The following is a 71,797-nucleotide window of genomic DNA, read 5'->3' on the forward strand; positions in this document are numbered from 1 at the left end:
TTCACTTGCTGACCCATGTAAATGACATTTAAATTAAGTTAAATGTATGCAAAATACCTAGCTCAGTGCCTAGACTTTTGCAGCACTTGGTGAATGAAAATGACTTCCCTTCTTTCTCAAGAGCTCAGGGCCCTCTGAATTGCTCAACACAATAGTATCAGTGGTGTTGAAAATGGTTATAAAAAGCCACGGATTGGATTTGGATTCTAGAGTGGTGGAGAGACGCCCATTCTAATCTTGACTTTCTACGTGACTCGTTGTGTACCTTTGGCAAGCCCCTCCTCGCTCTGAGCCTCAGTGTTTTCTTTAGCAAAACCTGGGGCTATGTGGATGGCAACTCAGGTCCCTATCGTCACCCCAAGTTCGTCATGCTAGAATCCCATCCTTCTAGAACTGATTCCACCCAGCGGCTGTGAGCTCCGATTGCCTACAGATAGAGGCCACCGCTGGCCCTGGCACCAGCTCCTGCGGGACTGGGGCTGTGGATGGTGTCCTGAGGTTGACTGGGGAGGAACCAGTGCATTCTTCCACAGTTAATGCAAGACAGCTCTGGCCTTGTCTCTGGCCAGCACCAGGGAAGTGGACTTCATTGCAAAAGCCACCTTGTCAGAGTCAGGTCAGAGTGATTAATGACTCTTTAATCCCACAGCAGAATACCTGACAAAATACGCTGGGGCCACATAGGCAGAACAAACCGAATTAGCCTGGTCAACCCACTCACAAGGTGTGGGTTGCTAAGGATCCTAAGAGCTTGGAAAAGGAAGCCTCTCCCTTTAGGTCTGTGAAAGCATCAAGTGGCCACAATGGGGAAGGGACTCCATTAAAAGGAGGGGGCAGCCAATGAATAAACATGCAGGTTACCGTGTTGATATTTCACTGAATGCCCTTCTGAAGTGGGGTGCTTGGGGCCTCGGAGGCCGGTGCCCCTGGTATTGTGCTGGGGGAGGGACTGGCCATTTGAAGTCAAGGTGAGGACATACTGGGGGCAGATGGAACCTGCTTTGTTTGTGAAAGAGTTTTTCTGCTATTTATGCTAATGAGTGGGAAACACTTCTCAAGCATTTCAGATGATTCTGTAATGAGGCCGGGCGGAATGTGCCAACATTGTTGGCCCAGGACGATTTTCAACTCCCACTCGCCACATTAGCAGCCCCTTTCTTTACATGAAGGCCCTTGGAGGGTAAAAGGGGACAATGAAGGAAGAGTGAACACATCACAAAGAGCGGCTTTTGTTTCGCATTCCTTTGAACCCTCTCAAAAGCCTGGTTTCAAGGGGTGTGTTGGGCCTGCCTTTCAACGTTACTGAACCCAGAATCCCCTGTTGTTTAGCAACATAGAAAGCTGACCTTAATTGACTCCACTTCTGAACAGGCTTTGTAAATCACTCTGCCCCAGAGTGAAATTTCCTGATGGGGTCTGTATGTGATACACACCGTTTATACATGGGATACTAACTAACATGGCTTCACATGTATGCAGTGATTTCCAGCTTACACCCCAGTTTATGGCCATTGTCTAGTTTAATTCTCACAAGCACCTACCACTGGGTAAGGAATTGTTGCTCTCATTTTACAACTAAGAGAACTGAGGTGCAGAGAGTTAGGTGGCTGGCTCAGAATCACACATCGAGAAAGAACCAGAGCTTTGACCAGAGCTTGGGTCTCTCTGGCTTTCCCCACCCTATCACTAAGGTTCCTGCATGGAAAGTCATGCAGATGTGTGCGCCAGAGAAATACCTTCAGTGATGAGCTGCTTAAAAACAGTGTTTTTTGGAGAAAGAAGGGCACCACTGGATTATGGTTACATTTTTGGATTTCCAGCTTAATATCTGAGCATGATAGCATTTCCTGGACAAGATTTCTCCTATATCTTAGTCATGCCTAAATGATTTGTACATGCCCCACTCCGTTCCTTCTCACTCCTAGGCCACTCAGCTGCAGGCACATGGCTGTCCAGTGGAGTAGCCCTGGATATCCCATCTTCTCTATAGGATGGCACTTCTCTGCACCTCATCAGTGGAGTGTGTTGTAAGAAAGGGGGTCCACCCTGGAACTTGTCCAGAAGTGTGGCTATAGTTCAGGCCCAAGAAACATATCTCCATCCTCTAGGCCTCTAGACTACCAAGTATAGAAGTTGACTTTGACTTCTGACCAGGGCCAGCTTCACAGACATGTGACCTGTGCAGTTGTACAGGATGCTGTGCTCGCGAGGGTCCTGTACTTGGTTTCATGCTCTGCTATCATTGTGTCTACAGGCTTAATGATTTCATCTTCTGTTTTGTAAAGTGAAGTCCAATAAGATGATGGAGCAAGGAAAAGACATGCAATGTGCTTGTCCACTGCAATTCCTTGCTTGCTGTTCACATATAGAATGCTCCCCAGCCCCAGGAACACGGAATCCCTCTAAGGGGGCCCACAGTCGTGGAAGTTCAGTGACACTGAAAGCAAGGTAAGTGTGCTGCATCTGCAACTGAATAAGTGGGGCATTGGTGGCCCCAAGAGGCTCATGCTTTCTGTTCAAACCAGAATGGAAGAATGCAGGAAGAAGACCCAGATGTTCTAAGAAACACGACTGACAGACGACCCCATCATATCCTTTTTGACTTATGAGACTTCCCCCTATTGACCAATCATTTACACTGAAAATGATGAAAGAAGGAAAGGGAGTGAAAGGAGGACTCAGAGTGGCTAGTCCTTTCAGCGGCAACCTAAGACAGAGTGCGCTGGGGGAACAGGTGTGTATTAAGAAGTAAAATAAAAAACAGTTGAGTTAGTTTTGAGCAGCACTTCCGCTGTTCTGGTTTAAGAACAAAAAACATATGTACATGTGGGATATAAAATCAAAATTCTATGATTTTGGTGATTCTGCATAAGAGTTAAATGCTCTTGTATTTGCATTAAAAACTGGCCTTGTACAATCTAAAGCTGAATGGTAAAGCTCATGCTAATCATTTAAAAATTTCATTTTGCTTTACTTAGAATGGCAGTAACTAGAAGATCAAAATCACCATGAGAAGCTGAAAGTGAGACCACAGATGAAAGGAAGAACTTTATATTTAAGACCTTCAATGGCACCTTTTCCTGACTTTTCAAACAAGGGGCTCCCTGCTTTCCATTTTGCAGGGGGTCCTGCAGATTATGTTGCCAGTTCTGTTTCTGACAGAAGACATACAGAAAGTAAATATTAGGTGTTTAAAAAACATGTTCCGTGATCACAGATCTCATGATTCACTCAAAGAGAACTGCTCTGTTAATGGTGTGGAGCCTTCTGTTTTATTTGGGTGTGGTGTGGGCTGGGCGTGTGCTCTGTTGCTCTGTGGGTGGAGGGTGGTATGGTGGCCGTCACACGGATGTATTCCCTATGTGAATTTGGATAAGTGACTTATCCCAGGCTGTTTTCTTCCTTCTTTCCTTTTTTCCTCTCTCTCTCTCCCCCTCTTTCTTTCTTTTTAGTGAGGTATAGTTAATTTACAATGTTGTGTTAGTTTCAAGTGTACAGCAAAGTGATTCAGTTACACACACACACAGATGTAGATTCTTTTCATTTATAGGTTATTATGAGATATTGAGGCTGTTTTCTTAATCTGCAAAATGGAGATAATACATGCTTTGCCCATTGGTCAGGGGTTCCAGTAAAAGAATGGATATAAAGATATTTTGAAAACTGTAAAGTGTGTGTATGGATAAAGTACTTTATACGTTTTAGTATTATTTAAAAACCACAAAGTAGGAATAGTGGTATCTTTGTCCCCTCTGATTTGCAAATGAATTCTGAATGAATTCCTGCCAAGTTTGCATAAATCCAAATTCATTTCATTTTTTATTTGACATAAATCTGTTAATAACTGTTTGGAAAAGAGTATGGAACTTCAACGTGATCACAATTATTTTTTGTTCCCCTTTGTAGTCATGCAATATATATCAGTGTTTTTAAAGGCAAGAGTGGTTTGGCCAAAGTAAGAAGGTTTTACTCAAAAAAACAAAATATAAAGTAGATTATACAGTATTCTGTGATTACACAGCTGTCAAACCTATGTATAGAAAAAGTGACAAGGAAATAAACTAAAAGCCCAACAATGAGATAAATAAACAACTTAGAGGACAAATCAGTCATAATCACGTAGGATCCTAGCATGACATGGTCTACTGTTTTTATCACAGAGTTTGGATGACTTCTGGATTCAAACGTGTTTCTCTAAATGTAACAGCTGCTCACAGGCCAAATCTGACATATCAACCCACAGCAAATGTACTAATCATATCCCTCAATACTAGCATTATAAATAGTTCTCTGTCATATAAGGAGGACTTTGTCATAAATGGCAGACTGATACAGCAGAATAATGGTTGTACTAGGAGGGCAAACATTTCTGCCTGTGGCCTTGGGGAAGGAACTTCTCTTAGCATGGGCTTCAGTTTTCCCATCTGTCTTTGGGATGGAGTGGACCGTGAACTTGAAAGGGCCATCCGGCACCAACATTCTGTGCTTTGATGGCTTTGATGTGATCTTCAAAGTCTCACTGCCTATGTCACCTTCAGGGCCATCTGAAAGAGGACATGCATAGACATGGGCTCATCCAGTGTGAACAGGTTCCTTGTCTCAAGGTGAAACAGCAGATGTGGGCTCTCAATAGTTGTCCCTGGTTCACACCAGCATAGCAGTTGACCTGTGAATGTTTGTTGAACACTGAGTTATGGTTTCATAATTTACACTTCACTTAATTCTCCTTTTAGACCGCAAGCAGGTTAAAGACAGGCTCCTCAGATTCCTCTCTCTCTTCCCATAGGCCCCAGTGCACCCACAGGGCCTGGCACATGGCAGGAGCTCAACAGATGTAAATTTCAACATTTCGAGTAGATCTAAATGATAACTAACAACCATTTTGCTAAGATATTCTCAGGAAGGGCCCCAGCTTGCAGAGAGCAGTCCTGATGGAGCCTGCTGCCCACCAGTGGGAAGAATAGGGGTACAACTTGTGTTTTCTGGGAAAGACATGCAAACCAGAAACTGTCAAGTCCCAGAAAGTTTTCCTGCCTTGACTAAAACCATACCTTATGGCTTTGGGCTTTTCCCTGCTTTGCAGTCCAGTTCAAAATGGCATTTAGAATATACCCTTTGAGCTAGCACCAAAAAATTGTGAGAGGGTGCTGCTAGTAGCAGCTGCATTAATAATAACCTCTAACTGGAAACACCCCAATGTCCATCAGCAGGAGAGCAGGCAAACGTGAGGTGTTTTATCCTTATTGGAAAAACTAGTCAACAATAAAAAGGACAAACTACAAGGATGGGTCCTAAAAGCACATAAAGTGAAAAAAAAACAGAGACAAAAGAGCCCATACTGACCAATTCCATTTAAACGCAGACAAAACAGACAAAATGGATCTAGAGTGAGAGAAATCCGAACAGTGATTGCCGGGGGTGGGGCGGGGGGAGTGGGCATTTTGACTGGAAAGAGGGCAAAGAAACTTCTCTCTAGGGTTTTCGTTATGTTTCTGTCTTGACTGGGCTGGTGGTTACATAGGTTACATTTATGAAAACTCATTGAATTCTACACTTAAAAAATCTGTATGTTGTATGGATGGTAAATTAACCCTCAGTTCACCTCCTCTCCCAGCAGTATTTGGAACTGAAGCTTCTCAGCCTTTCAGTGGCTGGCTGTCTCCCGGCTCAGACACTGGGCAGGGAACTGGGATTCCTGTGACTGTGGCCATACTGCCTGAGGATTTCTTCACATCCGCCCAGGGCGGCCGCAGCACGTGGCCCATTTCTCATCCAGGCACTCTGCTGGCTCTCCCTGACTGCCTGTCTCTCTCTGGGCTCTCCTGGGGCCCATGCAAGACACCCAGCCTCCTTCCGTTTAGTATTTCTTTAGATCTCAAGTTCTCTCTGCATTTTCCCTTCTCCAGACTAATCCTCATTTTTTTTCCATTCATGCTTCACTGAACATGGTTTCCAAATCCTTCCTCCTCTGAGAGTCTCTCCCCTGGATCCTATCCAGCTGCCTGGGGCCCATTTAAACGATTCTCTGAATGCTTGGGCTGACAACACGACTCCTACCTCCCAAGTGACTGCAGCAAGAGGTGGCAGGCTACAACCCTTTGTCTGAGCAACCCAACAGGTTAAACTTTTTTTTTTTTTAAGGGAGAGAGAAATGAAAATGTGGTGGGTATTCCACGAAGGCTCCTGTGAATGATTGACATACATTTAAGGGGATGATGTATTTGTGTGATGCCAGGGGGCTGATACATTAATAGATATAATTTGTAGGCTCCCAAGGAGAGGTTAAAGAGGAGAGCACAGATTCCTTTGAGCTGACTTGGTGCTCCCATGTCATCTGTCCCGGCCTTAATCAAGTTATCATATCAACCCAGTGTCTCCTGGACCCCAGCTCTCTGTCTGAATGAGGAAAAAAATTGCAGACAAATTTCTAGCAGCAGGAAGTTGGTTCTCTCCTGTGAGGCTGGATAAAAAGTACCTGTAACCTCTCCAGGCCTCCCTCCTGCTCCTGCTGGGAGTTCAGTTCAAGTGGTTCCCTTATTTGATTACGCCTCTCAGGCTTTGTCTGGTGTAGGTATCCAATTCACCGCCATGACCACTGGCTCCCTACGAAGCAGAAAACATTAGAGTCACTCTTTTGTGAAATTACAGGGAAGCTGAGTGGGCCAAGCTCTTGTGGGGGATGTGTGTGTGTGAGAGAGAGAGAGAGAAGACGCACAGATGTAGATAAAGAGAGGAATGCTGTTTGTTAGCAAATGTGGCATTGATTTATATTCGCTTCCTTTAGTCACAGAGCAACTGAGTGGCATCTCCAAATTCTCACGATAAAAAAACAAGAGGTAGAGGAGAAAAAAGACTCCTGCTAAGTGCTATATATCATTACTCTTTTTTTTAGTGTTTGCAAAAGATTCAGAACACGCATAATTTAAAATCAGTGGACTAAGTTCTCCTATTATGGATGCCTTTGCTTCATGACTATATAATTCAAATTATAACGCTAAATATTATTTATGAATGTGTGAATTATGATGGTCTTTGTAACTGTTTTCAGGGTATTATTGGAATGATGCTGATAGGTTGGTGAATCTGTGTATCTATTTCTCCTACACATTAATTTTTGAGTGGACAAAAAGATCTTCCCTGTAGCTCAGACGGTAAAGAATCTGTCTGCAACGCAGGAGACTCAGGTTCAATCCCTGGGTCAGGAAGATCCTCTGGAGAAGGGAATGTCAATCCACTGTAGTATTCTTGCCTGGAGAATCCCATGGACAGAGGAGCCTGGTGGACTACAGTCCATAGGGTCATAAAGAGTTGCACACAACTGAGTGACACACTACTGCTATTACAAAAAGAGTGGAAATGATGTATATTGTCAGCATGGGTCTACTCTACATTACCTTTAAAAAAAATTGGTTTTCTTTAAAAGAAACATTTATTTCCACATGTGTGTGTGTGCTCAGTCACGTCCAACTCCTTGCAACCCTATGGACTATAGCCTGCCAGGCTCCTCTGTGCCTGGGATTCCCCAGGTAAGAATACTGGAGTGGGTTACCATTTCCTCCTCCAGGGGATCTTCCTGACCCAGGGATCGAACCCACGTTTCCTGCATTGGTAGGCGGGTTCTTTACCACAGCCACCTGGGAAGCTGGTTTCCCCACACAAGCACCAAAAAAACCACAAAAATACAGACAACAAAAAACCACACTCCCCTGCCTACTGTGGACAAAACTTGGCAAGGCGAGGCAATATTTTGTGTTCATTTCAGAAAATCTCAACCTAATCAGGTGAAATAATGGTACCATCGTTTATCTTCAGGTGCCTAAGACACCTGAGAATCCGGTGGAAGAGGAACTTTTTCAGATTGGCCTGTGGCTTCCGGCAGTGGCGAGGTGCTGATAGCGCTGAGCACTCAGAGGCTGAAATTGGATTTACCCGCAGGCTGAGGGCAGCGCTGGGCTGGCAAGCCTTGGAGTCAACATCCATCCATTCATTCCTAAGGGGGGGAAAAGGAAATACACTATCCGAACTCAAGAGGCCTATTTATTTATCCCCGTTAGCAGGCAGGACACTTGACAAGCCCACGTCTTGGGGCTCGTTAGCGTCTTTATTGCGAGAAGATCTCGCCCGCAAGTTCCCACGGGGGCCAGGAGTCAGCGGGGCGCATTTTCCTTAAAAAGCCTTCTTCACAGAGTGGGCTGGAATCGCAACCGTTAAAGAGGCCTCACCGCACAAAGGGGCGTCCCGGCGGTAATCGGTAATCGGGAAATAAATTTGATTTTCTGAATTCTTCGGCAGCTGGTGACAAAGGAGCAGGTATGGAGCGCAGCGGGGGCGATCCTTGCAGAGGCGGCCGCCTGGAGGGGCGCGCGAACCCGCGTCGCACAAAGGCAGCTGCCGGCGGCACAAAGGCTCGCCCGGGGCTCCGCGCTGTCCGCCCGCGTCCGGGCCGGTCGGTCGCGAGCGGCGCGGGGCGCGGACTGGCCTCGGCGGAGGCCCTGGACCGGCCGAGGCTGCCTCGCTGCTGGCCCGGCTGCGGGTACTGAACCCTAGGACAGCAACTGCCTTCATCCTGGAACTCTTAAGGGCCTTCTGCTAGGGCCACAAGCAGCAGGGGACTTTGAAAGTTTCAATCGGTTCATCAAGAAGTGTCCACAACCCTTGCCTAACCCAAAGTTTTGCTGTGATTTGGAAGGGATCACCAGAAATTCCCTGAAATTTCCCTAAGTTCCTCTCGTCTCAATGGACTGGGCCTTCCCTTGTCTTTGGTCATTTCCTGAGTCTTGTCCTGTCTTGTAAGTTTCTTGAAGGGCAATGGTGTATCTTATTTTTCCCTTGGTGGCAAAGTCGAAGTGCTAAGGGGAAACCCCTGGGAAATGGAGCTGTTAGGCTTGTAAGGGCAGGAATTAATGCTTTGTCATTCATTCATTCAAAAATATTTCCTGAGCACTGCTCACTGGCCCCCCAGCCCTGTGCTGACTTCCAGACATTTTCACCTCTTCTGGCTCCTGTCACATCTTCCTAAGTCAGCTACAGTAGTAGCACCTCCCAAACTCTCCTGGAAAAGAGTGTCTGGCTCCCCACCAGGCCTAGAAGGTCCTGCTGGTAAAGGCACAGATTTGCTTCTCCTCAAACTTGAAGATGTGTGTGGGCCGGATTTCCTCAGCACCACTCTGGAATGTTCTGACAGTCATTACCCTAGACACTAGCCAAACTTTGGTCTCACTTCATTCCTGTCCAAAATGAGGCCATCCATAACATTGATTTTGTTTGTAGAGGATGTCAGGACTCCAGAAAAGCAGACTCAGAAAGGAACAAAATGTGCTAAATAACACACAGCTTACTATTCCCACTCTCTTTACCTAAAAAGAAGTCTAATGTCTTTGTATTAGTCACTCAGTCATGTCTCTTTCTGACCCCAGTGTCTTTCACAGCTATTAAAATACAAGTGGCCATTTTAAAAGATATTATAGAAATGGTGCTCCCCTGCTAGATTAATTCTGCCTCAGGCTTAATTCTTTTTAAAAAACTTTTGGTGGCTCAGATAGTAAAGAATCTGCCTACAGTGCAGGAGACCTAGGTTCCATCCCTGGGTTGGGAAGATCCCCTGAAGAAGGGAATGGCTACCCATTCCAGTATTCTTGCCCGGAGAATTCCACGGACAGAGGAGCCTGGCAGGCTACAGTCCATGGGGTCGTAAAGGGTTGGGCACTAACACTTTCATAGTTGATTTACTATGCTGTGTCAGTTTCAGGTGTACAGCAAAGTGAGTTACTTATATGTATACATATATCTGTCTTCCCTGATGACTCAGAGGCTGAAGAATCTGCCTGCAGTACAGGAGACACAGGAGACATGGGTTCGATTCCTGAATCTGAAAGATCCCTGGGTGGGGAAGATCTCCTGGAGGAGGAAATGGTAACCCACTCCAGTATTCTTGCCTGGGAAATCTCATGGACAGAGGAGTCTGGCAGTCTACACAGTCCAAAGGATTGCAAAGAGTCGGACATGACTGAGCAGGAACCCTGTGCCTAGTATCCATATATCTTTTCCTTTTCAGATTCTTTTCTCACATAGGTTATTACAGAATACTGAGTAGAGTTCCCTATGCTATACAGTAGGTCCTTGTTGGTTATCTTTTTTATATAATGTAGTGTATATGTTGGGACTTCCCTAGTGGCTCTGATGGTAAAGAATCTGTGCTCATCCCCAACCTCCTAATTTATTCCCCCCCTCCCTCACCTTTCCCCTTTGGTAACCATAAGTTTGTTTTTGAAGTCTGTGAGTCTGCTTCTGTTTTGTAAATAGGATAATTTGTATCATTTTTCTAGACTCCATATATAAGTGATACAATAGAATATGTCTTTGTCTGATTCACATCAGCTAGTATGATAATCTCTGATCCATCTGTGTTGCTACAAATGGCATTATTTCATTCTTTTTTGCGGTTGAGTTGGCAGATTCTTTTTGTTGTTGTTATTCAGTTGCTCAGTCCTGTTCAACTCTTTGCAACGTCATGGGCTGCAGCACTCCAGGCATTCCTGTCCTTTACAATCTCCCAGAGTTTGCTCAAACTCATATCCACTGAGTCAGTGATGCCATCCAACCATCTCATCCTCTGTCATCCCCTTCTTCTCCTACCTTCAATCTTTCCCAGCATCAGGGTCTTTTCTGATGAGTCAGCTCTTTGCATCAGGTGGCCAAAGTATTGGAGCTTTGGCTTCAGCATCAGTTCTTCCAATGAATATTCAGGGTTGATTTCCTTTAGGATTGACTGGTTTGATATCCTTGCTGTCCAAGGAGCTCTCAAGAGTCTTCTCCAACACCACAGTTTGAAGGCATTAATTCTTCAGTGCTCAGCTCTCACATCTGTACATGACTACTGGAAAAACCATAGCTGATTCTTTTACTTGACCCTTTCTCTCAGAATCAATTACCAAATAATAATACCAATGCCTCATGTTACATGCCCTTAGACTCTGTCTCAGGGGAGTCCTCTTTCCTGCTGGAGTCCTTTTATTTCAAGTTAATCCCTAATTAAATTCAGTGTAATGTGGGACCTGTGTGTGTGAATGTGGATCTGTGCATGTGAGCAAGGTGTTTGCAATCAGCACCACAAAGCCTGAAAATGAAGTCTGATTAAATGAGAATCTAAATATAGAACACATACCCTAGGAGATCTAGGAAGAAAAATTATTCTCACCCCAGCACAGGGACAGCAACCTACAATGTGTGTGTGTATGCGTGTGTGTGTGATGTTGGAGCAGTGTGATGTTGGAGCAGTGCGATGCTGATAGCAGAAGAACATAATTATCAGACTCATATATCAGGCAAGGAAGATTCCACTGCTTCACTGTATTAGTGATCTACTACTGCATAACAAATTACCACAAACTTTATGGTGCACAACAGCACTCATTTGTTATCTTACAGATTCTGTGGGTCAGGAGGCTGGGGCAGCTTGGCTGGGTTTCCCATTTCAGGGTCTCTCACAAGGCTTTCATTCAGGAAGCAGCCAGGGCTGGGGTCTCATCTGCAGCTTGACTGGAGAAGGATCAGTTTCCCAGCTCACATGGTTGTGCACAGTTCCTGGAGGGTTATTGGACTGAGGTCCTTGACTCCTTGCAGCCCACTGGCCAGAGGCCACCCTCAGTTCCTTGCCTTATGGACCTCTCTATATGGCAGCTTACTCCATCAGAGCCAGCGAGGCAGACAGTCAATACAGAGAGTCTGCTAGCAGGGCAAGTGTTATAGGCTTATGTAGTGTCATCATGGGATTGAGTGGCATCCCACCATTTGTTGTATTCCATTGGTCAGGAACAAGCCACAGCCCTACCTGCTCTTAAAGGGAGGGGATTATACAAGAGTGTGGACACCAGAAGGTATGAACCATGGGAGTCTCCTTAGAGTTTGTCTACCACATTTATCTCACCCTATAAATAGACTAGGTTGGGGATGTGCCCTGGTCACAATCTCAGTGGTTAGTCTAGTGGCTGGATGTTCATCTCGCTAGGATTTCTATTTTGTCTGTGCTCTTTCCTCTATGGCATGTCTCCTAGATACAGGTGTAACACCTGTGAGGCCCCTGGTTCTGGAAAGCAGGCTGGTCTCTACACAGCAGCCTTTGATGGCTTCCAGCTTAACATCTATTCCCCATAATCACTGTGGTCCACTCCCAAGGAAAGCAAGGAACCATTATTTCCCTGGCCTCCACAGAATAACCCCAAACCAACACAGTAGAGAGAATCTCATTTCCAGATCAATTAAATGGGGACATTTTGAGAATATCAGGATTTTTCTAGTCCCCTACTTCTAACCTGCTCCAACTCCTTTCAACAGCTGAGACAACTGAAGCTAGGAAGAAGTAATTTCTTCAAGTCCCCATGGACACTGCCCAGCTCTCTTTCTTTCTGACACATATGAAGTGTCAGTGAGAAGGTACTGCCTTGAGCAAGTAACCATAGGACGGGCTGGCCTGTAGGTCAACTGGAACTAGGACTCAAAACCCTCAGAGTTGCTCCTGTAACCTTGGAGGTTACTCCTCCATCCCTCCATTGCAGCCAGAGCTCCAGGACCCCAGCCCCATCCAGGCCCCAAGACCAAAAGGAAAACCCATCAAGAGAACCACAGTCCTCATCCCATCAGGTCATGTTGCCCCTTGAGAGGGAAAAAAAAATAAAAATTACTCAAATCATCAATTCCAGACATGCAAATCTGCTTAAACAGCTAGTTCCCCAGGGACCACACATCACTGATAGAATGCAGTGTAATAGGACCCTAGCTTTGCCTCTCTAATTTCAGTAGGAAATTACTGAAGTGGAAGTTACTTCTAGTTTGACATGGGGAGAGAAAAATTGAGATTCCTTTTTCTGGGTCCAAGTCTTTGTCTCACCTCCTCTCTGCACTAGAGAGAAGAAAGAAGTATTTTTTATCTTTGGTCACTGCATTTGGTAAAACAGCCTCCCAGGAAGCCATGAACAAAATCGCCTCCTCCATCTGTATCCTTATCAAAGCAGCCTCTGGCTGCATCTCCTTCCATGGTCCTCAGGATAACCGCTGGAACTAGTGAAACAGGGTATAAGGAGTTCTTAAGTTTAAACAGGGTATCTTGAGTTTAGAAGCCCTGAGCTGTCTCCTTGCTGGCTTTGAAAAGCTGAAATCACTCCATGTGTGGGAGTAGTTCAGAAAATACATAGAGGCTGTGCCTCGGATCAGCTCATGAAGTAGTGCTGATCCTGGGCTGCCTTTGAGTTTTATTTCCTGGGATCAAATGGACTTCCTTTTTTTAAATATTTAAATTATTAAAAAAAATTGAAATATAGTTGATGCACAATGATTTGGGTATACAGCAAAGTGATTCAGTTTCATATATATATATGTACACACATATATATATACACACATATACCTATTCTTTTACATTATAGGTTATTGTAAGATTTTGAATATAGTTCCCTGTGCTATGCAGTAGGTCCTTGTTTATCTATTTTATATACAGTAGTCTGTATGTGTTAATTCTGAATTCCTAACTTATCCCTCCTGTGCTTTCCACTTTGGTAACCATAGTTTGTATTCTATATCTGAGTCTATTTCTGATTTGTAAATAAGTTCAAGCACGTAGACTTCCTGATGGTACCTGTTTTCCAACAGAAACAAGAAATAGACTTCAGAAAAAAACAAAAAAAAACATTGAATGGTTTGGGAAGAAACAGAAAAGGTACACTTATTTTAGCAATAAGATGCACAGAGTTGGTTGGTTTCCACTCTGGACTTTCACAGCCCTTCTTTGTAGCCCTGTCTGGATATTGACAACTTTTGCAACAGTTGTAAAACTGTTGCTGGGGAGACTGATGCAGCATGGGAGCAGGGGTTGTGTCTTGTCCATTTCATTTTCCTTTTTGTCGGCCTTACACAGCTCATAGTGGCACAAGTTTGATGGGTAGTTGAGTTGATAAATTGCTTTGAGGAAAATGTCTTTGACTTAGTTATTTTGAATTTTTGTTAACAAATTGTCTACTAGCATTCCTGTGCATACGCAGTCAGCTTTGAAATGATGTAGAGCAGCTATGTGAAGATATGAACTTTAAAGAAAACAAAGACTTCCATGTGGACATACAGTAAGTCCCCTACATACCGACTTCATCCCTTCAAGCTGGGAACTTTCGAAGATGCAAGCGAACATTCCATCCATGTCAGGTGTGAGTGAATTTGCAACTTGTCCTTTGTCTCCTGTTGTTGACGATCCTTCAGCTCTACCATCTCCCACCACCTCTCCCTCCTCCAGTCCGTGACTCCTCTTGCCCCTGTGTGCCAGCTGTTGTACTGTACTACTGTACTTTTCAAGGTATTGGAGTGTAAGATTTTAAATGTTTTATATTTTGTTTGTTTTTTATGGATTATTTGTATGAAGAGTATTGTAAACATATTACATATTACAGTATAATACTATATAGCCGATTGAGTTAGTTAGGTACCTTGGCTAACTTTGTGGACTTACAAACAAACTGGACTTATAAACACACTCTCAGAATAGAACTCATTCACATGTAGGGGACTTACTGTATAGCATGAGTCAGGTCCCTCTCAGGAATTAAAAGGAGATTGTATGCCTATTATTCCATGTTCCTAGTCATTCCCTGTATGTACTGAGCATTCAATGAGTCTACATGGCAAGCTAGAGGCCTTATAGAGACTATCACAAAATCCCTTTAAGGTCCTCTTATACTCATTTTACAGATGAGAAAACTGAGGCACAGAGATGAAGAAAACTGCCCCAGGTCACTACCTGGTGATGGAGCTTGAGCCATCTGGCTCTAGGCCCCAGCTCATGACCTCTAAAGGGTCATGGAAACTTTGTCCCAGCTGTACATCGACTGCAATTAAGGTCTATGACACACTAGTGTCTGCTCCCAGTGCTTCAAGTACATGAATGAAAGTGATCAGGTTTCTACCCTTGAAGTTCTCTAAGTGGGGTGAAGGTGGGAGCTCAGACAGGCACATATTACTATAGTGCAGGATGAAATGGAAGTGTCATCAAGAAGCAGGATGTGCTATGGAAGATTAGGAAAGGTATTTTGCAGGAGATGAGTCTTGAGGGATGGCGAAGTTATCAACAGGTCATTGGGGAGGGATCCAGATAGAGGCCAGAACCAGCAGGTGGGAGGGGGTTAGGTACCAGCCAAGGGACAGGAGGCTGGGAGGTGAGCCAGGGCCAGTGCATGGAGGGTCCAGCTACCTGCCTGGAGGTTGTGGCCATTCTGGTAAACATTGCCAGGGGCTCGTTTAGATGAGCAAGGAAAACCTGAAGTCCAGATGGGTGAAACAGAGCCTTGTGGGGCTGATGCTCTAACTACTGGCTTAATGTCTCTGTTAAGGGTTTTCCAAACTTGTCTCTTCTTTCTGAGGTTTCTGTCTTCACTGTTGGTTTCTAACAAGTCTCTGCTCTGGCTCCCATATCCCCTACTCCCTCTGCCCCCATTACCTCTTAATTGTGATTAGAGAGTTCTATGGGACTGTCTCAGTACCCTTCAGAGATTTGCAGTGGTTAATAACTTGCCTGGAGCCTCATTGTTCCATCTCTCTGATCACTCTCTCACTTGCCCCAGCTGCTCCTCTGCGACCTCAGTAGCACTCAGCCATGGCGCTCCACGTTTTAAATATCACATGGTCCTTTAAATATCAAACGGTCCTTCTGGCCTCTTAGCCGATGTAAACATTATTAAAACCTCATTGTCTAGAAACTGAGTAGAAACTCGCTCATGAGAATCCACTTAGTAGCTTTAAAATGAAGCACCATTCTAAAAGTTCAGCCTTCAAGGTGTTCGTGGGGAGAGGCTCGAGTCTACCATTCCTGTGGCAGGTTACCCTCCAGTTCAGTTCAGTTCAGTTCAGTCGCTCAGTTGTGTCTGACTCTTCGCGACCCCATGAATCGCAGCACGCCAGGCCTCCCTGTCCATCACCAACTCCCGGAGTTCGCTCAGACTCACGTCCATCGAGTCAGTGATGCCATCCAGCCATCTCATCCTCTGTCGTCCCCTTTTCCTCCTGCCCCCAATCCCTCCCAGCATCAGAGTCTTTTCCAATGAGTCAACTCTTCACATGAGGTGGCCAAAGTACTGGAGTTTCAGCTTTAGCATCATTCCTTCCAAAGAAATCCCAGGGCTAATCTCCTTCAGAATGGACTGGTTGGATCTCCTTGCAGTCCAAGGGACTCTCAAGAGTCTTCTCCAACACCACAGTTCAAAAGCATCAATTCTTCGGCACTCAGCCTTCTTCACAGTCCAACTCTCACATGACCACTGGAAAAACCATAGCCTTGACTAGATGGACCTTTGTTGGCAAAGTAATGTCTCTGGCTTTTGAATATGCTATCTAGGTTGGTCATAACTTTTCTTCCAAGGAGTAAGCATCTTTTAATTTCATGGCTGCAGTCACCATCTGCAGTGATTTTGGAGCCCCCCCAAATAAAGTCTGACACTGTTTCTACTGTTTCCCCATCTATTTCCCATGAAGTGATGGGACCAGATGCCATGATCTTCGTTTTCTGAATGTTGAGTTTTAAGCCAACTTTTTCACTCTCCTCTTTCACTTTCATCAACAGGCTTTTTAGTTCCTCTTCACTTTCTGCCATAAGGGTGGTGTCATCTGCATATCTGAGGTTATTGATATTTCTCCCGGCAATCTTGATTCCAGCTTGTGTTTCTTCCAGCCCAGCATTTCTCATGATGTACTCTGCATATAAGTTAAATAAGCAGGGTGACAATATACAGCCTTGACATACTCCTTTTCTGATTTGGAACCAGTCTGTTGATCCATGTCCAGTTCTAACTGTTGCTTCCTGACCTGCATACAAATTTCTCAAGAGGCAGGTCAGTTGGTCTGGTATTCCCATCTCTTTCAGAATTTCCCACAGTTTATTGTGATCCACACAGTCAAAGGCTTTGGCATAGTCAATAAAGCAGAAATAGATGTTTTTCTGGAACTCTCTTGCTTTTTCCATGATCCAGCGGATGCTGGCAATTTGATCTCTGGTTCCTCTGCCTTTTCTAAAACCAGCTTGAATATCAGGAAGTTCACGGTTCACGTATTCCTGAAGCCTGGCTTGGAGAATTTTGAGCATTACTTTACTAGAGTGTGAGATGAGTGCAATTGTGTGGTAGTTTGAGCATTCTTTGGCATTGCTTTTCTTTGGGATTGGAATAAAAACTGACCTTTTCCAGTCCTGTGGCCACTGCTGAGTTTTCCAAATTTGCTGGCATATTGAGTGCAGCACTTTCACTCAAGTTTCACATCATCTTTCAGGATTTGAAAGAGCTCAACTGGAATTCCATCACCTCCACTAACTTTGTTCATAGTGATGCTTTCTAATAGGGCCCACTTGACTTCACATTCCAGGATGTCTGGCTCTAGGTCAGTGATCACACCATCGTGATTATCTGGGTCGTGAAGATCTTTTTTGTACAGTTCTTCTGTGTATTCTTGCCACCTCTTCTTAATATCTTCTGCTTCTGTTAGGTCCATACCATTTCTGTCCTTTATCGAGCCCATCTTTGCATGAAATGTTCCCTTGATATCTCTAATTTTCTTGAAAAGATCCCTAGTCTTTCCCATTCTGTTGTTTTCCTCTATTTCTTTGCACTGATTGCTGAGGAAGGCTTTCTTATCTCTTCTTGCTATTCTTTGGAACTCTGCATTCAGATGCTTATATCTTTCCTTTTCTCCTTTGCTTTTCACTTCTCTTCTTTTCACAGCTATATGTAAGGCCTCCCCAGGCAGCCATTTTGCTTTTTTTGCATTTCTTTTCCATGGGGATGGTCTTGATCCCTGTCTCCACCTCTGCCCAAATGTGTCCAGTGGTTATGTTCACCATCTCTGGCACCTTTCCTCCTTCTCAAGGTCACTGGCTGGAAGGTGGCCAAACCCACTGAGGAGCGGAGGCCGCACTTCAGGAATTTGGTACCCTACTCTTCCTCTCAGCCCTGTGGCTTCTGCTCACTCATGTCTTCCACTCCCTGTGGCTTGAGATTCTACAACAATACAAACATTCTTTGAAGGGGGTGCCTTGCTTATTCATCTTTTCGATCCACTTAGCTTGGTGCCCTGCACACAGGAATTATTCAGTGAGTGTTTATTGACTTGCTTCTTTCCAGTTCACCAGCCTTCATGGCTTTGACTCCATGCCCCAGTGCTCCTCTGCTTGTCTGGGCACAGGAGTGGTCCCAGGCAGCCTAGCTCCCATCAGTCAACTTTGCAGGTCTTGTTTCCTGACATAATCATGAGCTTAGTTCCACTCTGAACCTCCTCCCACTTCTCATGTCCCTCTAAAGCTATCAAGCCTACAACTTGATTCTCAAAATACAGACAGTGGGCTGGAAAATACTTTTTAAACTCCAAAGTGCAGTGCAAATGTAGAGAATACAAGTAAAATGATGAGATTTCTATGAAGGACCATAATGGCTAAGAGTAGAGCTAAGACGGTGGGATAAAGGAAGGACTGTACAGACAGGGTAAATAACTGTGAAGTGAGTTTAGTCATCTAGGAGGTCATTCTCTTTACTTAACAAATATCAGTTGAGACATAACTTGTATATTTTCAGTTGGAAAACAAAATGGATTTCTTTCAGGAGGGCATGTATGATTTCATTTCATCTACTTCCAAAAACTATTTGAGAAACCTACAATAAGTAGGAAAGGAAAAAGCCAGAAAAGGAGAAAGAATTTACATATTGGCCCCAGCTTTAAAATTCTGTGATCACTTTTCCTCTCTGTGTCTCCAATTGTAAAATAAAGGGTTTAGGATTGGAACAGATAACCTGTAAGGTTCTTTTTGGCACTGGTGGCCTATGATTTGTTGAGAAAATCAAGTTTTCTGTGATTCCTTACACAGCTGAGTTCACTTCCTACGTGTCTCTTCCTGACACACATCTCATTTGCTTTTTTTTGTTTGTTTAAGTGTAGCTTTCCCTGACTAGACCATAAGCCCTCCCAGGTCAGGACTGTGTCTTGTCCAGTTTTGCACCATCCTGACTTAGTACCTGGCACATAACAATGATTACTGTTCAATGAAGAGGTCTGAGGTGCTGTCAACATCTCTGTTCTTGGGTGATTGAATAAAACTTGCAAAGGACTGTTACTGGGAGAAAAAGATTTCAAATAGCTTGTCTGAAACATTCTTCAGAGATTCTTTATCATATCTTCTGAAGCTGGTGAATAAAGGAAATCTAAAAGGGTAGCACATCTCCACTGAACACATTTTTTCAGTTTGTATTGATTTTCTTGACCTCTTCTAAATTTAACTGGTGTCTGTCTGGCCATCTCTGATCTCTGACAGCATTTTAACATCATAAGCATCTTTGCAGGCTGATGGAGATGATCCTACCAGCCACTCGTTTGGGAGTGCCTGGGATGTTGGTTCAGCATATGTGTTGATGAACCAACAACATAAATTGGTGGCTTATCATTTTACCTGAGCTAAGGTGATGTCAAGACACAATTTTTTAAGTGGAAAACTCAGTCATTTATCCAGATATTTTGTCTTTGAGGAGTAGATATGCTCACCTTTGATAACATAAGCTCCTTATCATGGAGTCCTTAATTTGAAGGGGCCCAATAATATACAAGATGTTGAGCCTGTACACAGACTGCTGAGTTGGGGGACTGGCTAGCTGATTTTGTTCCATCAGACTGACTGCCATTATCATGGCTTGGTCACTGTCTTTTTTTTTTTTTAAGAGCAGCTTATATTACTGTTGGATTTACTTTCCCTTGTAAACAAATATTTTCAAAGTAGAATCACTCAAATGTGAAAACTTGAGAGAGGATGCTACAATTGGGTAAGAGTTAGCATGACAGCTCGTGCATTGGAGTCCTGGGTCTCATCTCCCTCGGATCTGGAAAAGATTCTTGACAGCACAGTGTCTAGATCTCTGTTGGCTGCTGGAGTCCTTGCCAAGGAAGTTTAATATACCTGAATAGACTCAGTGGGCAGAACGTACTCTGTGCACCCAGGTCAAGAGTCTGGAAAATGGTTGGGCAAGTACTACGCCTTGCCTGGCTAAGCAGATAGAATGAGAAGAAAAAATAAAGAGAGATGAGGATTGAAGTAATTCAAAAAATAAAATTCAGGGGTAAAGAATAGAAAGAGAGGAAATATTTCACTGACCTAAAATTGAAGACATGTAGACTTGAGTATATAGGGAGTTGTGCCAATGAGTTCAGTCTTCTGGTTATGTCCATCGTGGAGCCAAACCTCAGAGAGGGGTCAGGACTGCCCAAGATCACACAGCTAGTTAGAGATATACTTGAAATTAGAAGCCAGGTCTCCTGGCTCTAGCGCTGGTAACAGGACACCATAAAGTTAGCCAAAACTTATTTTATTAAGATCATCTATGTTTATTTAATAAAGCCAGAGAGTCAGGGAAGACAAAACAAGTTAATTAGTTATGATTCATCAACTGGCCTTCAACTCCTTCTCCCTTTTTTTCTCTGAAGAGTGTTTATTAAGGTTCAACTGGCCTCCATTCTCTCTGAAGCTTTGAGTCTTGCGAGAGGAAAAAACTCTAATCTTCCTGGTCTCATGAGAGGGACCTATAAAAACACCTTGAGGTCTTACCATAGCAGCCCCTCAGAGAATAAGATCTTATCCAAATCTGTTTTTCTTTTGAAGCCTTTTTTCTCCAGTCTTTAAACATAAGACAATTCAAACAGTTCTTCGGTAGCATACTGCTCTTTATTTGACTGGGTGGAAGATACTGTTTTTGAAAAATTAACTGTGATAGTGTTATTCCCCGCCCCCTCCATCTCCAGCAGAAGTATACATGTCTGAGGTTTCCTTCTGCCCCAGGCCCTTCCTCTTTGATCCAAACAGCTGGAGCCTAACTGCATCACTCGCCGCTCCTAAGAAGAGTGTCACAGACAAATGCAGAGAGCCACATGTCAACTCATGCATGCCACTAGGGAATAGCAGGGGACAAAGCTGGAAGAGTAACAAGGGGGGGGGGTCAGTGTATGAGGGCTTTAAATGCTAAATGAAAGAGTGTTTTCTTCATCCTATAGGCCTGGGATGGCCAGAGGAAGTATTTAAAGGGGAAACACCACAATCAGATTTAGTGTTAGAGAAGTTTGTGGTTGCACTGTGGATAGTGGTAGCAGACAGGTAGCAGCAGGGAGGCCAGTTGCCAATCTGTTGTAGAGGAAACTGTGAAGGGAGAGGTAGAGATGGCTTGACTTTGGGCAGTTCCAGTAAGGAGGAAAGGGAGATAGAGTCAACAGGAAAAAAAATAGAAGAAAGGAATGGAAGGGTCTGGCTATGCTGAACATGAAGAGTGGAGGCATCTGTGAGGTTGGGGATAGGAAATGAGGAGGGGAAGTTGAGGAAAATGAAAGTTCTGGCCTGGAGGCCATAGCCTATCCAGGGGAATGGCGGGGGTAGGGGGCGGGGGGGCGGTGGGAATGTGGCAGGATGTGGTCCAGGGGTGGGGTGGAGGGCAGAAGGAGTGACAAGTTCAGCTCTGGCACATAAGGAGTTTGCGGGCTATGTAGGTGGACAAGTCCTGGGGAAGCTGGAAACACAGGTGTGGGGTCAGGAGGGCCCACAGCTGAACACGTGGACTCGAAAACTGACAGAAAGCGAGGGCGTGAGGCTCCGATAAGTTTATGACTAAATGAACATCCAGCGTTCTAACCATAGGCTCTGCATCCTACATGCTGTCACTGTATTCACTTTCTAAAGCACCACTCAGACCCAATTACTCTACCTTTACCTGCAAATACCCCTACATTTCCTACAAATCCAACTCTCCTTTCTTGACTGTTTTCATTCTCATGCTTATTCTTTTGTCTTCTTGGAATGTTTCTTCCAAGAATGCAGTCTCTTACTGCTGACATGTATTGTGTATTATCTATTCTTCCAAGAATCAAACAAAATCTTTCCTGGTCTCTCACCCCCCCAAAAGTGATCTGTTGGGTTCCTGGACTTTTTAGTTTAAATTGTGATAATTCTTTTGCTCTGTGACACCCCTTTGCCCACTACCACCATCACATCCTCTCCAGCCAACATCCTCTCCAGCCACTCCCAATTTCCACACCATGTGCTTTAAGGAAGGGACACCTCTGCAGAGTGCAGAGAGCAAGTAGGTCAGATCTTGTATTTGAGTTTCACAAATTGAGGATGTAGAGTTACAAGAAACTGGATTTTTGAGTTTGCATGTTATATGATATATGACAGATTTGGAAGATTGGATTGAAAACCAGGCTTCCTTACTCCCAAGTTAGATGAAGAGTCTTCAGATTGGGGGAGGGGTGAGTTGGAGGGAGGTTTATGAAGTTTGGGTTGAGAGAACCAGGCCTGGAGACACCACTCAGACAGAAGAGGAATCCGCCTCCAGGAGTCAGGCAGGCTCTGCTCTGCTGGGCATGGGCACTGGCAGCCAGAGTGGTGCTACAAACCAGCCAGTCTCCGTCACAGCCAGCCTGCATCCCACCACATATGGGTATTGAGGAGCCCCATCAACTGTCTTTCCTGTTGGACCACTGCCATGGACCAGCCATCAGGAACCCTCCTGTCAACGCCCAGAGACTTTGTATAGTCCCTATCTGGCTTGCCTGTGTGGACAACTCCCTTTTCAACTGCCCCAGGATAAAGGGGCATCCCAGACATCCATATCTACACTTCTGTGACATTACCTGGAAATCGCTCAAAATTTCCCTCTTACAGAAAGAAACACACTCCTTCTGCACACACTTTTCTAGTGGTATAGATGATCATCTCTCTTGTGTTGCGGATATTCCTTACTGCTGGATGTCTTCTACTTGCCTCTCCAGATACACTCTCTGCTCTTCTTCCCTCCACTCTCTTCACCAGAGGCTGATTAGTGTGGACTTCCTGTTGGTTTCAGTCAGTGGAGAGCCTGGCAGGAGATTGGACGGACAGAGAGCATGAGGTCAGGACATTTATTCCTCCAGCTTGAATTCCTCTCTCCTGAGTTCCTGCAACCTCTCCTTCTCCTTGTTCCTTCCAATAGGGACAGGTAGCAATCTCTGTGTTACCAGCTACCTCAGGATATCACTGTTGTTTCTCTGCATGCCAAGTCACTTCAGTCATGTCCGACTCTTTGTGACCCCATGGACTGTAGCCTTCAAGGCTTCTCTGTCCATGGGATTCTCCAGGCAAGAAAACTGGAGTGGGTTGCCATGTCCTCTTCCAGGGGATCTTTCCTACCCAGGGATCAAACCTGTGTCTCTTGTGTCTCCTGCATTGGCAGGCAGGTTCTTTACCACTAGCGTGTTTCTACGCCTTGCTTATATCTTCATCACTCATGCCTTTGTTAAGCTTCCTTGAATTATCCTAATTTTGTTATGACATTTGATTTCTTCTGTAACACTCCTGTGGATTGTATTCAAAGATGGTGAAAAAGGCATCTCCCATCCTACATGCTCTTCTCAACATATAGTGTGACTTTGACAAATCTCCTCTAGAGGAAATAACACTGTGACTTCTGAACTTCTGCCCGATTCTCTTGGGACATGTACCTTTGGAGCCCTGAACTGTCATGTAAACAGTTTATCCTAAGGCTGCCATGCTGTAAGGAAGCCCAAGTTGGCCCACTCAGAGAAAGAATGTGGAGAGGCCCTGAGATGCTATGAAGAGAGATGCCTAGCCAGCCCCCAGCTGCTTTAGCAGCCTGTGTCTGGTTCCAACTAGAGGGGAGCCCTGTGCCAGAACTGCCCAGCTGAGCACTTCCTGAATTCCTGTCCCAAAAGTACTACGAAAGATACTAAAATGATTGTTGCTTTAAGCTGCTCAAATAGGGATGAATTGTTAATGTAGCAATAGATTACTAGGGCAGACTCTCATAGATACGTTGCATAGCCAGCTCTCCCCACTGAGCTGTGAGTTTCCTGTAGTGAAGGGATCATGCCTTGTTATCTTCCCTAAAGGAGCAGGACAGCAGTCCATTCATGAATATTTGTGAATGTGTCCAAAGGATGCAGCTGATTTGAGTTTTGGTCCTCAAGGGAGATTTGTGTGTGCTGCTTACTTGGAAAATAAGAAATGAGGACCATTGCACCATTGACTGCATGAAGGCAGACTATGAGTTCTGCTTTTTTTATTACTTACAAATAGGCCTCTTTGAATCCCAGTGACCACAAGCAGATATCCCTCAGAATTAAGATGCTCTTTAAAAAATAATATTTACCCTAAGAAGTAGAACACTAATTGTGCCAAAATGAGGCCCTAGACTTTCCCAAAGACTTATCGAAAACCCCATCCTAAGGATGGGCTCCCTGTTTTCTCCCCTGTGTGTGTGTGCGCGTGTGTGTGTGTGCTTTGTCAGCTCAAGGCCAGCAAGACAATGCTCTTTAACTGGGAAATGGAGTTAAATGTGGGGAAAGAGGCCACTACTTGGATTACATTCCTGAGATGATGGGTCTGAAAAGTGGGAGTGCCAGAAATTTCCTGGAAAGTTTATTTTTGCTGAGTTTTAAGCCTGACTTCAGACCATGAGAGCTCTTGGATAATGCCAGTTTGTTGAAACATGTAGAGAGCCAACTGTCCCTAGAAATGAGGTTTTCTCTTGCCAGCTGTGAGTTTTGTGGTCTGGCTCGCCTCTCTGCTCGAGTTAAGGCAGACCTTAACTCTTACAGCAAATTGTCAGGAAAGGTCAGAGGGATGCTGTGCTGCCAGGATGGCTGATAGGAGTTCCTCTAGACCACTGCTTCTTCCAGGGAGCTTGTGAAAACACAGATTCAGACTCATGTGGTCTGGAAGAGGGCTAGGACCCTGCTGGTCCAAGGATTAGGCTTTGTGAGGCAGCCTTAGAGGCTGTGGCTTACTCACCAAGGGTGGGCCCTTGACTGACCCACCTTCATTGGGCAGTCCTTCCATTGGGGTTCAAAGTTTTTTTAATTTATTCCCAGGATCTTCTAGTAAAATGAAAATGTCTTGGGTTGGGATGGGGTAAGGGAAAGGTATCCACCTGAATTGGGGCAGCAAATAAATCATTGCTACTTAAAATCAATCATCCCGACAACTCAGCTTTAAGAAACTTACCCTTTGCTGGGCCCCATGCCAAGGGCTTTTTGTGTGTTGTTCTGACTCAGTTCCTTTCCCAGTGTCAAACAGCTGGTGTGGAGCAGCACTGAGATGGGTTATAAGACTTCAGAGGCCCAGGTCCTGAGCAGGAGGACCCGAGAGGCTCCTGCACGCAGCAGAAGGGTCAGATTCAGGGAGAGGATGGGGGAGAAATGATGGGTCAGCCACCTCTTTGTATTTCCAGGGACAACGTGGCTACATATTTGGCTGAAAGTAGTATTGGCTGAAAGTGGAATCGTAGTAGTATTGTTTAATGTCCACATTAAACCAATTATCCACGTCTTTATTTAGCATTTGCTGAACGTGCAGTGATACATCTGACCTTGCACTAGGCACTAGGGTAACACTCTGAATAAGCCACATTTCTGCCTTCCAGAAGTACAGAGCTTCTTTGAGGAGGGTGACCTGCAGTAATGCCAGGGTGACAAACGAGAAACACGCAACCACAGCTAATCTCACTGCCATTTTCATGACCCCGGAGCAGACGCTTCAAATGCTGAAGTTAAAAAGTCTCTGCCCCCAAACACTTAACCCCCTCAAGGATTTAGTTGGTGCCTTGATAGTATCTCAGTTGACACCCTTTGCATGTCCCCGCCTCTCTGTGCTTGTGCTGTGTCCCCCTCTAAAGCACCTTTCAGCCCCTTCTCCCCTGTCTAAATCCTGGCCACTTCCTCCATGAAAACTTAACAGATCCCCTAGTGACACACGTCACGTGGACCTACACTTGTCCAGGGTGACCCACTGTCCCAGTTTGCCCTGGTCTGAAGCATTTCCTGGTGGATTGCATGTCCATAGCCACGTAACAAATCATCACAAACCTAGCCGCTTAGAACAACACCCATATTAGCTTACAGCTCAACGGGTAGAAGTTCAGGCATGGATGGCAAGGCTAGGCCCTCTGCTCAGAGTTGCAGAGGCTGGAAGTCAGGTGTCTGCCAGGCTGAGTTCTCATCTAGAGGTACTAGGTAAAAATATTTTCAAAGCTCATTCAGATTGTTGGCAGAATTTAGTTTCTTGCATTGCTGGGCTGAGATCACCATTTCCTTGCCAGTTGTCAGCTGGAGGCCACTCAGGTCCTAGAGGCTACCTGTATTTCTTGTCATAAGACCCTCTCTGTCTTCAAAGCCTCACTGGGTACTCTTGTACTTCAAATCTTTCTGACTTCATCTCTGACCTCCAGAGCTGGATGTAAAGGGCTCTTTTGATATGGTCAGGCCCACTTAGCTAATCTCCCTATCTTAAAGTCTATTTATACCTGCAAAATCCCTTCAAAGCAATACCTAAGTTTAATGTTTGATTGAATAACTGAGTGAGGCTGTGTATGCAGCAGGTGCTAGGAATTTGGGGAGTGGGGCTTCCCTGATAGCTCAGTTGGTAAAGAATCTTCCTGCAATGCAGGAGACCCCGGTTCGATTCCTGGGTCAGGAAGATCCACTGGAGAAGGGATAGGCTACCCACTCCAGTATTCTTGGGCTTCCCTTGTAGCTCAGCTGGTAAAGCATCCGCCTGCAATGTGGGAGACCTGGGTTTGATCCCTGGGTAGGGAAGATCCCCTGGAGAAGGGAAAGGCTACCCATTCCAGTATTCGGGCCTGGAGAATTCCATACAGTCCATGGGGTTGCAAAGAGTCAGACATGACTGAGCGACTTTCACTTTCGCTTTCTAGAATTTCTGCCTATTTCATTCGGGATGAAAGTCTGGGACCACATGCCAGTCTGTTAGCAAATTCAGCAAGGGCCAGGCATTGGTTATTCATCTCTCTTCCTCACTTCCGACCACACCTCACAGCTCTGCACATGGCAGGTTCTTGCTTGGTAAGATGCCCCGTTGACAAGGCAGCTGACCCCAGTGACATGTAGCACCAGGACAGGCAAGGCCTAGGGGCTGTGGCTGTGAGTGCCAAGTCAGACAAACTCAGATTCAAACTCTACCCTCACCAGCTTTCTGGTCTTTGACTAGACACTCAAACTCTCGGAGCCTCATATGTTGCTAGTTAGTTGTTAAGTCGTGTCTGACTCTGCGACTCCATGGACTGTAGCCCGCGAGGCTCCTCTGTCCATGGGATTTCCCAGGCAGGAATACTGGAGTGGGTTGCCATTTCCCACTCCAGAGGATCTTCCTGACCCAGGGATCAAGCCTGTGTTTCCTGCATTGGCAGGTGGATTCTTTTACCTCTGAGCCAATTAGACCTTAATTAATAAAAATAGCTGCACATGTTTACATCAAGAAAATAAGCCCTATTGATGCAACTGCCCTGGAAGGCAATGATAATAATAAATGTAAAAAATATTGCAACTGAAAAGTCTATAAACACTTACCTGAATCTGGTTCATGAACTGGATATTAACAATCACTTTGGTGTTTATAAACCTGCCTGAATGTTTTATCACCAAACAAACATGCATACTGTCATTTATATTCATAGGGATTTTGTTGGGGGCGGGGGGCATCACTAATTGTTTACCCATAGTCAATATTTGTTTTGTTGCATTTTCTCTTAAAATGCGTTGTTATGGATTCCATTCTGTGCTGGTAACAATGATGCCATGAGGATTAAATGAAATCATGTACATTAAGCATTGAACTCACGGCCTGGTGTACAGTACATTCCGTGAAGCCAGTTACTGTTAGCATTACCACACTAGAGCCAGTTATATGCCAGCAACCAGATACTGCCTGTGGTGCCATCTCTAGGCAAGATGCAGACGGAAGGGCTAACCAGTCACAGTCCTCCAGCAATTGGAAAAATAGAAGGGTTTTCTTGCAGTGATGTCCTAACCAGCCTAGGTAGCTGAACTCTACTCCGAAAATTCCTTCAGTAATTTAGCGCAAGAAACACATCTTCCTTCAATTTAAAACTTTCGGGTGGTATAGCAATACAGATGTTAAATATTTGGTGGGTATGGCTCGAGGGTAGGGGGTGGGTCGGTAATTCTGAATCCTTTGAACATCTTAGGGGCCTCTCTGGATGAAAGGTGTATGTTGAATGTGGCAGTATATGAAATTAAAAGAAAATAATTTTCTGCTCAAACAGTTGTGGGGTCTCTGCAGACCAGAGGGATGTCTCAGAGCAGTCAGTGGACCCTAGGGCACAGGGCCCTTAGGAAAACATCTGGAAATGGCACATCGAACTCCAACACAGCAAATCAAGGATAAAGTTGTTTATGGAGGAATTCCTCAGTTTCAGGGCATTTCCTTGCAAAAAGAGAAGGCCTTCTACTGCAGACTTGTGCCGAGACGAGTGTGCTAAGAGGGGTTGATTGTTTTCGTTAAAATAATTTCAGCTTTGGATGATTCTTTACAAAACAACACACAGCCACAAACAAAAGACATCCAAACATTCCTTTCCCCTCTTCCTGCTCCTAAAGCGCACAGCTTGGGCTTTAAAGGGGGACTTACTGCCTTTGTCCTGGAGCCAGCAAACCAGGTGGTCACACAATCAACAAACCAATAACAATGACAGACATTACAATTTTCTACTTCGCTGCCGTAAACAAACACTGAGCAGTGGGGCAGAGAAGGCCTGGGCCATCAGCAACCTGGGTAGAAAGGAAGACAAACAGAGTCGGGTCCCAAGACTTAGAAGAGGCCTCAGGCAGCTCCAGAGCTGGGGGTAAAGAAAAAGCCGGCCTCCTCCCTTCCTCCTTCCTTCTTCACAAATGTTCCAGTGAAGGATCCCTTAATACCTAAGCTTAGTGGAGCTTAGCGAACTGTAACAGGCCCAAACACGGACCGCTGTGACCTCCACAGTAAATCACTTTCGAGATAGAGATTGGCCTCCCTCCTTGACCCTCCTACACTGCCTGTAGATTAGATTTCAGCAGTTGAAGTTGAGGGGAAATGTTTTTTAAAAATTGCCTTTTCCACTCTATTTATGTGGATGGGATTTCCCATCATGAGCATTATTTTTTTGAAATCTTTTAAATCTGTGAGCTGTCTTGCCTCTTTTTCTATGTCCTTTAAAAGGAAGTTCCATTCCCAATGACCTTGATGTAATTTCCAGTAGCCTTTTTCAGTGGTTGTCTCTGGACTGGAAAGGATTCGGAGGTCATTTAAGTCCAGCAGTTACCTAACATGGTTGTTAGCACCAGCCGGAAGGCTCTGGGACCTGTGGAATCAGACTTAGGGGGCTGGCCCAGGAGGTGTGTTTAAATGCCCCTGTCTCTCATCACACCCTTGGTGAATCTCATATGGCTTCTTGGTGGACATGAGTCTGGGAACCATAGGAAGTGGAAATCTCTCCCACACCATCATCCTCAACGCATAGGTGTGAAAACTGAATTCCAAAAAGGGGTCATGATTTGTCCAAGTTCATGTGACAAGTTGATGGCAGAGGTCTCCTGACTGAGTTCAAGAAAGACTAGGACCTCTCATCTGTAGCTGTGTGCGTGTGATTCTGACTCCGGGGCTGAAGAATGACCCTATGGTGACAGGGATGGGCAGCATGCTGGTTTTACAGGGAAGCTGCCTCTCTGGCAACCACATTCACCTCACCAAAACCTCACTTGGGAGACTCTCAGTTCCTTGCCAAACTCAATCTATCTGGCTCAGTATCCTCTGGGTCATTTCTCTTGTCTGGTGTGTTTGTCCAAGACTGGTGGTTAAAGCTGAGTTTGAGATTCAGTAGCAATGATCTCATTCCTGGTGAATGCTTTCTTTCTCCCTTCCTTCCTTCTTCTCTCATTCCCTCCCTTCCTTCTTCTCTTTCTCTTTCACAAAGAAGAGACAGCTGTTACTTTTTTTAGCCACTAATCCTTAGACTACTTGTCTTCCCTGGAATTTTCTGAGCATCTGCAGAGTTAAGCTGAGGGGTTGAGAAGCTGAGTGCAGACACCACTTCTGTGTCCAGGAACCACCTCCCTCCTTGTTCCTCTAGTCAGGGTGCTTGTTGGGAGCATCAGTTGAGGGCAGCTTTGTGCCCTGGATCTGTGCCTTCTTTTGTTACTAAAAAAGGGAAAAAAGTTTAATCTGGCATCATTCTTCTGTTTGTCAATGTAATCTGTGGGGGCGGGGATGCAGTTTTCAACTCTGACATTCCCAGGAAATAGTTATTTTAGTTTAGAAAACCAATGACCTTACTCAGTATCGTTTCTTCTTTCTCACCCTCTTTTCCCCCCTTCTTCTTCCCCCTTCTTCTTTTTCCCTTCTCTCCCTTCTTCGGGTCAGCCTGCGTCTTCCCCTCATCACCCTCTTCCTCGTCCTCATCACCTCCCCTGGAACTGGCAGCAGGAGGAAGAGGGGAGAGGGCAGGACAGCGGGGAGGAAATGAAGAAGCAGAAACCAGTGAATGAATGAACACAAGGGTGTGATTGTGATGATCCCAGCCCTGGTCTGGGCACCCGAGGGAAGGTCTGGGATGACGTGTTGCACAATTTGAGCTTTCGAAGCAATGGGCTCTGCCAGGGAACTTCCCCCGCCGCATTCTGTTTGATGTGGGAAGCAAAGTAAAGGTTACAGTTCATCTTGAGAAGAGAGTGAATTTGATGGTCTCCATATTGAGCCCAAACTCTCTTCTCCCTCTCCCACAGCACAGTCTCAGAGACAGCTTCTTACTGATACACTGGATGGACCTCAGCTGCAGCTTGAAGGGTCTGAACATACCAATAACAGCCAAAATGACGCCCACCGACTTCTACCCCAAACTGATTCCTTCTCTGCTACCTTCTCCTTAGAGGACAACAGCTTTGTAACTCGGGAGACCTCCCACGTTCAGTGGGGGTGCTTGGGCATATTGTAGATGGAGACAAAAGGAAAAACTCAGGAAGATGTCCTGTCTTTAAATCCTTTCATATTTTATACATTGTAAATGCTTCGCATTAATTTTTATTTTTAAAAATATGGCATTAAAGTGGTATTTATCTTGATTACTGAGTTTTTTTGATTCTTCCTTCAATTTTGCCCACTGGTCTCAGCTTCACCTAAATCCCTCCAAACTCTGCAGTTAAATTGGTGACCAAGTCCTAAATCCTGCTAATTCCATCTTACAACTTTCTCTGAAGGTCCCTCTGTCTCTGTCCCTCTGTCTCTCTTTCAGTTCTGCTGCCAACACACCATATGAGGCCATTACTCTTGCTGGCCAAGGATACAGCAACTGCCTCCTAATTTGTCTTCCTGCTTCATCCACCCTCGCTCCCTAACAGTGCTTTTTCTCCAGTGACTCCAGGGTGACTTGACAAATCCTCAACTTGACATCTTCAAGGGTCTCCATACAGCCAGCCCAATAGAACCAGCTTTGGCTCAACATCACGAGTCCTCTGATGTTTGGCCACAATCTTCCCTCCATCTTTACTTTTACTAACGTATGATTTGCTTTCCTTTTGCTTGGTTATGGAGTATGGAACCTTGTTGTTGTTCAGTTCCTAAGCTGTGTCCAACTCTTTGCAACCTGCAGCATGCCAGGCTTCCCTGTCCATCACCAACTCCCACAGCTTGCTTAAACTCATGTCCATCAAGTCGGTGATGCCATCCAGCCCTCTCATCCTCTGTTGTCTCCTTCTCCTCCTGCCTTCAATATTTCCCAGCATCAGGGTCTTTTCCAGTGAGTCAACTCTTCACATCAAGTAGCCAAAGTATTAGAGCTTTAGCTTCAGCATCAGTCCTTCCAATGAATATTCAGGATTGTTTTCCTGAATCAATCAATCAATCAATCAGGATTGATCTCTTTGCTGTCCAAGGGGCTCTCAAGAGTCTTCTCCAGAACCACAGTTTGAAAGCATCAATTCTTCAGTGTTCGGCTTCTGTATGGTCCACTCTCACATCTGTACATGACTACTGGAAAAACCATAACTTTGACCGAGTGGAACCTAGGTATTGAGAAAGTATAGCACTAGATCTCTTGAGAGAACAGGTATTTATGAAAAAGTAAGTCAGTAATCAAGTTTGGAGTTGGTTTCCTTTTCCCCTTCTTGGTGATGCAAAATGATTTTTAGCATATTAAAACCTCTAAGTAGGTAGCAACATTATCCTAATACTTGCCTATTGAATCTCTTCTTAAAATTCAGAAGAATCTTTTAAGAGATACATTTTGCAGAACAGTTTGAGAACTATGTCTAATTGTGAAAGCCTTTTGGACAATCAAGCTAAAAACCAAGGTTCTAGTGTTGTCACTGGTATTCATTCACTCATCCCATTGTTCATGTTACACACAATGCACTCTGAAGAAATCGAATGAATATATTAATAGCATCAAGTTTTTGTCCACAAGAGTCCACTGGGAAAATTTACAAACCAACATGGTAGAAGAAGTCATAGTGGTAGGGACAAAATAAAGAAATTCTGCTGAGGGACCTTTGAGAAAAAGAGATATTTGAACTAGGTCTTGAAAGGATAAAAATTTACGGTTGGAGACGGTAAAGAGACACTTTTCCTAAGAGGAACGAGTGTATGGAAAGAGGACAAAGGGACACTATGTATTTCAGAAACGGGGAGCAGAGAGCATGAGATGGCATGAGGTCAGTGCTGGAGAGTTTCTGGAGAAGAGGAGTCCCAGCTCGCACTATCGAGAGGGCACCGTGAGATGGTCCCCCCTTGAGTTGTGCAGTGCGCAGCCTGCACGCCTGAATGAGACAGTCCTGAGTTGTGCAGTGCGCAGCCTGCACGCCTGAATGAGACAGTCCAGCAGCAAGTGTTAGAGTCCTGCAAGGTCACATCCCAGAGTGACACCAAAGTCAAAACTTAGCAAAAGACAACCACAGCCTAGTGAAGTAATACTGCTTTTTGTTTAACTTTAAAGCTATACAATATATGATTATTTTTTAATTTTAAAAGTTTGAAAAAAATATAAATTTAGAGTTAGAAACAAAAGCCCCACACTTCCCCTAGCCCAACCCTAACTGCAGTCTTACTCTCCTCACTCCACTCTCAGATGATACCTCCTCTATCAATGGTTTGGCTATATCCCTCCAGACTTTACACACAAATATTGGCTCCAGAGAGGTGGAGTGAGGTAGGGAAGGCTACGCTGAGGGTGGGTGGTGGACGGCGAAGTGACTGTGACCTTCAACCCCATGCTCACCTGCCTCAGCCTGGATGGCCTCTGTGTCCCAGGAGTTTTATGAACGGGCATAACCTCCACAGCTTCCAGGGCATGTCTGTGCTGATATTCCACGCTCCCTGCCTGCTCAAAGGGCTAGCAAACAGAGATGAGGTCTGAGTTCTTGCACTAAGAGTCCCTGGATCCTTCTGGAGACATTATTCTCTAGAAGATCCTGCTTACTCTGCTGTATTTTCTTCATGCCTCTAGCATCATCTGAGGTATTATTTATTTATTTCTATTGATTGTCTGTCATGTCTCCCTCCTCACCCAGAACAGGAAGTCCATGGAGGGAGGGACTTGGTTTTGGTTGTGATCATATCGGACTTCCTAGAACAGTGCCTCATATATCAAGGCAGCTTGGTAAATTGCTGAGTGATTGGATGCTCTGAATGACTCTCTTAGTCCAGTCTGGTTGCTATAAGAGAATACCACCGATTGGGAGACTAATAAACAATAGAAGTTTATTTCTCACAGTTCCGAAGGCTGGAAATTCGAGATCAAGACACCAGGACGTCTGGTGTCTGATGAGGGCCTGCTTCCTGGTTCATAGAAGGCTGTCTTCCCACTGTGTCCTCACAGGGAGGAAGGGGCAAAGAAAGTCTTCCAGATCCCTTTTATCAGGGCACTAATCCCATTGATAAGTGCTTCACCCTCATGACCTAATCTCCTCCCAGAGGAGAGGCCCCACCTCCTGATACCATCACCCTGGGGGTTAGAATTCAGCATGTGGATTTGGGGGTAACACAAAGATTCAGAACACATCAGTGATTGAGTCGGAGAAGGCAATGGCACCCCACTGCAGTACTCTTGCCTGGAAAATCCCATGGATGGAAGAGCCTGGCAGGCTGCAGTCCATGGGGTCGCTGAGAGTTGGACACGACTGAGCGACTTCACTTTCACTTTTCACTTTGATGCTTTGGAGAAGGAAATGGCAACCCACTCCAGTGTTCTTGCCTGGAGAATCCTGGGGATGGGGGAGCCTGGTGGGCTGCAGTCTATGGGGTCACACAGACTTGGACACGACTGACGCGACTTAGCAGTGATTGAGTAGGTTTGCAGCCTGTTTCCCCAGGGAGACAAAGTTGACAACCAGTCAACACCACAGCCCTGTTGGAGGTGTAAATAAGGCTGGGCATGAGGAGACAGAGGCTGAGGACATGGTCTCAGGAGCCTTGGTACCAGGGCACAAAGACCTCAGCCAAATAGCCCTAGGGAATTTAACAATTGTTTTCATCATTCATGCTTTTTCAAACCTTCAAATGCTGAAGAGGAACAAAAATAGGGAAATTGTTTATGATCTGTGGTCCTTTTTTTTTACCTTGAAGTTGAGTGAACAAAAACAATGGAACTCGCCCTAGAGGAATGTTCAAAGTCACATTTGCTGTTGCGCCCAAGTTCATCCGGCTGTTTAGAAGTGAAGGAGGAAATACATCATGGAGTGGTATTGACAGGTGTGGAGTTTACTGAGAGTTCGGACGAGTTCAGAGGATATTTGCCACGCATGGCTTGCCACCCTCTTCTTAGGACCAGGAAAAAAGAACCACATATATCTCATCACTTCAGTGAACCTTGGTCTCCTCAGCTATAAAATGGGGTGACAAAGACCCACCCTGTGGAAGCGACCAGTTGGTGAGTCTGAAGTGCCCTGTAGACCATCAGATGCTGTACAAGTGCATTAGTGTTTTCATTACAAAAGGATCGGAATTCTGCATGGTAAGATGACAGGCACACATGGCAGGAAAAATTTATTGAGATATCCATTTGGAATTTGTTCTTATTGTATTTCCCCCCCTCTCATTCTAGGTAAATACTCAGGCCACTGAGTTTCTTTGTTCCAGGACTTTTTGAGCCAAAGGATTGAAAGCAGGAGTTCCTCAAGACAAGTGATCTCTCCCTCTCTGTCCTGGCTTTAGAGAGGAATTGTGCTTACGAGGAGGCAGTGGGGGAGGCTGGGGAGCAGAGGGAAGGGAAGCAGCAGAGGGGAGGGAAGAATTGGCTGGAGAGGTTCTCTCAGACCTGGAAGGGAAGCAGTTTGGGGTTCCAAGCCCTTATTCCCCTTTCTCTGAGGGCGCCAGGGTAGAGGCAGAGCCTCAGTGAGCCCAGTGACCCCCATCTTCAGCAGAGGCCATGGTTCAGGAGCAGGTGACCAGACAGCCTGTAGGGACCTTGGTCTGTGAACACATCAAGTCCAAGGCTGTGACACTGCTCCACCTCTATGGCTCCTAGGTGGGTGTCCTGCTGCCACTTCCAGGACAAGCCACATTCACATATGACCGAATGGGTAAGTTCCTCCACCAGCCTAGTGAATGAGACACTCCTAATCAGAATTTGTTTTTAGAAAAATCACGTGGTATTTATTTCATGCCCCTGTTTATGGAATAAAACCCATTGCCTGCTCCATACCAACTCCATACAGAACACAATTTCTAATAAATGCCCTTGGACAAAACGTTACATAAATAACAACACCCGAAAGAGACATATCCTGAAAGAGCCGGCTGAAATCAGGAAATCACTGTCCTATTTTTGCCTCTGGCACTAATAAGCTCTGTCCTTAAGTAAGTCACTTTCTCCATCTGTGCCTCTATTTATTTATGGATTAAATGAAGGGAATTGGACTAAATTCCTTGTCCGTGTTACTGCAAATTTAGAAGGGATTTGAGAAACATGAAATAGTCATGAAACCATATTCTTAACTAAAGTTATAGTTTAGAAGCTTCTCCACTACTGTTAATCTCCACCTCAAAAAGAACTGACTTCAAAAATAATTGAGAATTTCTGCAATTGCAGAAGACACTTTTACGTAAAAAAGTGACATTATGTCTGTTACCTGCTTAATCAAATCTTGTTCAGGCCCTTATGGTGTCTTTGCCAGGACTTTGGTCTTCATAGTAATGTGTACTCGGGATTTTCATCTTAAAAAGAAAAGAGCCTTTGAAAAAAAAACAGTCCTTCCATAACAGGCTCATCTTTCACCAAGGCTGAAATAGTGTAAACATGACCACATGAGGCTCTGGGTTTATGTTTTCTCAATGATTTCCAGATCAAATTTGCTGTGTTTACAAGATGGAGACACTTTTTCTAACCGCCAGCATTGCAATTCAAATGGGGGCTGGGCAGGGGGCAGGAGGGGCCGATGCCCTCACTTGGCCCTCTCTGCTTTCAGTTATCCTGTATCCCTGACAACGTGTCCATGGATGCCCCGGCAGGATTCGCCTAGCTCAGCAGCTGCCTGTGGACACTGAATCAGGATGTCAGGTTATTATTACTATTACTACTACTATTATTATTATGTTAAACTTTATGGTTCAGTCCAGAAGTAGGATCCTGACTATGGAAGTATTCTTTTTTTTTTTTCCCATGCTGCTGCTGCTGCTAAGTCGCTTCAATTTTGTCCAACTCTGTGCGACTGCATAGACGGCAGCCCACCGGGCTCCCGTCTCTGTGATTCTCCAGGGAGGAACACTGGCGTGGGTTGCCATTTCCTTCTCCAATGCATGAAAGTGAAAAGTGAAAGTGAAGTCGCTCAGTCGTGTCTGACTCTTAGCGACCCCATGGACTGCAGCCCACCAGGCTCCTCCGTCCATGGGATTGTCCAGGCAAGAGTCCTGGAGTGGGTGCCACTGCCTTCTCCGACCACTGCTTTACTTTGCCCTATACCTCCCTTGGTTCTTACTTCTTTGCGACCTGGTGAATCTCATTTTGAAACTTCTCTTAATTCCCTTGAATTGTGAACAGTGTTAACCTGATGCCCTGAAATCTCTGGGTGATCATGATGTTTGCCAGTCATCTGTTGAGGTACCCAGAGTCTTCTGTAAAACTTTAAGCACAAAGCCCTTGAAGGCTTTACTTTGAGCAAATACCACATCCCTTTAGAACAACCATTTCACTTAAATCCCCTTATATTATTTGTTTAATGCTTTAAAACATGGTACCCGCACCATGGAGTTGGTGCCCCAGCTAGCTGTCACGATGTACTAACTGGGGTTCAGTGGACAGCAGGATGCACTGGTTCCTCTGTCACTGTCTGCTGCTTTTTCAGAGGCCATCGCATGGAGCAGAGAGAATGGCCTTGCCTTCAGCAGTTTGATTCACAGCCAGAAGCTGATCCACTAGCAGCTTGACTTGAACAGAGTTGGACTCTCTGAAGCCCAATTTTCTCTTCTGTCCTCTTGCCTCACAGAGATCAGCTGAGGTTCCATGAAGCATGCTAGGCACGAAGGAGTATTGTAACTAAAACAGCAAACCTGTAAAGCATTCCATGACCATCAGGCTCAGGGTCCTTGGGGCAGTGACTAGGGATGAGGGGATGCTGTCTGTTGCTATGTACCTGGGGATGTTTATAAAAACAAACCTAAAAAGTTAAAAAAATTAACATCCCTGAGATTCAGACATAGGTTTTCTTGGACTCCGCCATCACTATAGCAAACTCCCTCCCTCCCTGGGTTCCCAGCTGTCCCTCTGTTAGCTGGAGGGATGGCCTTGGTGGTGTCTAGGGAGCCTTCAGCTCCAAAGTGCTGCATCTCTGCTCCATGGTCCTTAGGTTGGTGTGTAGGAAGATGCAATGGGATTAGAGGGGAGAGAGGGAGACTCTCTAGTTACACCTCTATAGACAATTTCTTTGGAAATAAATAAGCAAATGAAAATTTTATTACCAGGAAGCTCAGAACTAATTCAGTTCTAGTGACCGTCTTATTAGAGGTTTTGATTTCACTCAAAATATGCATTCCTTGACCACCTTGCCAAGATCATGCACACACCATGCATAAGTGTGTGCATGGTACACACATTCTTATTTCTACTTCCTTTCTTTCTCTTCTTCCTGTCTCCCTCCCTCCTTTCCTCCCGTCTTCCCTCCCTTCATTCCTTCCTTCCTTGTTTGATTGCAAGTGCCTCATTATATGCCATTAAAAAAATTTTTTTAAATTGAATAAGTAAAAATAATACATTTTTAAAAGTGGAAGAAAATGACTTATAAAGGAAGTAGACTGTTTGTCTTTGTATTTTCAGTACTGTAATCTTGTTCTTGCAACTCACAGAGCAGAGAGCTCCGCTGGTCGTTAATCAAACAGCGCCTTGACCTGGATCTGGGGGCTGCTGGCTCTGATGTTGGCTGCTGTGTGACCTTGGGACTGTTCCTTCTCCTCTCTGGACCACAGCTGCCTCATTCAGAAAATGAAGGATTTGGACTAGATAGTTTTTAAGGTATTTCCCAGATGTAAAGCTCTCCATATAGGTGTCTCTCACTTTATAAAACCCAACATCTGAAACAATAAATAAATCTATCCTCCTCAAATACCTTTTTCTTATGACACAGGCCAATAAAGGTAAAACAATTTGCGTTATAAGAAAAGAATTTTTAAAATAGCTGTTTCACTTTAGAAATAATTTGATTTATGTGTAGCATTTCAAATTCCCTTATACCTGTAATTGATAAAAATTTGTCTAGTTGGAACATTTCGGAGATGGTTCTTTATCCCTAGCAGCTGACCCTGCCACATCCATCAGAGAAATTCCCAAGAAACACGCCTGTAATGTTCAGCTGAAATCTCTAATGGGTGTGATCAAATCAGGCTTAATGTTCACTTTGGTGAACAGTTACTTTGAAAGCCTGAGTTACTTTCTCATTATCATTTTATTTCTACCATTAGCCACATTTAAAAGTATAAATCACTACTATCATCTTTCAGAATGAAGGTTAACCCTCTCCCCTCAGAGCTGATTCTCTTCTAGAGTGAGGACGAAGGGCATCTTGAAAAGAGGAGGGAGGGTACATGGTGTGACCTTGGCTAAGTCGCTTCTCTGTCTGAGCCTCAGTTTCCTTACATGTATATGCTGGCTTGGTCTAGGTTACTCTGAAGGGCCCTTTGGCACAGATGCGGAAGGATGCTGTCATAATCTCAGCAGTTGTTGGACTGTTGTGTGTAAGAAATCTATCCCTTAAAGCATTTCTGATGGCTGTCCCCTTCAGTTTATACTGGGGTTTGGCAGACCAATTCACAGCATCCTTTAAAAGAGGAGAATGGTTCCTCAGAAATCACCATAAGGGAGAGAAGTGGAGAGTCAGCAAAGGACGTTATGAACCACGCCCTCTCCCACTCCGTCGGCTCCCAGTTTCAAGTGCCTTCTGGTTGAATTGCCTTGGGACAGGGTTTTCCTGTTTGCTCCTCCAAGTATAGGGACAAATCTGTGAGTAGGTGACTCTCAAGATCCCTGGGAATAGCTGAAAAGACTCCTAAAGTAATGCTTTAGGGAGGGGCTCTCTTTTTAAGAATAGAAGTCTTTTTAAAGAGTAAAGTCTGAGATGGAGCCCCATATATAAAACAAATAAAAGTGGTGTTTACTGGTATAAACTTATTGGTGGCTGGTGGTTGCTAAGCCGTGTCTGACTCTTTTTGATCCCATTGACTGTAGCCCTCCAGGCTCTTCTGTCCATGGGATTTCCCAGGCAAGAATCCTGGAGTGGGTTGCCACTTCTTTCTCCGGGGGACCTTCCTGACCCAGGGATTGAACCCATGTCTCCTGCTTGGCAGGCGGATTCTTTACCACTGAGCCACCTGGGAAGCCCATAAACCTATTATCAATGTTTAAATGGATGACATTAATTATCAACTCAACAAGAGGCTGTTTGTCTTGACTAACATAAAATCTTGAAATTGGAGAATAGTGGTACCAGGTGCTGACTTATCAGCCTCTGCATCAGATAAATTTCCGTAATGTATTTTGTTACATCATTTCTGGATTGCAAATGGGAAATTTTTCTGAGGGTGGCTTTGTCTCAAGGGACACGCCTCAAGTATGTTGAGAAGCAATTTTTAAGTTCAGCCCTAAATGAGTTATAGACTTCTGTTAATGGTCTTTGATGTGTTAGTATAGTATAATTCCATGTATTAATAGAGGATAATTCTTGCTTTCATTAAAAATATTTCTAACTATACTATAAAAATATAGATTTGCTTGTAGTGCTTGTAGAATTTCTGAATCACTTATGTGGAATGTCTTTGGGCAACAGACATGGAGAATTCTGGAGGCTTAAGACAGCCCTGCAGGGGGCTATGGGTGAAATATGTTCTCTGTCACACAGAAGCAGGGAAAAGGGCCCAGAGTGACCCACAAGGTGCTGATATGTAAAGCTGTGCTTTAAAGCCGGATTCGAAGGACTCACTGGAAGTCAGCTGCGTCCCTCTTTTGGTTTGCTATTCCCTGGGTGGAGTCTTTTGTAATGCTCCCACCTCCCCTCAGCAGGCTCCAGACCTCGCCTGGAAAGAGGGATGGGGCCACAGGTTAGAGGAAGTCCAGCCCTTTCCTGAGACCACCATGGAGGGGGGAATGGTGGACTTCAGTCACTCCAAGGAGAAGGCGAGCCCTAGATATGGAATGAGATTCCTTGGAGCTGTCTGCCCCAGAACCCCATCCTGTTCCCTAGCCAGTCCTCTTCCAGTGCCAACTCTGGAGGTTCTGGGCTTTATTTTTAATAATAAAGCCCACATTTCCTTAATATTCCAATGTGCCGAGCTGTATATGAGGCGCTGTGGGGACAGAGAGATGAACAGGCTCAAGCCAGGCCCCCAGCGGCCCCCAGTCAACAGAAATGTGAGCTTCTGGGCTGGTTCACCTAAGAGAGAAGCTGGGTTCGTAGTATTACTCAAATATTATTTTCAACATTGACTCAGCTTGTTAGACTCAAAGATCTAATGGTACTAATTCATTTCCTAAGTCCAGGGAAGATCTACTGAAATGTTCCCATTCTTCTGCCCCACCCCCGCTCCCCACTCTGTAGTGTGAGAAAGCAGCTTTAGGACGTCTGCTAATGATTGATGATGGCCCGGCTCTCTTTGTGTTCCTTGGCCTGTAGGTTTAGGTCCCGGATTGTTTCAAAATGGCCAGCAGCAGTCAGCGTGTGGTATCTCTGGAATCTTAGAGACATCAGATCACATGCTTGTAACATCACACAACTGAAGAACTTAGCTTTTTTAAAAAAACGGGTTCTCCTATATTTGTTAGTCAAGGCTGAAGACTTTACTTCTTGGGCAGTGAGGAATAGCATCCCAAGGAAAGCAATTTTGCAGACAAAAAAAATAAGGAAAATCAGGAGTCCTACCTCGCCTAAGCCTGTTTACCATTTCTCCTTTCTCGGGGGTCTCTGACAGTACAGGAGGCTGGGAGGCACATTTAGCACAGATATCCACTCCACAGATCCACTGAAAATCCAACTGTCTGCTAGGTGAGGGCATGGGACTTAGCAAGTGATTCTCTATCTCTGAGTCCACAGAGGGATAGTTAAATCTGTTCATGGCAGGAAAGATGAGAAGAGGTCTGTGAACAATTTTCAGTATTTCAAAGAGCTTGACAGGAATTCTGAATTTGCTTGGATACAGGCTGTAGTCTCATGAAGATGCCCCCTTCCTTTGCTCCTGGCTGTGTCATTGCACTGAGGACTGCTTCATGCAAACTGGAGGCTCTGCTGGGCCAAACAGAATTGTGATGAATCACCTGGGCTTTGACGGCAGACAGGTCTGGGGTCACGCTGTGCTCATCCACTTCCTGGCCGGATGACTTTGATGAAGCGCCTTGATCTCCCTGAACCTCAGTGTCCTCGCCTGTAAAATAAGGACGATAATCACATCCACCTCACAGAGCTGCTGGGGTTGGTCCAGAGTAAGCCACTGATTAAAGGCAGCTGTTATTGTTAGCAGCTTTCATTAATGAAAAATGAGAAAAAAATTATAATGTAATAAAAGTGGAACATTGATAAGCAAAAATCTTGCCAAACTTGTAGCTCATCGGGGTTTGACAAAAGTTTAAAATCCTTTATACACGGCAACTGTAAGGGTTTTGACTATCAAGGAGACAGTGGAATGGATGCATGTGCATGATTAAAATTTAATTGAGAGAGTTTGATTTCATCCCTTTGGGCTGACTATGCATATCTTCTGGTGTCATAAAACAAGCCCAGGACCATAGGGCAGGCCATATGCCCCGTAGTGACCTCTTTCTAAGCCACCCCTGTGTGCTCTGGATGGAAAACTGTTGATTGAAAAGGGCAGAACAATACCCTCTGTCACAATGTCTGCAGATCACATTCAATCAGGACAGCATTCTGTTGATTCAAAAGAAACGCACACACACACACTCACACACACGTCCCAGCTGGTGACATCAGTGACCTGAGGGATTTGAGGACAGTTTACCTAGCACTGAAGGTTTCAATCACACCACCCAGTGGCGGGTAGAAGGAACTTAGATCAGTGAAGCCTGTTCTAGGAGTTTCCTTAATTCTCAGTAATCTTACTGCTACTCATTGTTCTTAGCTGGTAAAGAATCCACCTACAATGGGGAGACCTGGGTTCGATCCCTGGGTTGGGAAGATCCCCTGGAGAAGAAACGGCTACCCACTCCAGTATTCTGGCCTGGAGAACTCCATGGACTGTATAGTCCATGGGGTCACAAAGAGTCAGACAGGACTGAGCGACTTTCACTCACTCACTCATTGTTCTTAGAGGTCTTTCTTGGCAATATGTGGAGACCTATGGTTTTTCTTCTTTTAAAAAAATACTCTGAACCTAAAAGTGCTCTAAGAAACAAGAACTAATTTTTTGAAAAGTCTGTGAATTCCCTGACAGTCTAGTGATTAGGACTCTGCACTTTCACTACCAGGGCCTGGGTTCAATTCCTAGTCAGGTAACTAACATCCCACAAACCTGCAGCTTGGCACAGCCGAAAAAAGATTGTTTAAAGGGATTTCCCTGGTGGTCCAGTGTTTAAGACTTCATGCTTTCACTACAGGGGACACAGGTTCAATCCCTGGGCAGGAAGCTAAGATCCCACAGGCCTTGTGGTGTAGCTTAAAAAAAAAAAAAAAGTGTGTACTGTGTTGAAAACAGTACCATGAAACATAAAATTTTGTTCCCAACTTTTCATGCTATTGTTCCATGACTGAAAGCTAGAGTTTTGTACCTAATAATATGATTTACTTGTCTACTGAACCCACATGGAAATTTCTTCTTGAATGCCAGCCCTCCTCCCCTCTCTCCCAACACACAGCCCCTCCCACCCACTCACTTTGCAGTGGATACTCTTTGGAAGAACTTTGAGGTTTTCTTTTTCATCACACAAGGATGTTGACATGCGTAACAAGGTCTTTCTTCCTACAGTTGAAGACTACAGCTTTCTGACAAATGGGATAGATTCATTTTCTTTTCCTAAGACACTTGAAATGTAATAGTTCTTTGAAGAGGGAGGGAGGAACCCATTTAGTTTTCGTCTTGACTGGAATGGAGATCAACAATTCAGAAATAGAGCTTGCTAATTAAAATTAACTACATTACACAACTTGCCATGCAGCCCACTGGGAATAGTTTCTCTCCTGCTTGATTATGATGATGAAAACTTACCTTTTACCAGGATAAAATGAAATCATCCTGATCAGAGAGAAAAACTGTTCCTTAAGACAGGCTGTAGAAGTGTTTGTTTTTATAGAATTTTTTTAAACATCTAAAGTAATACATTAAAAGAAGTTATTCTCCACACCTAACTTTGTATTAATGTACGTTTACATATGGGGAGAAATTTCTCACATACTAATGCAAATTTAATAAACCAAATGCCTTTAGATTTCTACAGTTGGGGACTTCAAGATTGTAAATACCTGAATAGGTACACAATTTCTAAATAATTCTGAAAGTACTGAAGCCATGCTGTAAACGCACTGTGCCTTTACCACTTGATTTATTGGATATGGTGATTACCATGTTCTAGAATTCCCCTCTCCCCAGTGGAGAGGAATATATTGTTAACATGGTTACTGCTACATAGTTATATCGATCTGATACCGTTACTAAGCCTGACATTGCCTTTTAAGAAGATCCCCCAGAGAAATAAAGTGATTCTAAAAGGAGCAGAGGAGTGGCGGGAAGTAGAACTACGGGCTTTAATCTCTGGAATAATTCCAACTCTGCAACAGGAGAGCGCAAGCCTGCCCTAAGAGGCAAGTTCCAGTGGCTCGAGTGATGATGAGGGACCCTCTCCAACAGGGCAGCCATCTGCCCTCATCTCCCAGTGTTTTGCCCACCCCTGGCCTTAGGACAACCTGTTAGTAAGAGAAAGAAAGGTCCTTTTATGTTTTAACCTCACTGCTTCTGAAACTGCCCTTCAGAAACCCTACCTTTCTCGTTCTCTCTTTTCTTGGCAACACTCAAAGTCCTTTGTAAACATTCTCCCAGGAAGTCTCTGTAGACCTGTCTGATAAACTTAGAAAAGGAGAGAGTTTAAACTCCTGTCTGACAGTAGATTGGATGGAGAGCTTAAAAGATTATTCCCTTCAGAGAAGTAGCCGAAATCACCAAGCTTGGAAAGATGTCAAGGAGAACTAGAAGTGACACAGCCCTGGTCTTTCTGTTCAGAGCTTTATTTCTCTCCCCAGACCCAGCGTTCTTATGAGCTTTGTGAGAAGGAGAAAGGCAGGCCCAGGCTTTTGATTCTAAAGGTATGAAACTGGGAAAGCCAAGACAGCGCAGCATTAAGGCATGTGCTCAAAGTTCATTGGAACTAGCTAACATATAAACCACTCCAACCAAACAGAATTGGGTCACAAATGCAAACTGTCTTCGCTTTTAAAAGAACTTGTTGGCAACTCAAGTCCGATTTTTCAAATCCATCTAATTCCTTTTCTCCCCATCTCTTCTCCATCACAGGGCAACAGACATGTATCTTCTATTGAGAAGATACTGATTTCCTCCCCAATTCAAGATTCCTGCCGAATCACACTGAAAGAAAGGATAGGGATTCTGATGGGTTCAAGAGGACTGCTCGCTCATTTCTTCTTGTCCTCTTTCCATTTATTCCTGTTGAAATGTAGCTAGTTGCATCGTATTTGTCAACAGTGGGAGTTTTCCATCCCAGGAGATATGTCAGAGGAGAGTGGAACCAGAAGACCCCTAAAAGCTCCTTTCAGTTCTAAGGCCCTGCGGACCAGTCCCTTAATCCTATTCCAAGGGACCACTTGTGGTTCAGAAGTAATCGGTGCAAGTCTCAAGAAACTGGACTTAGATATTGACCTCTCCTCCCACTCAGATGATCCAGTAGCCAGTGTGGATGCTTGGCGGGAACAGCAGTATATTGTGAGTTTGCTGGGCTAGATTGTGGAGGATGCTGGGCTTGACGAGGTTAAAACAAAATAGACAAACAAATGAAAACCCTTCTCTTCTTCTAGTGGTGTCTCTTCAATAAGACTGTGACTCTTTGCAACAGCATGGATTGTAGCCCGCAAGGCTCCTCTGTCCATGGAATTTTCCAGGCAAGAATACTGCAGCAGGTTGCCACTTCCTACACCAGGGGATCTTCTCGATCCAGGGATCAAACCTGCGTCTCTCTCGTCTCCTGCATTGCCAGGTGGATTCTTTACCGCTGTGCCACCTGGGAGGCCTTGTCTTTTGAAGAGAGGGTCTTAATTTTTGTGAAGTCAAATTTACTGATTTTCTGTAATGTAAATACTAGAGTTTTGGGGTTATAGCTAAGAAATCTTTGTCTAGCCCTGGGTCACAAGGATTTTCTCCTATGTTTCTTCTAGAAGTTTTATAGTTTTAGGTTTTATATTTAGAGTAAGATCTGTTTAGGATTATTTTTTCAATGTGATATGAGGCATCAGTCGAAGTTCTTTGTTGTTGTTGTTTTTTTTTTTTGCATTGTTCATCCAATTTTGTTCCAGAACAATTTGTTGAATAGGTCAACGTTTTCTCATTAAATTGTTTTTGCCTGTCTTCAAAAATTGATTGATTATATATGTGGGATCTATTTCTGGATTCTCTCTTTTCCATTGATCTATCTGCCCATAATCACTTGATTACTGTAGGTTTCAAATAAGTCTTGTGATCAGATACCATAATCTTCCAATTTTATCCTTTTTCAAAAGCATTTGGTTAATTCTAGCTCCTTTGTGTCTCCAAACTGGATGTAAATAGCCTAACGTGAGACACACAGAAACGCATCTAAACTTTTTACACCACACGTGTTATTAGTTCTTTAGGAAAGAGGATTCAGAGATAGATACCTACACTCATTAATTATACCTTTATTTAGAAGTATAGTATATAGGAATCTTGAAAGATAAGTCTGTAAGTAACTTGAAAGAAGAGAGGGAAAAGGATAGACAAGCTTCATGAAAGAGATGAAATTTATTGATATAATTTTGATAAGTAGGGTGTACATAAGCTGAGTTAGCACCTACAGAGAAAAAGGGTGCTCAGCACAAATTCCAATTAGCTGGGAAGAAAAAATGCATGAAGAAAGTGGTTTGTCTTCATATTGTAAAGGGTCTTGAGATGGTAACTGAGGAGTATGTGCTTTATTCTCAGGATACTGAGGAGCCATGAAGGTTTTTTTCTGTGAGAGGGTTTTTAAGAGGGATGGGATTGTTATGGCGGTTGAGCCAACAGCACTAACTTATGCATTTCAAGCTCACATCCTTTTACAGATCCACTCACATCTCACCTGCTTGCTGTCGGAGTCAGGAGGAGGAGGGAGGGAGGGCTAGGACTTGTGGGAGAGGTTGATTGGCAGCAGGGCTTTAATTTCAATGGAATGTTTTCACGGGCATCGCCTTTCCGTTCCTGAATGGATGGATGAGAGGAGTTTCCTTGGGAGTGTTTTTCTTGGGCACTTTCATTGGGTTTCAACTAAAAACACAGGATATTGGTATGTATCTTCACGGTTTAGGTTGAATTGCAGTCCACCCCCAAAACTTCCTTGAAGTTATCTTTTATCCAACCCTTCTCACTGTTCTAATGCCTACCAAACAGATTTATAGAATGTCAAAGCTAGAAAGGACCTCTGAGAACATCTGGACCATCCTTATCCTCTTACTCCCTCTGTTCTGTGAAGAAATGAAAATCAGAGAGTAACTCAGTTCCAATACCATGAATCTGATCACACCATTTGCATCTATAAAACCCATCAGTGGTAGCCTGAAATCTTTAGCTAGGGTCACCCGGCATCCTGATTTGCCCAGAATGGTCTCAGTTCTTGCTTGTTGTGCTGTTGTTGCCTCAGTGCAGTTATTCATTGTAAACACTTTCACTTCCCAAAGTGAACCACCCTGAATGATACATTAAATGGTCCTCCCAAGTAATGCTTTCCAACATCCAGGCTGGTGTGGAGACAGGCATGGGGGTGGGTGGAGTCTCAGGGTTACTGAGGGGGGTTTGGATGCCCATCACGCTTACACAGTTTCTCAATCAGCAGAGAGAAGAGTAAGACTATTACATTTTAAAGGTTCAAGAAGAATATTGGAATTTAGTATAGAAATCCCTTGCAAATATTGGGACACAATGACCTTCAGAATCCAGCCTTCCTTATCCAGCCTCCATCCTCCCCTGCTCATGTCCTAGCGCTCTGCTTCCCTCCTGTGGTCCAGCTCCGAGGGAGGGACAATTCATGGTGCCCTGACTCTTCCGTGTTGGTCTGGGTCTCTGTGCTTTTGAACACGTTTTCCTTCCGCTGGAAGATATGGACTGAGGCCACCAGCCTCAGCCCCTCTTGTCCAAGTGATGAAGTCCCACACTTCCTTCACCGCTCAGAGCCTCCACACCCCTGTCTCCCAAGCCAGGCACAGAGCAGAAACTCCCCTTCTTCGGAGCCTTCCCACGCCCTGTGTTCTCTCCTTCCTGCCGGTTGCTAACACTCTGTATTGGCTGTACTTGTTTATGTGCTTGTCTCCCTCCTGGACCGTGAGCAACTTGAGGGCACAGTGACTGGTGCAGTCCAGCCCTGTCGGGGAATGGGTGTGGTGTGGAGTGAGCATGAGGGCAGATTTGTGCATCATGCTTGTGTGTGCACATGAGTCTGTGTGGCTCAAGGAGGTTTCCTGAAACCTTGGGTTCTTCTCAGGAAGCCAAAAACACTTCAGAACGAGTCGGCCTTTTTCCATGCACCTTCTTTATGAAATAAGCAGCATAAATCTCTGATCTATTTAAAAACAGGGAAAGGGAAGTCTGTAGAGACAAAAATAACTTCTTCAAGGTCACTGACTTGAGTGGTTGGCCCCCTGGGAGAGAAGCCTTGTGCCTTGGACCCAGTTTAGCCCAGGGTGAGGGTCACTGGTGAGCTCGGCCTGCCTGTCTGTTCCCCTCGGAGGTAGGGGCTCCCTGCAGTGAGGCAGGCTGTGTGGGTGCCTGTCTCCAGACAGGGGCCTTTCCTGGGAGCTGGTCCCAGGCCACAGAGGCTGAGCAAAAGCCTATGTGCTGTTTCTGGTGAGGAGGGCTCTGTTCTCAGTGGTTTATGTGTACAATTCCTAGAGCGGGGGGAAGATTGCAGCTGGCGCTGAAGTTACACCCCAGGTCCCAAGTAGCTTGGCAAATGGTAACGCAACCACTGAAGCAAAAGAAGATGGAGAGGGGCATCAGGGAGGGGGATGGGCTGAAAGAGAGAGATTGAGACACTGAGATTCTTAGGCTGTGGGAAGGGACCAGAGTCTAAGCTTTTGCTCTCAGAATTGCATAAATCACTCTCATTCTCTGGGTCTCTACCTCTCTCTTTCTGTTTCTCTCCACACCCACCACCCCACTCTCACCCCACTTCAGCAACCCTCCTCTCCCCAACTCAGAGATTCTCTCCTTTTTCAGTCAGAAGTTGCAATGACTTTGGGCAGCCCTGGGTCCCCGATTCAAAATTCTCCTTTCCTGCCTTCACCACCTCCTTAATTACATACAGGAACACTCTTCAGGAGCACGAAAAATGAGATGTGGCTCCCACAGGACAGATGGGAAGGGAGTGGCTCCCACCTCAGAGAGATGTCACTCTCCAGGTGGGGCGGGGCCCAGACCAGCCACATCCATGGGGCGGGGATGAGAGGGGCTCGCCCCAGCTTCCTGAGGTAGGTGTCCTCCAGCTCTGAGTCTCATTATATTCCACAGCCCCTCCCAGGTCAAAGAAATAAGGAGTCACAGGGAGGGGAGAGATGGTGGCTTGAAGTGTCAGAAAAATGACAGCTGCTGTCAGGTAATTTGAACCTTGACACCTAGCTGCGTAGTCAGTCAGGCCTGGCCAGGGGCCTCACTCCATTAATTCTCCATCCTCCAACACAACTTCCTTCACAGCTCTGACCTTCTGTTGGGGTCCAGTGCCCTCTCCTCGCGGTTTGTCATGCCCACATTCGCCCTTCCACTTCTTGGGGTCACTTACCTCCCTCATCTACACACCCAACTATCCTCGAGTGTAAGGAGGTCAAAGGGTCCGAAAAGGCTTTAACCTGAGAGGGAAAAGAACTGGGGAGAGAGTGAGGGGGAGGGAGTCTCCAGTTTCATTTTGAAAGGCTGATTTGGTAGTGGTGGGATCCTGGGAACAGGAACTCCCAGGGAATTCCTGTTGGTCTCCAGGGAATCTGGCGAAAATCCAGGAAATGGATGGCTGCTGCTGTGGGGGCCACCCACAGGGGGACAGGGCCTCCCCAGAGCTCAGAAGCCCAACATCAAGTTCACGGGACCAGCCTGACAGTGCAGGACAGCCCATTCTCCCTTCCTTCTCCTCTTCCCTTTCCACCTACAAGTTCACTCCAGAGTAGGGCTGGGAGAGAAGGGTACTGGGTGGGCACAGCAGGTGCTAAGATGGTTGTTGAATCAATGTTTAAAACATCAACCAGAGAGAGGGGGTAGAGGGAGACAAAGGAGGTCAGAATAAGAACCGGGCAGAGACTGGGGAGAAGGGTGGAGAAATGAGCAATTGAAAGGGGCTCTGTTTCTGAGGGCAGGTTAATGTCGACTTACAGTCCATGGATCACAGCCATCTAACTGCAACATCTGCATTAACAGTCTCGTAGTTCACAGGTCCATATGTATTGACCCTCATTCAGGGAGCAGGTCTACTGGGAGGGCAATTCAGGGAACTCGGGTCTCAAAGTTGGAGGACTCCTAGGACTGTATGATCCAATGTTCCCATTTTACTGATAAAGAAGCCGTAGTTAAATGAGGGCAAGTGACATTACCAAGGCCACAGTGAGTTGGGGCAAGATCCATCTCCAGGTCTGGTTCTGACTCCACCTGCACCCCTCTAGGGGATTTAAAGAGACAAGTTTTTCTTGGACCTTAAACTGACTGATGGCTGTGACTTATTAGCACATGAAACTGGTCAGACCTGGCCTTCTCTGCCTTCACATTGGAAACCACACCTAGCCCTGGGGCTTCTTCTAACCTCTCTTCTCCCTCTGCTCTTGCCAAACTGCCTGGACTCTCCAGTCTTTCAAAAAAAAAAAAAAGTGCTCGTTTTGCTTGAATCATCTTAGGGGGCCCCCTTTTGAGTTTTTTTTAATTTGTTCCTGAATTCTTCAGAGATGGAGAGACTGGCGTCTCACTCTTACGTCTGTCCACAGTGACACAGCATGAGGACACAGTAGGCGCTCAGTGAGGGTTCTTTGAGTGTTGCAAGGAAGCATAGAAAAGATGAAGACCAGATCTCTAGACAGCCTGTGGAGCCATGAGCTTTACAAACTTTGTTGATGGATTTTCTTAGAAAAACCCTGGAAGCCATGGTCTGGCAAGCAGAAGTGCCTTTATGTGCCTGTTAGACAAGCAAAAAGTACTATCAGACCTTCATTTATACTCAGGTATATGCAAAGAACAGAAGTAGGTTCTCAAAGCAATTTAGAATCAAGTCGATAGACAAGATTTAGGGAATGGGGAGTCCAGCTGGAGCAAGCTTGTGAACCCCTCCTGGTCTTTTAATATTCCTTTCCAGAGAAGTAAGCACAAACTTCCTTCAATAGCAATTTATGACTTATTTCACATCCAGGCTATTTCTGGAGTTCATACCTCACGTCTATAAATAGTCAAGAACAGTTGCGTGGACATGTGGACATCATGTGAATTTTGGGTTTGATGGCGCTTTAGGAGTGGGATCTGCAAAAATTACATATTCAGCTACTTAAATGTTTCAACCAAGAAGAAAAAGAAAAAAATGAGGAATCACCTTCAACTGTACTTCAAAAATGTCAGCTCAGTTGATCTTACAAGGTCATAACCAAAGTCAAGGAGGATGTTAGAGGTTTCCAGCCTTGGCTTGTTATAGCTCATAGAGTTTCTTATAATTTCAAGTAATTTCATAGGTGGCTCAAGATACAATTAAATTTACTTTAGCTGAAATGTTTATGTACACACATATCCCATGTGATGCCTGATTATGTACATTTGCCTTATATCACTATTGCTAGCAGTTGGCTTGCAGGATGATAACTACCAAGAAATCAAACAATAAGTAAACAACTCATATCCAAATGTTGCAGGTCCCTGGAATTACTTAAAAAAAAAAAATCAAATAAAAAAATAGAAAACATTTTTTTTACAGAGAGGAAAATTACTATTAAAGGAAAGTAGTAAACAGAAACAAAATCCCAAAAGCTTTCAATGCTTGATTACAGTCGCTCATAGTGTTTAAGGATATGTGCTCATAGTGCTTAAGGAAAATGAAGTTACATGACTTTCAATACTTGCATAAGTCACTGTGTAAGTGGGATAACGTAGATGAAGCTGGGACCTGGGTTTTAATTGTGTCAGTGAGGGCAGTGGGAGCTATGGAAGATTCAGATGGGAGGAGGAAGAAGAGGGAGCTGTGTTTTAGCAGAAATACCAGTAGTTCAATGGCAAGAGATGGACAGAGTTAGAGCAAAGGCAAAAATCCAATTCTGAGGAGTAGCAATCACTGATGTGCAAAATACTGATGATACTTGAGCTGGGGTTGACACTGAGATAAGCAGTGGTTTGAGAGAGAATTATCTAAGCTCTTGGTGGATGATGATAGCAGGTAGATGCTGGGGGAAGGGAGAAATGAAATAACCCTGAGCCTGGTCTCTGGGGGGTGATGATCATTAGACCTTCCCATGCTTCTCTGGCCGGTATAGTAGTCATGGGCCACAGGCATCTGCTGAGCACTTGAAATGTGGCTGATCTGAATTGAGAAGTGCTCTCAGCATGACAGACACCTCTGTCAAAAACTTCAGTTCAATTCAGTTGCTCAGTCATGTCTGACTGCAACCCCATGGACTGCAGCACACCAGGCTTCCCTGTCCATCATCAACTCCCGGAGCTTACTCAAACTCATGTCCACTGAGTCAATGATGCCATCCAACCATCTCATCCTTTGTCATCCCCTTCTCCTCCTGCTTTCAATCTTTTCCAGCATCAGGGTCTTTTCAAATGAGTCAGTTCTTTGTATTAGTTTCCCAGAACAGAAAGTCAAATACCCCATTAATAATTTTGCACATGAATTACATACTGAAGTAATCTTTTGGATATATTGGATTAAATATTATAATTAATATTAATGTTTCTTTGTACTTCTAAAAAATGTGGCTACTGGAACATTTTAAATCACACATTATTCTCTATTAGGCATCACTGATCCAGTGGTTTCCCATTGCTCTTAGGGTTGGACACAGATTTGTCACTGAGACCATCAAGGTCCCCTGTGACCTGCCAGCTCTTCCGAGGCTGAGTGAGGGCCCCACTCTCCTTGGTCAGCATGTTTCAGGCATGTGGCCTTGCTGTTCACCCAGCACGCCACTGCTTTTTCTTGATGCAGGACTTTCCCTACCATGTCCCTACCCGTCATGTTCTCTCCTGAGATCTTGACTCGCTGAATCCTCCCACCCTTCACAGTCTTCTCTAGAGGACATCTCCCTCCCCAGGGCTATCTCATGCCCTACTTTAATTTCCTCAGAAGACTTCATCAGTATAGAAATTACCTTGTTAATTTCTTTGTGTAATGTTTTGTTGTCTCTTTCCTCCTGACTACAGCTTAAGTCCTTAGAAACCAGGGACCCCCCTTCTGCCTTATTGTCCTTTGTAGCTCAAGGCCTGACACACAGTGGGTATACAATACATATTTGATAAATGATTGAATTGACAAATACAGAACCATGGACAAAGACTCCTGGCTAGACCAGCATAGGGTATTGGGATGATGGCTTTCAGCACATTTCCTCCTATATGGTCCAAACGCCATAGCCCTCTCTAGACTGTTACTTCCTTGAAGGCCTTCGCATCTGTTCACCACTACATTTCCAGGGTTCCCAGCCCACCCCTGTGTGCAAGGTGAAAGCTCAGAAGATATCTATGGAATGAACACATGAACACAAAACCAAGGCTGGTGCCCTAGACCCCACATCTTCCTGCAGAAAACAAAGAGATTCATCAGTTTTCTTTGAATCAGCTTCTACCTTGAATATTTCAGGTGCTTTGCGAACTGTGGAGAAGTTTTTAGTAACTATATTCATGAAACAGCAGCAAATGACATTGGTCCTCTTTGTGGCCCTGGGTATCACAGTCAGCCATTTACAGAACTTGCCAGGTCAGCCAGAAGAGACATTTTTGACCTTCACTGACCGAGTCTGCAAAATCAGGTTGGGTTTTTTGTTTGTTTGTTTTGGTTTAACTGGTCTTCCTGGCTTCAGGAGTCCCCTCCTCAGTGAGGTGTTCCCTGATCATTCATCCCAAATTAGGCCTCAGGCACACTTCTGTCCCTTCTATCACAGCACTTGATTTTAGTTGCTTCTTAGTATTTACCATGAGCTGATGTTCTCTCTTTCATTTATTTATTTTCTTTTTCGGTTGTCTTCTCCGCAGTGGGATGTGTGCACTCTGAGAGCCGAGGCCTGGCTGGTCTTGTTTGTTGTAGAAACTCCGGTGTCTGCAACGGTGTTGGCACAGAGTAGGTGCTGCATGAATCCCCGGTGAATGACTAACTAGTCAGCTGCAACCAAGAGCTGCTTTGTGGACCAGTGACCTATTGGTCCCAGACGCCCCCTCACTTCTGGTACTGCATCCTGAGCTGCAAGTGAACTCAACAAACTCTCTCTTCTGAAGAAACCCCTTAGGTAATACATGCTGATTGCAATCTAACACAAAACTGGGATGCAAAACACCACTGGTCACAGACAGGAAAGAAAAGCCCAAACAAACTATACCAGGAAATTTAGCAACTGCTTTGTGGCTAGGGGGACGTTTTGCTTACAGAGACTGCATTGATCTTGTTGCAAACAGCCACATTGTCCTGGCAGCTGTTATGGTGTGGCCACCTCCATGGATGGTACTTTGGAACCTTCTGTTACACCCTTAGGCATTTATATCCACTGGTTTCTCTGGGTCATGGTGTGACTCATTCACCTACTAAAGAATGACTCCTAAACCAGCCCACACAAATATGATCTTCAAAATTGAATACTTTTCCTCTTAAAGTTTAGGATTTTCCCATTCTCTTTCTAACTTTGGGTTCTGAGAAGTTCCTGGTAGTTCATTTGTGCCCCAGTCACTAAGCTTTACCTGTAAAGAAAACTTGCCTTTGACTGCATCAATTCTGGCACTCAGTATACAGGAGGAAGGAAGGGACTTCCGGTTCTCATGCCCTGGGAGACTCGGTTACATGTCTAAGACAGAAAAGCGGGAATGAGGACAACAGATTTCCAGCAGTTCCAAAGTGGTTCTGGCTATACATGTAGCAAAAGTACATGGACCGCTGAGACTAGTTCCAGGTTTATTTGCCCTTGAAAGTCAGCAGGGAAAGGCAACCACAGAGACAGGCTTTAGGAAGTACAGCTCCATTTCTGTCCATTTCAAAGTCCAGTCCATTTCTGCAGAAAACGAGGGAAGTGTGACACTTCTGCCAGAAGAGGAGGGTTCCAGAGACCCACCTGGCTCTCTCTAGCTGCCACTTTGGCCAAACCATCTACTCCCTTTGAGACGAACTGTCCACATTTGCTACGAGGATTACATGTTCAGTCCTACTTACCTACATCGATTGCTTTTGGGATTAAATGAGGATGTTTATGAAAGCATTTTGTGAAACTTAAATTCAAATTATTCAAATGTAAGTTGCTATTTTTATTAATATCCTCTTTCTTATTATACTAGTTAATGTACACCTTCCTGAATGACTTATGTACAGCAGCCATTGATTGTGCCACTTACGACAGGTAGAGAAAAAGTATGTTGCTTTTGCCTCCAACAGTCGCAGAGTCTGAGCTGGGGAGACAGATAAAGAAACACTCTAATCCAGTGTCATCAGTGCTGTGTTAAATGCTCCAGGAGTGGGGAAAAGAGGAGGTAGGGGTCAGAGTCAGGATTTGGAGGCCTCAAGATGGGCTTCTGGAACCAGGTGAATTGAGCAAAGTCTTGAAGGATACATAGGTAGGAGGTCTCTGGATGGAAAGTGGAGGAGGGATTCTTCCAGCACAGGGGCGGGCAGGGGCGGGGGGTGGTGCTCATGGCACTGGTGCAGCTTTGCACGCCGAGGAAATGTGGATGGGGTACTGACTTCTTCTAGGCAAGAAGGCAGGAGGCTAGGCCAGGAGTAAACCATGTAAGTTTCTCTGGTGGTGGAGGCAATAGTAAGCCTTTGGAAGTGTTTTCTCAGAGATGTGGTTGTTTGGATGTGTGGCTGGAGTGTGTGGTTGACGGTTGGAGGGAGGCAAAACTGAAGGTGAAGAAACCAGTCTGAAGGAGATAAAAGCAACGAAACTCCTGCACAAAGGCAATGACCGAGGGGAAGCCTTATGGTTCCTCGTGCCCCATGGGAGGCAGGGAGGAGACTGGTGGTGGGGTTGAGGAAGACACACTGACTGGGAAAATAGAGGCAGGACACCTCACGGGGTGGGGGCCTAAGGACTGTCACGTGGAGACGGCCCACAGGCAGCTGGGTCCACAATCTGGATCTCAGGGCAGAATCTGGGACTGAAGATACCAGATTTGATGGTCTTCATGCAGATGGCCAGTGGGTCTTCACGCTGTGGGTGATGAAGTGACAAGAGGAAAAGGGCATGGATAGATTTTTCAAGGACAGTGACTTTAATGGGTGGGTCAAGGGGGAAAAGTCCCATGGTGGATGTTGAGAAGTCATCAGAGAGGCTGAAGGAAGTCAGGAGAAACATGTGCCACAGGGGTGTAGGAAGGAGGGAATTTCATGATGGAGTCTGCACATACTCTGAACCTCACAAGTGTTGATGAGGAGAGAACAAAAGAGGGACCTTCTGATTTGTTCACTGAGGGAAGGGCACTCAGGAGTCTGGCTGCACAGGTAACAGGGAGAGAGAAAGGAGGCAGGGGGCTACTAGCTAGATTCTAGGACCCTCGGTGAAAAGGGAGGCAAGCAGCCCAAGGTGGAGAGAGGGTGCAGGGTGGGGGAAGTTGGCTCTGAAAGATGGTAGAAAAATAAATGTATTTATATACAGCAGGGAAAAGTAAAAATGAGGTTGAAAATTTAGGAATAAGAGCTGATGTTCTGTGGACCACCTCCCTGGTGAAGTGGAAAAGGATCCACAGTCCCTGTGAAAGAAGGGAAGGATGGAGCCAAGTGAAGGTAAGCCTAAGGGGAGAAGGCAGGACCTGCCAGAAGGAGAGCCATCAGGACCAGAGGACTAAAGAGTGGGAGAGCCTATGGCACCTGAGGAAGGAAGAGCCAAGGGTGGGCAAGGTATGGGGGCAGAGCATAGGTCCTCACTTTCCAGCCCAGGGACCCATCCACATCCGTCATTCCCATACTGCTTCTCATTCTACTCACACCTGGAGTGGGCAAAGTGATGAGTCATCCATCCATTAGGCTCAAAAGAAAAGCAGAACCAGGCAATGGTGGCAGCAGGGGGTTCATTCAGACACTGCAGGTAGAGGGGCATTTATTTTAAAAAGAACAAGTTTCCAGAGAGAACAGTGGGAAGGCTGAGGAGGGACTTACTCAGAGGAGGGAAGCACAGAGCCAAGATCTGGACTCCCAGCTGGAGGCTTTACACTAAACATGCAAACTTGATGTATTAAAAATGTTTTCCAATTTTCCATCTCTTTTACCTGATGTTCTTTCTCAGGCCTTTATCAAGTGTACTAGAAAAGCTTTTGTATACACATATATAAATGTATGTAAAACATACATATTTTAGAAAACTTGAGAATTTTGGCCTAGTTGAAAAATTTATGTCATTTTGATTTCACATGTTTGACTTAGTATGAATAGAATGCTAGATTTCTAATTTAAAAAAATAGATACACAACAATTAACAGAGTTTTACTGTATAGCACAGGGAACTATAGTCAATATCTTATAATAACCTATAATGGAAAATAATATTAAAAATAATATATATGTATAACTGAATCACCTAGCTGTGCACCTCAAACATTGTAAGTCAACTTTCTTCAATAAAATATAGTATGCTAATAAAAAATTAAGTTGAATTCAACCCCATATCACGTTAGAGACTAGTTGCCATATCCCCAAATGATCAATTGCTCAAAATCCAGCTTCTATTTTTAAACTAGTGTATGCATGTAAATATGACTACAGCCTCAGATTTTTGATATAGAAGCTGTGTGAATATTTGAGGCAAGAATGACATTTCAAGTTATCCTTTATGAACTTCTCCCAGCATTAAAATGTCTCTTCTTTGGATGGATACTCCCTATTTTAAACTTAAAATGCAGTCTCAACGAGATCACAGTAAAGTAGGTTCTGAGTTCTCTAGATGATCATAGTTTATGCTCCTTTCCCATCGGCCCTTCCCCCCAACTCCAAAACAGGAAAACAAAAGTAAACCAAATGAGCCTACAGTTTCAGAGCTTTTTAGAGGCTTGTTCACCTCTATAAGGTAATAATGGCCAATTCCACAGTTACTTTGCTACATAGAGTTTCAAGGGAAATATCTATTTGATTCTGCAAGATTCTACAATATTTGTACGAAAATAATCATATGGGCCCTAATTATGGAAGAGACACAGGGAAGAATAACTCTGTGTTCGAGACTATTTGTTCTTCACAAATGTGGTGTATGGGAAGCCTTCCTTTAGGGTTTGTATCTCATCCCTGACCCTGAGTATCTGTTAGGTATTCGCTAAAATGAAAAAATTTTATTTCATTTTAAATAAAATTTAAAATTTTTGTCACACAGGATTCTGCTTCTGAAACCAATTTGATATGGCTTTTACCCTCTCCTGCCCCCTTAAGGAATAATATTCCTGTTCTACATTTTGATGCCTTATCGACACATTTTTATGGGAAAAGCTAATAGAAAAAAAAACTTCCCTGGTGGTTCAGATGGTAAAGAATCTGCCTGCAATGTAGAAGACCAGGGTTCAATCCCTGGGTCAGGAAGATCCCCTGGAGAAGGAAATGGCAACCCACTGCAGTATTCTTGCCTCAAGAATTCCATAGACAGAGGAGCCTGGTGGGCTACAGTCCATGGGGTCACAAAGAGTTGGACACCGATGAGCAACTAACACACATTGGGGGCTTATGTGCCAAGCACCACTCCAAATGTTTTGCCTGCATTTACTCATTTCATCCTCACAATCCTATGAGATATCACCTGGGGAGGTACAAATACCACCTTATGGTACAAAGAAGGTGCAGAGAAGTAATTTGCCTGGACTTACAACCTCAGCAACCTGAAGCCAGATCATGTGCTTTGGCTCTAGTTTTTGGCCTCCAAGCCAATTCATATACCTGAAAATTTCAATACAACCATGGCAAACTTCCTGGAATTCCCCCAACTGGACTTGCACATTTACCTCTGTCTGCGTTTCCCTTCCCATTCCCATCTCTTCTCTTCCTTGACCGCATGTGTCAGGTCTCCGCTTCAGGTGCCAACGCTCTGAAGACCTTACCTGGCTTACTCTCCAATCAGAATCCATCTCTTTGTTCTTAGGTGCCCTTTGTTGAAACTTTGCTGGCATGTCCCACATCAGGCCTGGGATGAATTACTTGGGTGTTTGTCTATCTCCCCAGCTAAACTGAGAGCTCTGGGAGGGCAGGGGGTGAGTGAGTCTTAATGTTATCTTTTTAGCGCTTGCAGGGGGCTTGCTGGGCACTCAGTAGGTGCTAGGGTTTTCGGAGATTAGAATCATTTGTTTTAAGGAGTCGCGAGATGCCGTCGGGCGGCTGTATCTTGTCTGGGACGACGGTGTGGGCTGAGCCGCCCTGGCCCGGCCGCTCTCCACGCCGGCCCCCACCCGCCCTGGCCTGGCTTGCCGCTTGGCAGGGCTCCGGCGGCCGCGAGGGCCTCTGCTGCCCCGACACTGGCCTCGGCCCAGTTTCCCGGCTTCTAAATGCGGCCCGGAGCTACCGGGGAAACTGGAAAAACACTGGCAGGCGGCCCCACCCCCGGGCCCGGCGGGTCGGGCGGCCGCGTTTCTGCGGCTAAGGGCCTGCTGCTTGGGAGGCGCTGGGGCCCCGGGCGGGGAAGCGGGGGAGGCGGCCGGGCGCGGGCGGCTGCCTGCCTGTCAGCGGGAGCGGGCGCGGGCTCGTGTGTCAGCGGCTCCCTCCTCCCTCTCCCCCCGCCACCGCCCGCCGGGCCTCCCGGCCTCCCGCCGCCGCCGCCGCCGCCCGCTCCCCCCGCGGCCTGGCAGGCTGCCGGCTGCACAGGCGGGGGTTCGCGCCGTTCTCACGACCTCTCAGGTTGCCTGAGCTCATCTGGGAGCTATTCATTTCCTGCCAGAAAGCAGCCGGGCCTGCTAAGCAAACCACCTTGGCCGCAGGGCCGCCGGGGCTGGCCCGGCGTGGCCGCCCCGGCCTGCTCCCCGCCCGGGCCGCGAGCCGCGGCGGCCTCCCTGGAACCCCCGGCGGCCCCGGCGGCCGCGCGGCGGGGGCAGCTTGGCCGCCCATCTGGTTGCACTTAGGAGCCGGGGAGGAAGCTAGCAGCGGGTTGTTACCGGCCAAGGGGTGTGGGAAAAGTTAATTGACTTTAATGACAGGTTTCCCGGGACGGCGGTGACGATGAGGGGGTCCAGCTTAACCCCTAGGTCCCCACTCCAGCAACACGTGGGATGGAATGGGGCGCGCGGAGGGGGCACTCCTCCCAGTCGCGGCAACTCGCTACTTAGAGAAGGATCCCGACTCTAGACCTAGGAGAGCCAACCACCCCCCGCCCCGCTTCCAGCTCAGCGCCTTTCCAGCTCCGGATGCTGCCGGGCACGGCGGGGGGCCCGAGCCCGGGAGGGTCTCCATTGAGAGGCTAATGCAAGCGGCGGCAAGGCCGGCAGCCCGCATCCGGACACGGAGATTGGAGCCGCGCCTTATCGGGAGCCACCGGCACCGCCCCGGGGCGGAGGAGAGGGGCTGCTGGGTGCGACTCAAGATTGTGTAATTAGTTCTGGCCCGAAGGATCCTGATGTGGGCTAAACTCAAGCTTCTCCTCTCCCCCAGCTAATTAATGCAGAAAGAGCCTGGGTGCAGGAGAGTACAGGGTCTTGGAAGTAAATACACTCTTTTCACGGACTTGGAAATGTCCTGGAGAAGGGAAATGACTCACCCAAAGAGATACAGTGAGGTTGACGGCAGAACCGGCATAAGAGCCTGAAAATCCCCACTGGGGCCAGGGTCCCCCTTTTCTTTTCGTTTTGTACGGAAATGCCTCATCTATTAGTTTAAACCCAAATTTCGGGGGAAAAAAAGACCACTTTCAAACTACAATTTTCAAACGAACAAATGTTTACGTCTTTTAACATTATCACTCCCCTCAATATCTGTGTACTTTTAATATTAATAAAAATCCCCTTTTTTCAGTTGTTCCCCTTCAGCACAGGGAAGATGAAGAGATTGAGTTTTGAGTTGATTTAATGATTGCACTGTGTGTGTGTCAATTTTTAAGAATATAAATGTATTTTTATAAAAATGAGATCCTGTTGTCTCTTATTTCTACCAGGACACTTCCGGTGGAGCCAGAGGACAGATTTACCAAGTGAAGCATTTGAGCTTCACTTGTGTCTTAAAAGAACAATTGTTATTATGTCTGTGTTTAAACAGGAGAGAAATGGCAGAAAAATGATATGATAAAGAAGGGTGTGTGTGTATGTCTATTTCTTTGGTGGGAAGGTATGTTGAGCACCTTTCACAGAGGCAAAATGAGGCAAGTAGGAGCCAAAATCTTTAAAATATTTTTTAAACCTTTCACTCTAGATCTGAAGCTGGATGGAAGGTATTTGAGTAGAAAACTGACTGCTGTCTGCTAGATCATTCCAGTGATAGAGCCGCTCTCCACACTGGCCTGTGGGAAAGGCCAGCCAGGCAGGGGAGAGGTAAAGCTTTTGAAATAAGACAGAAAATCGTTGGCTTTATCTTTGTTAGGAAAGCTTCAAAGATTGATCTCTCCCGCCTCATCCTTCTCCTCCCAGAAGCCCTTCTAAGAGAAAGGCGGGTGGGGGCTGTGAGAGCAGGCTAGCGGGAGGGGCCGGGCCGGGAGGAGGACTGGCCGGCGGTGCGGGAGGAGGGCGCGCCCGCCAGACCCACAGCGCGGCTGATGTGTCTGGTCTCGCAGGGCTCGTGGTTTTCATTTCCCCAACACCTGGATGCAGTCAAACACCTGGCCAAATCTGACAAAATCTGACAAGCCTTTGTGATGGGATTTGGAAGAAATTCCCTGCAGATCCTGGCACAGTTTAAAGCTGTCCGCTTTGAGTTAGGACTTGTTAAGGAGGGTTATGTGAGCTGAAACCCGAGACAACCCTTTTGCTTCTATCTGGAGCCCACATCTTGCCTGGAAATGGGGCATGACCAAGCAAAGGGGTCGCTTGCTGTTTGTATTAAAAGGGGAAGATGGCCTGTGTGCTTGCCAGGACGGCCTCCACATGCTTTCTCTATTAGAGCCAAGCACAGAAACTTATCAAAAACATATGTCCGGTGTTAATCATCTGGACTGGGGCTCCACTTGGGAGTCTAACTAGCTGTTCCTTGGCAGAAGGAATCTGTTGACCTTCTCAGCTTGCTTGAAGAGGGTGCAGAGAGGCATTTCAAACTTTTAGGTGCTGGTACAGAAAATGTCTAGCTGCAAGGATTGACTAATTAGAGAAAGACTCCAACACTTGAAGGCTGGAGCTGCAGCTATGAAGACTGTTTTTACTTGGATGCTGGTGAGATACCCTAGGGCACTAGTGCTGCAGGAGCCACCCTTAAATGTGCAGTGGGGACCTAGTACTGGGTTGATTAACTTCATGAATTCAGCCCCCTTCCATCTTCCTCAGGAGCCAGTATGAGAACCAGGACTGAATGACTTTAACCCACCTGCAACTAAAAAGGTTTTTGAAATCTTTTAAGAGACTGACCACAAATTGGCCAAGGAAGCCGTAACAGATGGGTTCTCACAAATTAAATGGAATTTAGCTCAAGGAGCCATGGTAAAACCCTTGATGGGTTTTTTAAATGTTCTTTTAATAACAAAAGGAGCCAATTCCTGAATTCTCAGATTATGTGTAATTCAAATTCTGCCAAGACCTTCATTTTTACATATTCTGAAATAATCAATTCTAAGACATAAGAGCCTTCACTCTTTTTACTTTTATTATATTTTCTCAAATAAACTTCCCAAAAGGAAGATATTTTAAGAGCATTTTCAAACATCTTTGGCATCACATAAAAAAGAAATCTCGTGTAAAAAACGAAATGTCATCTGAACTTTTATCATACAAAGGCGCAATCCAATATGAACATATAAAATATATACAAATATAGTGCATGGTCAGTCACTTAATACAGCTCTCTACAAAAAAGTAACTTTAGAAATTAAAAAAAAAAAAAAGTAACCACTTAATCTCAAAAGTCTTCCCTTCTCTCTCATGGTCCAAGTTCCTGTTTATCGTCGCGAGGGAAGAGAGATGGTTTGGGGAATTTAGGGAGAGCGGTGGCCTGAGCCCCTCAGTTCCGCCACGGTCTCCACATGGAGTCTGCCGTGAGAGAGGGGCCGCTGGAAGGTGACACTGCGTTGGGGCCCACCGAGGTCCCGCTGTTGCTGGTGTAGACTGGGATGACTGGGCCGCTGTGAGCGAAGGCCCCATTGGGGATGAGGAAGGCAAACTGGCCGTCCGGAGCCGGCACCACCTGGAAGCCGCCAAACACCTTAGCCGCCTCTCCAGCAGGGCTGCCCAGCTTGCAGGGCGCGCCGCCGGGAGGGGGCGCCGCACCCCCGGGGATCGGCACGAGCGGCGGCGGCGGCGCGAACGGCGCGTGCTGCGGGCCGCCAGGTCCTGGCGGGGGCGGCGGTGGCGCCTGCAAGGCGGGGTGCGGCTGCCCTGGATAGGTCATGGCGTTGATCTGGGTCATACAGTTGGCCAGGTGGCCGAGGAGTCGGGTGCGCACCTCGGTGTTAACGCCCTCACACGTGGACAGGAAGCGGGTCACCTCGTTCATGCACTCGCTGAAGCCGGCGCGGTACTTCCCCAGCACGCTCGGGTCTGTGCTTAGCGCGGCTGCGGGCCAGAAGGAGACGGATGGGTCACCGAACAGCCCTGGCCCCGAAGCCACCGCCTCCGCCCTGGGAGGTCCCCGCGGCGCGCCTCCCTGACCACCCGCCCGCGGAACTGCCTCTGGGTAGCAGGCTGGGTTTAGAAAAACCATCCACCTCTCCACACTAGCTTGGCGACCGACCCCGAGACGCTCCCTCTTCATTCCCTGTCGCTTCATTTAACCCGATCTGCAGCCTAAAATTTGCCTCCTCCCCACCCCCGAGCGATGTGACCTTGGATAGTGCCCCTTCCCCCTCTTCTGCACCATCCGAGCCTTATATCCCCTTATGTAGCGGGCGAGGAGGGCGTGCTAAACTACATGACCCCAGGCTCCACGCAGCTTAAAAACTACCACGGTTCTAAATCTTTTCACCTCCCATCTGCTTCCCCCACTGCCAAGCCGCCCGCCGTCCGCCGCCCTCGCCACTACAACCTCTCTCCCTCCCTTTCCGGAACAGTAACAACTTGGAGTTGTGGCTATAAATAAGCCCCAGACCGTGGGAACGCAAGAGTGAGCCAAGGCAGTAAAATGTAGCTGAATGCCTCTCACAACCACGAGCGGAAGTCTGGAAGAAATCACCGCGGGGCGAGAGGGACGCCCGCAGAGGGGGACGCGGCGAGCCGCTCTCACCCGTCATCTGTGCCCGCTGCAGGTTCCGGAGGTGTTTCACTGTCATTTCCAGAATGTCCGCCTTCTCCAGCTTGGAATGCCGCGAACTCTGCACAGAAGAGGAGGCAAAGGACGAAAGTGAGAGCCTCGCCAGAGGCCTCGGAATGGTGGGGGTCCGTCCCTCCCCCCGGCCACGGCGGCGACAGCCCTAGACCTCGGCTAGAGGGGCCCAGCTCTCCCGCCTCTGAGAATGCAGTGCAGGCAGGGAAGACCCCGCAGGCAAGGGGATTTCATTCTTAATACCTGGGAGAGAGAGAGAGAGAGAAAAGCAGAATTACCCACTTACATCTTTTTTAAGAGCATCCAAAATCAGTGTTTTTAGCTGGCTCAGACTTTCATTTATTCTTGCTCTTCGTCTTTTCTCCATGATAGGCTTTGATGACTGTAAAGAAAAATTTTAAAAAAGAGCGCTTGAGTTCCCATGGGACCTGCCATTTCTCCCCGCGATTTTAAGGGAGAAAGGAGCCCCCAACCCCGACTTAATTTCTTGGGGGTGCAGGGAAATACAGGTACTGCCCTTACCTTTCTGTGCTCAGATGCTGTCTTTGGTTTATCCGGTGTCGTGTTGACACTGGCTGGAGTAGCAGCCACCGGGGACGAGGAGTTTTTCTCCATTATATCAGCTGGCATTTTCTTTTTCTTTTTTTTAATCCCTAGAGAATTTTATTTTTGGAGTTCTTCACACACAAAAAAATTGTCTTGCTTATGTCCCTTTTACTTTATACTTTCTCAAAACTACTGAGCAAGTGCTGAGGGTTTATTATAATATCTTATGGCTACTTGGTGATCGGTAGCGCAATTCCAGGACCAAGGAGAGAGGTAGACGGGGGATTCCGCTGTTATCAGCACCAGCTCCGGATCCTGTGTGATCCCCAGGCCCTGGCGGCCTCTATATATATCTGGGACTGCACGCGAACGGCTCGTGTGAAACTTCCCAAACTTTCTTTCCCACAGTAACTTTCAGCCAATGGGAGGAGGAGACACGCGGCACCGCTCGTGGACCGCGCCCCCCCATTGGCCGCCAGGCACAAGGCCTGGCGGCCAATGGCGCGCGCCTGAGCCCGGGGCACCAGAGGCTACAACGTCAATCAAAAGGATTTTAACCCTTTGCTACTCTCCCTGCTGGCCTTTGCTTTAGAAAGGATTTTTCCGCATAGGGTTTGCTCTAGTCTAGTTTATTTCTCTTGGGGCTTCGGCCTTTGCTCTTTATTTCCTTTCATATGTAACAGAGCTGCTTTGCCACTAATAAGTTCATTTGAAAAATATATATATTTTAAAAGGTTTAGAAGGACAGGGGTTAAAGGTTATACATGCAGTGGTTAGAACGGGGGAATGTGTGTAAGTCAGGGTGTGAGTTACGAAAAGACCTAAGTGATTTCCCTCTCAGATTCCGCACGTTCGGGGTGGAGGGGGGTGAAAGTTGACCGTGCAAAAAAGGACAAAAAATTTTCCTTTTGCATGCAGAAAAGGAAAAATGTGCCTCCATCTTACATTTGCAGATTTTTCAGAGCAAGGTGGTTTTCGATCCCCGCACCCCTCCCCCGGTCCGTCCCTCATTTCTCCTCTGAAGTTGGGGGCCTTGGACCCCGCATTTCCCCAGGAAACAATCAGAATAATTTCCAACTGAGCAGAAAGGAAATGGAGTTTCAGATGAAAGATTAACAAGGGGGGCTTTGATGGCAATGCCTCAAGGACGCACGCACGTCCTTGCCACCCTTTCCCTTTCCACCCGCCGCCTCTCGATTCTGCAGCGCGCCGAGGCGGCCTGCCGAGCGGCAGCCTCTCCCTCCTTCCCGCCCCGCGGGCGGCCAGGGCAGCCTCGGCACCCGGCGCGCGCGGGCCCTTTAAGAGCTACACCAGCCGAGCTGCAGTTTGACATCAGCCGGCCGGCGAGGGCGCGCCTGGAGCCGGAGCACGTGCCAGGATGTTTTATTGCCGCCGCGACTGCGGCCGGGCCGGGAGGATGTGTGTGTGTGCGTGTGTGTGTGAGTGTGTGTGCGCGCGCCCCGGGGGCAGGGAGGCGGGGGGCGGCGGCGGGCGGCGGAGCGCGGGGGCTGGTTCCTGGTCCCCAGGAGAAGCCAAGAAGGTAAATAGCAGCTGCTGTGCTCGAGCCTGGGAAAACCCCGCCCCCTGCGCCTGGCCTGGGCTCATTGGCGCGCGCTGCGTGTGGGGTGTGTGTGTGTGTATGTGTGTGTGTGTCCGGGCCCCCCCCACCTCCTCCGGCCCCCGCCGGGCCTGGAATCCGAGGGGGCGGCGGGCTGGGAGCCTAGCCCAGGCGCTGACCAACCGCCCCCCCCACCACCTCAACTACCCCCGGGCCAAGGTCAGCCCTTCCGGGCGGGGAGCGCACGCCCTGGGGTGGAGAGTGGGGAATTATTCCAACCCCCCTCCACCCCTGATTTCGGGCTTGAGGTTTTAACTCCGCTGAAAGCCTCACTAGCAACAGCCCGGGGGAGGGGTGGGGGCCTTCTTGTTTGCTCTCTGCCCTGGCCCTCCCTCCCCCCGCGGGGCCCCCGGCGCCCGCCGTGGTCACGAGATGCCTGACCGCACTTAGGAAGCGGCCGGGTCAGCCTCCTGCCTCCGCTCGGCGGCTGCGGTTAAAGCGGCTTCGCGCCGCCCGCCTTCTCTCCGAGTCCAGGGAGGCCGGGCAGCTCCCCCTCGCTGCACCCGGGAGGCCGCCGGCGGGCGGCCGGGAGGAGGCGGGCGGCGCGGGCGGCTGCGTGCTGCCGGCTGGCCGGGCCGCGCGCCGGGAGGAGCCGCCGCCGCCGCCGCCGCCGGGTGCCACGTGGCGGGCGCCGGGCCGGGAGCGCCAGGGCTCTGGCGGCGGCCTCCCTGGGGGATTTGCCGCGCAAGGCGGGCGACGCGCACTGCCCCGGCCGGCCGCCGTCGCCCCCGCCGCCTCCCTCCCGCTCACCCGCCTGCCCGGGTCGCCAGCCCCCGCGCCCCCACCCCTTCCTCCCTTCCCGCCGCCCGGGAGCTCGGGGAGCTGCTCGGGCGGCTCGGGGCAGCCCAGGAGCCGAGCGCGTCTTGTTTGATGTCGGCCCTCACCCCACCCCACCCCCTCCCAGTCCTCCAGGCTTAGAGGCCGCCGGAGGCCTGGCACACATTTCTCAGTCACTTCATTCCTTCCTTCCTCTGAGCTCCCCACTGAGATAATGTTGTAAATGATTTCACCAGATCTGGTCCCGGATGAGATTCAGCGGTTCCTGGCTCTGGGTGACCTTGGGCAAGCCCCTCTCTTTCTTTCATTACAGGACGCATGCTCTGTGCCAGACACAGTGTTAAACCCTGGGATTACCACGAGAGATACAGTGGCAGCCTCCAAGGAACTGATGGTCAACTCTGGAGGCAGACAGACTGATTTTCTGATTGATGGTGGAAGCATTCCTCTATTACTATTCTTTTCTCTTAGAGCTTGGGTGATGGCCCAAAAGATCAGGAGAACCTAAAAGAAACGCTGAACCACGTCTGTATGGGCAACACTACTGGTGGTCTATATGGGGGAGAGGGACAGGGATGAATATAATATTAATAGGTTTTGTCCACAGGAAGCCTAGGGCAGAGAGATACTGTACCTTTATGTGCAGCTGACATCTGCCTGTTTTCCCGTATATTTCTTTGGTAGATCCTAGGTTCAAGAGAGACAGTTATGTGTCTAGATAAAAGTAAAATGCTGTGAAGGTTTAGGATAATTGATTGACTCATAAATTGGGGTATCCTGAAAAACTTCCTGGAGGAGGTGGCCTATGCTTTGTATATTAAAAAATGGGTAGGATTGGGGCGTTGGAGATGTGGTGAGTCATGGGGCTGGAAAGGATGATGGTACCTATGGCATCAACAGCCTAGACTTTGAAACTTGAGGTCTTTACTCAAGGAACATGGTCTGGAGCCCAGGCTGTGTGACAGGCAAGAGTGTGAGAAGCCACTGGAGGAGGAGGCTTGAGTCCCTTAAACATCTTGCTAAAGACTTACCTTTACACAATGGAGAGCTGTGAAATGCTCTTGAGCAGAAAAGAGACATCAGAGTTCTCCTTTAGGAAGATGGTTCTGGCAAAAGAATGGAGAGTGATTTGCAAAGTTTGAAGGCAGAGGGCCCAGTTAGGAGGTTCAAGGCAGTAAAGGAGGTTCCTAGGTAACAGGTGTAGACTGACACCCGGAAGCACCTGGGCGTTGACTGCACATTGTCCAGTGATCCAAGTTTTACAGAAACCTGCTACCCTTTACTGCAGTGTTCCCCCACAACCTGGAATCTAACGCAGGAATCATTGTGACTGGGACCTTATTTACCTTTCAAGCCTCATTTTCATCTTCCAGAATAGCCCTCAAATCTGCAGCCAAATCTGTACCTCATTGCAGGCTGAGTTTACTTACTCTCGCCCCTTGGGTTCCTCTCTGGGAATTGTGTTTGTGTCTGTGTGTGTTCTTAACACACTGCAGAGTGGGCTGTGTCCCACCACATTCTGAAGAAATGATGAACAATGCCTCTTTTGTTGACCTGCAACCTGGGCCAGTGGGGTAGGGCTTTTCTTTCTTATTTTAAGCAGATGGAAAAGTGGTGATGACAGAAAACTGTCTGTTGCTTTTGAAAAAGTGGAGTTTCCCTGTGTGTTTGACATCTTCTTGGTGAAAGGTGATGAGCCTGTGAAGTTACCTGGCTTTCTGCTATGCAAACTTTTCAAGCTTCTTAAAATGCTTCTGCTCAGCATCTGACTTTTTAAAAACTGCATAAATACTCTGACCCAGATTCTTGCAAGGAAAGAAAATCTTCCTTGGGAAGCTTGTTAACCCTTTCTGGCTTCCCTCCAGATCTATGAGAGCCAGTGACTTCCTCTATTAAACTTTTCTATGACATTGAATGCTGTCTGCTCTTGGGCCCTAATTAACTAACCGGGTATACCACCCACTGTCCCTTCCAGCCTAAGAACCTTTTTTTCTCTCCCATTTCTGTCCTCTCCTTGGAATTTGGCACCCTGAAGGTGCATGGAGAATGTTGAACATAGTCAAGTTATGGTCTCACTGCAGTGCCTAAAAAAGCCTCACTGGTCAAATAGTTAATCAACAACCCGTTTATTGCCACTTTAGGAGTGCTTACACTGGTAGAATGAGCAAATAGTTTAAACACACACACATATTTTCAGATAGTTGGTCAAAATTTTGCCATGAATTTGTTTCTAGGCCAGATAAACAAACAAACAAACCTGTGACATCCTAGCCCTCATCCCAGTCATTCAAGAAGAAAGTCTCCTTGCAAATGGGCTCAGAAACTGTTTTTCAGCATCTTTATCCTGGGCAGTGAAAATAGTACCAACGGGAGACTCTCTACACCTTCTCAAATGGGGAATCAAGTTCCTACACTCAAGAAGAACCTTTTCGGTTTGGAAAGCTCTTCTTAGAAAAAGTCTTCATTTTTCCATCTTCCTTGTCTCCTCCCCGCTCCAAAGCACAGAGAAAATTGAAACTTGTTCATCAGAGGATGTCACTTCTTTGATCCCCCTTTGAGACAAGCAAGACACCAGGAATCTTGCCCACTGTATCATGCCCAGGGGCATCACAATCAGGGGCTGCTGTGTTTGTCTCCTCCCTTTCTGCCCCATGAAGGGTGATTTTTCTCCATCTTATTGCATCACCTGTTTGCTTTAAACCATAAAACAAATAACCACATCTCTAGTGAGACTCCCCTTTGTCCCTGGGTATCATAAAGGTCTGTGGGTTTTGTTTAAAGCTAAAGAAAGGAGAAAGAGTGAGAGAAGAAGAAAAAAGGTATTTTGCCTGAGGACTTGAAGCTTTTTTTCCCCACTCTTTTCCTCCGCTTGACTGCCTTTCTCACACTCAGATTCCCTGCAGCCTGCCAGGGACGTGGTAGCTGCCCTGCCAAGGGCTATCCTGGGAAGGCTATTGAAAGAGCTTTGAGTAAGTACACACTAGGCGGATTTTCCCCTCCCCTCCATACCTGCTCCGCACCTGTATAGGGAGCAGTCCCACACCTATCACCTGATCGCAGCCCTTTCAGAGACCGTGAGAAAAATAAAGACCAGGATAGAAGAGATGTTTGTCTCTGTAGGGCTGCAGCCAGCTCTCTGCAGTCCAAGTGCCCAGAAACAGCACATTCCTGGCTTGGTGTGCACGCGTGTTTGCCCGCGAGCGTGTTAGGTGGGGGCACTGAGAAGGGGAGGGAAGCCAGGCATCACCTGCATAGTGTAATGACTGCCTGGCTGCCTCTGTCTTCTGGCATCTGCCTGACTGGTGGTTTTGCGATCCTTTACTAGAATCATTATTATGGTACTTCCAGATAAGAGTCCATATGCGCTCATGGCAGCAGAGCTCACCACAGGGATTTCTGACCTTAAGGTTCATGGATGAACCCCCAGGGAGCCTGTGAAAGCCCTGAAATGGAATTCTTTCCATGCAGAAGTTTAATAAATACTTTTTGAATCAATGAACAAATGCCTCATTTTTTTTTTCCCCAAGGAACTCTCCTTGGGGAGTTCCAGAAAGGTTGAGGAAGCTGATCGAGGCAATCTAGGCCTACCTGTAAGTGGGTACTCTGAAGGCCCAGAGAGGGCCAGACCCTGGCTCAAGCAACACAGGGCCAGAGTGGGGGCCAGAAGCCAGCTCAGAGCCCTTTCCAGCATACCACAGTGAGGTGGGCATTGGGAAATTGATGGTGGGGTTTATAGAGTTGTGATCAGCATCAGAACTTGAATTTAAAATAGACGCTGTGATAAAGATACTTTGAATTTCCAGGCACTTGATGCTCTGCACTCAGCATTTGGATGGGGAAAGGGATAGGCAAGAAAGCCAAGTGTCTACCCATAGAAGAGGATTCAGGAATGCTTGCAGTGAGGGTCCTGGTTGCCATGCAGTGGCGTTTGAAACAACCGCAACTCTACATTCCATCTTTGATAAAAATAAGTTGCTGCTCCTGAACAAAACTGCCTAGTTGGTTTCTGGCCAAGCTAGGACCTTGAACTGCAAACTAGGGGTGAAGATGGAAAAATAGAAGCTTTCAGCATTTGCTTATAATGTAATACTTTATGCCACCCCCACCCCCGACCCCACCTTGGAAAACTTGACTACAGCCAGCGGGACCAAGGGAATGTGCGCTTTTCTAATGGGCCCTGAAAGAGGAGGGTTGCCAGGAAAGCCTTTCCCAAAGGGTGGGGGCTGGGCACTGGGAACAGCTTAGCTCCCACATTTGGCCTGGCCTCCCACAGCAGTCATGGCAGGCAGGCTCTAAATGCGCTCTCAGCTAACCTTTTACCCTCTGAGCAGGGCTGCGGTGAGGCAAGCCTTCAAGCCCAGGGATGAAGGTGGGCATTCCCGAGGGATGTTATAGATGTTGACTTGCACACTTGTGTGTGAAAGGCTCAGAACTACCCAGGGCCTGATGCCCCTGGGGGCCTCTGGAAGGTTCAGGAAGGTGGGATGAAGTCTTAGCCCTTTTACGCCTGGGACATGCATTTGTTTGGCTTGCTCATGCTGTTCAAATTTTGACATCAGATCAAATTCCTCAAAAAAACAAAAACAATTCAGCTAGCCAGGAGAATCATTTGGATAAAACTTAGGGCTAGATGAATGTATAAAGCATATTTTAAATCAAAGTCACTGTCATTATTATCCTTGCTTATTTTCCTCAGCTTACAGAGAGGGTTGAGGGAGACAGAGGAAGAGGACCAAGAGGTGGCTGAATGGGTCCACTGATTGAATGCATGGGAAAATTGGAAGAAGTGACTGGACTAAGGTTTAACAGCCTCCCCAGAAAGGGAAGAGAA

At 46.3% G+C, this 71,797-nt stretch overlaps 1 protein-coding gene and 1 long non-coding RNA gene across 2 annotated transcripts; both read right to left on the minus strand.

The window, feature by feature from the left end:
• Window positions 1–3,480: 3,480 nt before the first annotated feature.
• On the minus strand, window positions 3,481–21,410 carry LOC112447401 (uncharacterized). Its single transcript, XR_003035587.2, has 3 exons — window positions 20,156–21,410; window positions 6,476–6,603; window positions 3,481–4,666 (listed from the first exon to the last, which is right to left on the minus strand). It is a non-coding gene; the product is annotated as an uncharacterized lncRNA (long non-coding RNA).
• Window positions 21,411–62,396: 40,986 nt separating this feature from the next.
• HES1 (hes family bHLH transcription factor 1) lies at window positions 62,397–64,877 on the minus strand. The gene is given in 4 exon segments (NM_001034678.1): window positions 62,397–63,319; window positions 63,987–64,074; window positions 64,312–64,407; window positions 64,548–64,877. Coding segments are annotated over 4 exon segments (843 nt in total). The 5' UTR covers window positions 64,656–64,877; the 3' UTR covers window positions 62,397–62,768.
• Window positions 64,878–71,797: the final 6,920 nt, after the last annotated feature.

The sequence above is a fragment of the Bos taurus genome, chromosome 1 (assembly GCF_002263795.3).
Source record: "Bos taurus isolate L1 Dominette 01449 registration number 42190680 breed Hereford chromosome 1, ARS-UCD2.0, whole genome shotgun sequence".
Taxonomy (NCBI): Eukaryota; Metazoa; Chordata; class Mammalia; order Artiodactyla; family Bovidae; genus Bos; species Bos taurus.